This window comes from Silene latifolia, chromosome Y, assembly GCF_048544455.1.
Source record: "Silene latifolia isolate original U9 population chromosome Y, ASM4854445v1, whole genome shotgun sequence".
Lineage (NCBI taxonomy): Eukaryota > Viridiplantae > Streptophyta > Magnoliopsida > Caryophyllales > Caryophyllaceae > Silene > Silene latifolia.
In genome coordinates this window covers 180,111,326-180,172,318 of record NC_133538.1, presented here as the reverse complement: position 1 = coordinate 180,172,318, position 60,993 = coordinate 180,111,326, and the positions used below count along the sequence as shown (strand labels likewise).

Below are 60,993 nucleotides of genomic sequence, written 5' to 3'. Positions count from 1 at the left end.
ATTCGGTTCTGTCTTAATCTTAAGATATGTTAAATACATCCAAATTACATAATAAGTTGTACAAAAAATGACAAATTTCATATTTATCACTATCATATAATAATATTTGACCCATTTTAAGATTTTTATAACAAGACTATCTATGTATTCCGTTTCCACACCCGCCACGACCAAATTACCAGCCCAAAATAAAGTCCTAAGAGCATCTGCAAAGGAGAAATCACCTCCCCATTTGCCTTCTCTTTCCTCAAATGAGCAACCTCATTGTTGCACCAACCTCCCCATAAAATGGGGCTCCACTGTTTTTAGGGGAGGTCCAAAAAAAAAATAAAGTAATTTGTGTTACTTTTAGAAAGGTTTCCAAATTTTTGTGTGTGAATTGGGGAATCTCATTGTTGCATAGATATATTTATAAAATGAAGACTGTAAATGGAATAGTTAGTGAAAAATGAGGTATGAAAAAAAAAAAAAAAGAGAGAAAATATGAGGAGTCTCACTTTGTTGATGATCTAAGAGACTAACAAAGTATCCTAATTCCATTTTCCTTTTCAATTTTTGTCACGTATATATATCACAGTAAATAAAACCGAAAAGAAGAAAAAAGAAAAAAAAATAAAGTAATTCATTGTTTACCAATATATCTCTCTCCTTTCTCTCTACTCCTTAGATCCGGAATTTCTCTCCCCACTGCAAACAAAGGAGAAATCCGTAATCATACTTCTACTTAAAATGGACTCAAAGCTACTTATAGTGGCGGAAACACCTTTCCTCTCTCCTCTACGCGACGTCGTTTCACGCCGTCAGCTTCCCTACTTTCAGCCTCAATTATGCCCAAATTACCCCTCTGTTTCTAGAACCTTCCGCTTGTCCTCTAACGGTAACTTACGTTGCTTCTCCGCCGCCTCTGCCGCTGTTAATAGTACCTTCAATGGTCACTCTTCTCCGGTTTGTATTTTTTTTTTTTTTGGTTTTTTGTGATTTTTTAATGGTTGATTTAATAGTTGAGCCGCTTATCTTACTTTATCGTGTGACGGACTGACGGCCCGATGAGTTAGTCTTGCTTAAAACCGTCTTAAGGAGTTATTATAGGTATCGCTAAATGAAGTACTCCGTGGAGTAGCATGGAAAGAGGCTATCTTAAGCTTAACACGGTTTAAAATTGAGCTTTTGTATACCTTAAGGGGTTGTTTGGTTGCCTTTTAAAATCACGGGAATTGAAAAATCATGGGAAATGGCTAAATGGAGTGTTACTTGGTTGCCCAATTCATGGGAAGTAGAACTTCCAATGCAACTCCAATTCCTACATAATGTAGGAAGTCACTTACCTAACCCTTCATAGGCAATTGGGAATTCCCACATGAATTGAAGTTCCACATTCAACCAAACAACATTTAACCAATTCACGTGATTTTCAAGTTCATATTAATTTAATCTTCCCGGGAATTCTATCTTCCTATGGCGAACCAAACGAGTCCTAAGTTAGTACTCCCTCAGTCTCGGTCATTTGTTGTCCTTATCCATTTTTGGGTCTTAGTCAATTATTGTCCTTTCTATTTTAAGAATGAATTTGATGAACAATTTGATCATTCATACTCAATTTGGTCCACTTGTCATTTGGTAATTGGCCACTCCTCTTTCCTTGGTTTTTGTGCCAAAACCAAAAGATAACAATTGACCGCGACAGATGGAGTACAAGTTTGTAATTTCCGATTTTTTTGAGACTACTAGTGTATGTCATTAGTAATTTGGCTCCCTAAGATTTTTGATCGGGTTTTTCTTTTCTATATTTTCGCATTTCGAGGGGTGCGTTCACCCATGGACGGTTCTAAAGGACAATTCATATCAGCCGACCCCATATCATTTTGGATGATTTTGGGATTAAGGCTCTGATGATGATGATGTTGTTTTACTCCCCGAACAACGAATCCTTACTCTTCCACACGGTATGCGACTTTGTTGGTGTGGAAGTGATCTTAGGAGGGATGTGTTAACTTTTGATAGAGCTTTCTTACAATATTGCTTTGCTCTTAGAAACCTTAGTATGTAAAGGAGCGCTTTGGGTGCTTAAGCTCACGGCTCTAACGCCTCAGTGCGCCTTATAGACATAAGTCAGCTAGGTTTTACTGTGCAATTTCATTTTCTTTTTTCATCTAGTTCTTTTGTTACACACTTTTATTTGACACATTATCCCTTTCACATTAATACACAAAATTGTTTGCAAAAACAGTGCGCTTTGTCGCTCGAGCCCTCGTCACCTTGAGGTGCCTTTTAAAACTAAGTTTGAGGCATTAGTAAGTGGGTCAGCTTTAATGTAATAGTAATGCTGCAATATACTCTTTCCATCCCATTTTTATTCTTCACTTATCTCTCCATTTTATCCCAAATTAATTGTTCTCATTCTAAATTTTGTAAGAATAAAGAGCAGGGGTCCAAAATTGCCCATACTTAATACGAAATACTAGGCTAGTAGCTACTACTACCTCCATTACAATTAAATTAAAGTTTCAAGTTCAGCCCCTACTTAATATCTTCAAGATGTTTTTTAATTCTTATTTAGTAAAGCATCAGCAAGCCAACAAGAAAACTACTTTGTGGAGTCTATGAGAGGTTACCTTTTGGGTCAATTGCGAGTAGCTTATTGAGATGATCATGTGTTGAAGTATTTGTTTGGATTTGGGGATTTGGAGGCACAGGAAGGAGAGGGAGTGCAAGGGATCTAAATCCCTTGTTTGGTTAGCAAATGAGTGTAGAGAGGGGAGGAGGGATTTGGAGGATCCATTTTTCCTTCTTCAAGGCAAACCAAAATTGTTCCACCATAGGAAAGATTTGGAGAGAAATTGTATCCAAAACACTCATACTCCATTCTCCCTTCCCTTTCCTTTCCCTATATCCCCCTCCCCTTCGTTTCCCTCCCATTAGGGCTTGTTTGGATGGGGGGTTTTTGGAGGGAAAGGAAGGGAGGAGGAGGGAGGGATACAAAATCCCTTGTTTGGATAACATTTGGGGTAGGAGGGAAATGGAGGGGGAGGAGTTTGGAGGGATCCATTTTCCGTCCTCTAAAGCCAATCAAATTCCTCCCACATAGGAAAGATTTGGAGAGAAATTGTATCTAAACAACCATACTCCATTCCCCCCCTCCCCTTCTCACCCGTCCCTGGAATTGTCGTAGAAGCTTTTTTATGCAATTACTTGTTAGTTTGGGATTGCAAGTGCCAGGTTGGAGTTAGCCATCTTCTCTTAACATCTCACGAAATTTATAAGCCTTTTAAAAGAGTTATGATGTTGAAAGACTTTTACTTTTTTTTTAGGATACAAAACGACAAGGGAAATGGAGGGAAAAGGAGGGGAAAGGGAATGGATCAAGGGAGTTTTACTTCAAACATCTCCTATGTTGGGAGGGAGTTCAGTATAGCTTATAAAAGGGACAAAGATCCCTCTATTTTTTTCCTACTCCAAATCCCTCGAACCAACTTTGTATCAATTAAGGGAATTTCCCCCTCATTTTCCCTCTTCATTTTTTTTCTTTAATCTCTGATAGGAAGATAACTAGGTGTCGTTAAATACTAGAACTAACTACCAACTTACTAATTTACTCCCTCCGATCAAGACAAATGGTAACATAAGGAAAAATGGGTTATTTAAGAAAATGGTGGAAAAGTGAGGGGTAAAGTTTGGAAGCTTTGAATGGGGCCACAAGAATAATATATTGTGTAATTAAACATTGAGTGAGTCAGTGAATGGGCCATTTGATGGCAAACATGTAAATAGGTAGTGGGGTATAAGGGTAACTTAGTCATTTTTTAGACCAAATAAGCTATGTTTCCATTGGTGTGGATCGTCCGTTTTAGATAAGTGTTACCATTTGTCAGAATCGGAGGGAGTATAATCCAAACTCGACTCTAAACTACTCTAATTTAAGAAAGTAATATAGTGGAAGTAAGGGTCGAACCCAAGAGAAGGTACTAAAGACTAAAGACTCGATTTTTAGACTATTGAATACTAATTAAGAATTCTAATGAAGGATTAAGACTCACTAGTTTAACTTATAAACAAACAATGGGTATTAACAATGATAAATATGGATTGACATAAAAAGGGATTTTCATGTGAGAACTTCATGAAAAATAACTAAAAATGTAAACTTTAACAAAGAGCCAATTCAACAAACACTTAATATTCAAGAAATCAAATGGAGAAGAGACTTGGTGTAACCTCTCCTTAGCAACCAACAAATGGCAAGTTAGACTCTTTTTACTCTTCCTATATTACCAACCTACTACCACCATATCAAGATAGTAACACACACAAATGAAACCATTCATATGCATCCATCAAATTTAACCAACAACTCAATACCATGAGAGGTGACCAAACATGAGCATGAAGATTTTTACTAAGATATTTAGGCTAGGATCAATACTCATAAGATGAATCCATACAAATAAGAAAAGATATAAACTTTCCCACTTATCACGCGGATAAAAAAAGGGCAGCCTGGTGCACGATGGCGTTCCCGCTAGGCGAGGGTTCAGGGAAGGGTCCCACCATAAGGGTGTAATTGGGGCAAGCCTTCCCTTGCCATTTTGGCAAGAGGCCGCTCTAAGGATTTGAACCCGTGACCTCATGGTCACAAAGCAACACCTTAACTGGTGCGCCAAGGCTCCCCTTCCACTTATCATGTGGATCCTTTAACGAAATTCAACACACAAGCTTGCTTCAACAATCCTAGATAGATGAACCCACTTCTCTAGGATTTGCACTAAGTAAGTAAACAACATGGGGTAGCTAAGCCATACATTCATTCACTTAACAGATAAGAAATAAACACAAGGAAAGAGTATTTGATAATTTTGAAAGGATTAAAGAGTCTTACAATCAACAAAGTTGGAAGCTTTGGAGGAAATCACACCTTGGAAGATTAGCCTTCCATAATTATCTTACAACCTAAGAAATGAGGAAAGATTAACATGAAAAATGGAAAGATTTAAGTCTTGGATACCAAAAGATTAACCTTAAAACAATACTAATTTGGTGAAAAAGATGAGATCGCCTCAACTTGCTGCACGACCTTCTATGTTAAAACATCATTTGGGCTTCAAAAGAAAGTTTAAGACGGATAAATGGGCTCGGGAGCAGAGGTAAGACGTAGGTTGTGTTGTGTGACGCAGGCCTCGTCTTGTCTTGTCTTGAAGTCCCTTGGTTACTTCATTATCACCCTTGCTCACCAAGAGATGTCAGCCTTAGCCTTATTCCTAGCTTGCTCGGTCACGGACCTCAACTTGATTGTCTACTTGCTCAGGGATGAGATTAAGACGCGTGGACCGAAAACCCGAACTCCTTTATCACCATAATACTTCATGTAAACTTTGGAAGGAATGACTTATTCAGATTAACCAACTAATGACCCTTATTAAAAACTAGGACGGTGCTAAAAACAACCTATTAACTCGACACAATTTGAGATTATCAAACTCCCCCACACTTAAACTTTTGCTCGTCCCGAGTAAAACTCGAGACAAGTGAGTTAAGAAAGTCTAGAAGCAAGTATGGCGTAGTTTTGCGTACTCTTCCCTCACCACGTCCTTCTTATATCTCCCTCAACATATTCCACCTATTAAAGAAAAATCTAGACTCAAATTTTTGTAACTCTCTCTTCTCTTACTCCCCCTCCTTATGTCATCCCTCTAAAACAAGACTCGACACACCACCTACTCCTTACCATTCACACATCCACCCTCCTTATACCTCCAAGAAATAGATGGTCACTCTCACCTTATCCGAAGGTGGTAGCAAAGTGACATACACATCCTCCAATCCATCATAATTTCACTTCTTATAGCATCCCCTTATGACTCCGCAAGTGTGCACCTTGGCTCCCTATTTGGTTGGACAAACACCACAAAGATTCACAACCAAGTAACCTACATAAAACCACCAATTTGAGCATCTTGATAGGAGTCATTGAGGTACATTTGTTGAAAGCATTGTTGCTCTTCTCGCCTCTTCGGATCCTCTTCTCTCCAAGCATTTTGAACTTTTCACATTTCTTGTTGTTCCACCCAATGTGCATCTTGTTTCTTGCGATTGGGTTGGGTGTCTTCCACTTGTTTCTAACGTATATCTTGTATCATTTAAAAAATGGCCTCTCTCGGCCTCCTCTCTCAGCTTCTCTCTTTCATTCATCAACTTTTGCCATTGCTCATCTTTTGGAGCCTTGGAGCTTGTTCTCCTTGCCATTGGAAGAAGCTATCCATCTTACCACTTATGAGCTCAAGAGCACTTTTTGTAGAGGAGGCCATTTGTTGTTGCCATGGTGCTATTAGGGGGTTTGCATAGCCCCCGGTCTCATACATTGGAGTATCCTCTTCTGTGTTACCCCGACTCTCGGGCACGTGTCGAGTGTCGGATACGGCAAATTTGTGCGAATTTTTCAATTTTTTGGTCAAAAATTAAGTGTCGAAGTGTCGTGTCGGTATCGGACAAGTAGGTGTCGGACACGGGACACGGCAGCTAAGTGAAGTGTCGCAGTAACATAGATACATAGATCCTCCTGAGTCTTGATCAAAAGCGGTATGTGTGCATCCTCGATGTAAAGAATTTCTCGCTCCTCTTCTCTTTCACTCACCCTTGCATTTACCCTTCTCACTCTCTCCCCATCCCTTCTTGAAACACTCCTCCTACCACTTTGGCTCCTCCCTTGCTCTTCATTTCTTTCCTCCTCCTCGATGATGGGATCTTTTGGACAATAGAAATCACGTGATCTTTGTCCTTTAGGGAGAGGTGCACGTGGGGGTAACCGGAGGTAGGGTAGTTGCTTCGCAACCAATATCGCGAGAGTTCCACCGTGGGCAAAATTCTAAACATGTTGCATTCTTGGAGGGCATGCTCATTGAGCATGGTCCACAAGTATAACTTACCGTGTCATTTACCTTAGTGGGTTCCCCAATGGCCAAGAAGAGGCTTATGATGAAACAAGTTATTACACGGATGGGGGGCTTGTGATTAAGGAAAATGTCATCTTTTGTGGCGGTGTTCTTATCCGTGAGCCCATCCCACACATCTTCGGAGGTACTCTTTCGTGAAAAGATGGGTTCGGGATTTTTGGTGATTTTCAAAACTTCCCTTACTTAGGAGAGAGTGCATTGATGCCATTCCTTATTGATGCGGAACTTGTAGGCACGGTCCGCATTGTGAGGGACATCAAGTTCGGTCAAAGTGGTGAGGAATTCATATGTATAGGACCGATAGGTGCTGTCCCATGTATTTTCATGAAGGTAGGCTTCTAGTCGGACCTTGGCAAGGAGTTGGAATGCAATGTCATACATTCTGAGTTTTTTCAATGTGGCGGGTCAAAGGAATTTGGTGGTGACAACGTTTTGGGCTTTTGGTTCAAAAAATTTGTTCCATATTTTTAATTGGGCAGCATTCAATCCCCCAAGCCCCAAAAACACCTCTTCGACATCCGAACTAGCTTCTTCCGTGGCCCTTTTCTTTCCCTTGCTACTGAACAACTTTGACAATTTGACAATTTGGGAGCCATCCTACACTTTGTCAACTCACAAACAACACAAATATATCACTCAAAAAGTTTTTTCACTCTTTGAGGCAAATCAACAAATACTTGTGTGCACTACTCAAAAACACCCTTTTTGCTTGTTTTTGTCGATTCACTTAACCTCACCCAGAAAATATTTGCCACAACAACAATAATAGACTACAACAACTAATAAATGAAGCAACAAGCCTAAAAGACTTAGAAATTTCGAAATAATTATTGAAATTTTAAGACGGGTTAATATCATTATACCTTCCCGATTCCACACAAAATCTAATGCTAGTTCTTGTAGATTGCTATCAAAACCCGTCTTAAAGCCCTTAGAACCTTCTTTGATGCTTGAATTTGATTTTGCTATAAATTAGGGTTCTTACTCATTTTGGGGCAAAATTTGATTTGAGGTGTTGGTTGGTAGTATTTGTGTTGATTTTCACAAGTTTGATGAGTTATTGATGCAAGGATTTGATTATGGTGATGTGTTTGAAGATTTGAAGGTGATTTGTGTTGAAGGAGATGGAGATTGAGATTCGTGGTGTTTGTTGTGGTAGAGTCTCGAAATAATGAGGAATGGCACTCTTTGAGGCCAATCAACAAATACTTGTGTGCACTACTCAAAAACACCCTTTTTGCTTGTGTTTATCGATTCACTTAACCTCACCCAGAAAATATTTGCCACAACAACAATAATAGATTACAACAACTAATAAATGAAGCAACACGCCTAAAAGACTTAGAAATTTCAAAATAATTATGGAAATTTTAAGATGGGTTAATATGATTATACCTTCCCGATTCCACACAAAATCTAATGCTAGTTCTTGTAGATTGCTATCAAAACCCGTCTTAAAGCCCTTAGAACCTTCCTTGATGCTTGAATTTGATTTTGCTATAAATTAGGGTTCTTGCTCAATTTGGGGCAAAATTTGATTTGAGGTGTTGGTGGGTAGTATTTGTGTTGATTTTCACAAGTTTGATGAGTTATTGATGCAAGGATTTGATTATGGTGATGTGTGTGAAGATTTGAAGGTGATTTGTGTTGATGGAGATGGAGATGGAGATTGGTGGTGTTTGTTCTGGTAGAGTCTCGAAATAATGAGGAATAGGGTGTGATAGTGTTGGGTTTAGTTGAGTAAAAGAGGACTTGGCAGCGGAAAACACAGGCTGCATCTTGTAACGCAGGTTCTCTACCGCAGACTACCGCAGGCGGTTTTTATTGCATTGCTTGCTCCAATTGCTTCTAAGGGCTTTTCTCCTTTCTACCCTCACACTTGAATTTTCTCCCCAATTTCGAGTTTTGTTTTTCACCGCTCCTCCATCTCGATCTTTTTGGCACGTTTCCCGATGTAAATTCATGCCTACTAAGTAAGGGGCTCGGTTCTTTCTCAGCTCTATTCAATTAAATTCAGCTGAGTTCAGCCCATTTCAATTCCGCTTATCTTAAACTACTACTACCACCACCACCACCACTACTGCTACCACCACGACCACCACACCACCACTACCACCACCACTACTACTACCATTACTAGTTCTACCACCACTACTATATATTCATGTTAAAATGAATATTAATATTAATTAATAATAATATTATTAATAACATTGCTACCACTACTACCACCACTACTACTACTACCACCACCACCACCACCACCACCACTACCACTACTAGTACTACCACCACTACTATATATTCATATTAAAATGAATATTAATATTAATTAATAATAATATTATCAATAACATTGGTAATGTTAATTTTAATATTACTATTATTAATACCTAATTGTTTTTTCATGTACGAACTTTACTTTTTCACATACACTTTTTCATAAACATTCTATTTTGTACTCTTTTCACCCAAGACTGAACCAAATGAACTCTTAGATCAACAATTTCCCTAAAACTTAATTTAATTGCTCAAATGACTTAAAACTTAAAAGATGAATTATAGTTTACCAATTAATAAATTAATTTATTTGTTTATAAATTATTAATATTATTTGTTGAGTTTTAATTAATCAATCAAATTTTATTTGTTTGTTAAAGATGAAATTAGGGTATATCGATTTTTATTTGTTTAATTAATTAAATTAGGTGGTTCGTGGTGGCTACCTAATCACTCAAATTAGGATGATAAAAGGATAGACTCTGAACAACAATTTAGCAAATCGGTGCTCCATTATTTCACCTAATTAGGATTGATGGTGAATCGTTGTGGCTACCTAGTTAATTACTCAAATTAGTATAAGTACAAGTATTGATGTTATTGATGTTATTATTATTATTATTATTATTATTATTATTATTATTATTATTATTATTATTATTATTATTATTATTATTATTATTATTATTATTATTATTATTATTATTATTATTATTATTATTATTATTATTATTATTATTATTATTATTATTATTATTATTATTATTATTATTATTATTATTATTATTATTATTATTATTATTATTATTATTATTATTATTATTATTATTATTATTATTATTATTATTATTATTATTATTATTATTATTATTATTATTATTATTATTATTATTATTATTATTATTATTATTATTATTATTTTTTTTTTTTTTTTTTTTTTTTTTTATAAGATGCGCAGACTTTCATTAAAAGAAAAAAAGCAGTTTACATGAAATTGGTGGGAGCCGAGAAACAAGTGGGCTCCCACACCTTAGCAACTGACAAAGCTAAGTCTAGTAAAAATGTAAGCGGCCACCCGAGCCCCCGCATCCGAGAAACCGAGAATTTCGGATCCGCTTGAGCAAGGCAACAAAGATCGAACCCGCTCCCAAGGGAAGAGAAAGAGAAAAGAAGGAAACCATAACCGCTACGCGCACAAATCCCCATACTTAGCACACTTTCGCCGAGCAAACATCGGCGACAACCCGGCCAGGCACAAAATCCGTCATCCGATCGAGTCAAAGGAGAAGAACTGTCAAGTCGACGCACACATCACGCCCCCTGTCCCAAGAATAAAGCAATAAATCCGCAGGACGAAGAGAGCCACCATGCCCATCAACCAAACCATTATTATTATTATTATTATTATGATTATGATTATGATTATGATTATGATTATGATTATGATAAAGTATAAATAGACATAAATAAGTTTCTTTTGGGTGCTGACATATTTAATATATAGATTTTATAAAACTCTTAATACTAAATATACTACAATATTTAATAATAAAAATATTAATTTAAAAACGTTATCTGGAAATCTGGAATGTATATGAATTCTTATTCTCTTTTTAAGCAGGGTAAGATGCATGACCTTATGAAGATATGCATCTCGACCATTAATATGATACGGGATATATAAACTTGTCAAAATTAGAAAGATCCACCCAAAAAATCAACTGAAATACGCCCAAAAATAACCCCTTTGTTCAATGGTAACTCAAAGACCCGACCCAATAATAACACTCATGAGTCATAATAAAGGTCAAAACACGCCTGACCCGTGACCGGATTCGTAACTTATTTAAAATTTGTGTTTAACTATTAATATATAATATGCATTGACTTTGAGAATTTTGTGATAAAATATGTTTATATTTGAAATAAAACATAATTTACTCAATGGTAATCATATAAATATAGTCACAATCTGTTATCTACGTGTAATAATTTATCAATATTTCATAAACCAACACGATAATGGATTGATTAAATAAAAGAAACTGAGTATTCTTACAAATACCCTACTCCGTATATTAAACTAATAATTATAAAATTATTTTTTTTTTAAGAAGAAATATTAAAAATAAACTTTTGTTAGGAAAGGTGTGTATATCCCCCACCTGTATTTGACCCCAACCTGAACATGTCTAGTATAAAATGGTATTTTGCAACCCGAAGTAAACCTGACTCATTACCCTCATTTGAAACGATAGAACTCGTTACCCGATTAATAGGTCTAGGTACAACTTTATTAAAATATTACTGTACAGTCAATAATATTGTATGCTTTACAGAAATGTCACAAGAATTCATTTATAAGTTTTATGTTTAACTCACATATACATAATAACATAATAACATAATTAAGTACATATCCAAAAAAAGATTAATTTTTAACTCACATATACATAACTCACCAATTTTTATTAAAGATCATCTCAACTTAAGACGACTCACATAATCGAATTAAATGAAGTGAAAATAAAATGTAAAAAAGTCAAAAAATGTCTTATTTTTGACGGTTTCAAGTGAGACCTACTAAAAATATAAATTAGTGATACGAAATGTGCGAGCTCAGCTCGTCAATCTGCTTGGCCCTCTTTAAAAGTCCAATATAGCCCATCTAACAAAATCCTAAAGGCTGATTTTTCAGTCCAAAATCAGTATTCTAGACTCTTCCCCTCTATTTTATTTATTTACATTAAAAAAAAAACCTAAAAGAAGAAGGAACACTCTTTTTCCCTCAAAGCGCCTCTCAAGCTACATCTCACGTGATTTTTTTTTTTTTGCCATATTTCGATTTCAGTATTTTTTTTTTAAAAAAAAAAAAAAATTGTCTACGTTGTTTTTTCAATTAAATAAATTTTAACATCCAATTTTATTTATTTTAAGCTTTATTCAAAACATTATTTTTTCAATTTGACGAATTGTGAATCTTGTAATTTATTCTCAGTAATATATTGATGTGGTATACTGGATTTGTCAATTTTTATATATTAAATATTTAAATAGTATAGAGTATAATTTAGAAAAAAAACAGTACAATTGGCATAATAATATTGCATTTTTTTTTACAAAATATTGTATCTACCTTTATTTTTTTGTATTATTGTCAATAAAGTGTATTTAGTTGACATTTAATTGATGGAGCATAATTTATTTATTTATTTTGTTAATTCTCGTTATTGTTTTGATAATATATTTTTATTTCGATCTATTCATATTTGAGGACTCACAAATAACCTAAAATTCGGTTGCGTCTACCACTTTCATTCTCAAAATTTAATTTCTTTTTCTTCAACGGCCCTACCACTATTGCAAGTAATATGTTGTATAGGATGACGTGGATGCACCAAATTGCTTGAAATGTTTGTCTATTTATGAAGATAAGATAATAAAGATAGTAATAGTGTTGGTGTTGGTGTTGGTGTTGGTGCTCTAATAAGCCAGAAAGAACAAGACTTAAATCTTCACAAGAACATTAGTAACTTCATTGTAAAGGGAATTTTTTTTGAACTATTTAGAAAGCAATAAAGGACGAGAATGTAAATTCTAACTAGGGAAAGTGCTAAATTCTACACTAAAGATACAATATTTATTAACTTTGCCGTATATTTAACGTCGATGGCTCGACAAAGTGTCTCTTAGGCTTTAATCTTGGTAAACCGGGTCCTCAAATGTGAGCTCTTTTTCTCCATGTATTTCAATGCCTTCATGATAGATCTTGATTTTTGCCCATTCACTTTGATTGTCTTTCCCGAGCTTGGATTCTCCACTTCCACCGTTCAATGGGGATAAACTTTTCTCTCTATATATGGGCCGACCCAACATTCAACTTTCCGGAAAATAGCTTGAGCGAATTCTTTGTAAATAGCGGCATTGTCATAGGAATCTAGCCGAATCTCTTCAATTTCTTGAAGTTGCAACGTCCTATGCAAACCCGCTTCATCAATGCTGATTAAAGGCTTTAACGGCCCAATAAGCTTTGTGTTCCACCTCCACCGGGAGATGGCATGCCTTTCCATAGATGAGTCGATATGGGGACATGCCAATGGGGGTTTTATAGGCGGTCCTATAAGCCCAAAATGCATCATTTAATCGTTGGCTCCAATCTTTGCGGTCCGGGTTGACGGTCTTCTGGAGCACACCTTTTATTTCTCGGTTTGAAACCTCCGTTTGCCCATTAGTTTAGGGATGATAGGCGGTGGAAATCTCGTGCACAACTCCATATTTCTTGAGTAGACCTTGGATAACCCGGTTGCAAAAGTGGGTGCCCCGGTTACTTATAATAGCCCTTATATCCAAACCTTGAGAAAATATGCCCTTTGACGAAAGTGGAGACGGTTTTTGCAACATCATTTCTAGTGGGAATTGCTTCCACCCATTTGGACATATAATCGACGACTAGCAAGATATAGAGAAACCCATTTGAATTTGGGAATGGACCCATGAAATCAATCCCCCATACATCAAATACTTGAGGAAAGTGCATAGGTTATTGCTTCATCTCTTGTCTTCTTGATAGGTTACCACACCATTATATCACAACTCTTCACAACTCACAAAGGAGTGGAGTGGGCATCTCAGAATAAGCGGAGTATGGAGGGGATTTCTTTGGGAGGACCAAAGTGTCCACCACACGCATACTCATGACAAAAGCGGAGTATGGAGGGGATTACTTGATTGGGTACACATCTTCTCACGACTTGGTCTTAGGCAAAATTTCCATAAATATGGATCATCCCACAAGTAGTATTTTGAATTTGCCTTTATCTTACTCATTTGGCTAGATGATAGGGTTGGAGGGAACTTGTTGGTCACCATGAAATTGACCAAGTTAGCATACCCAGGTTCAACCGTCCTTAGAGTATAAAGAGACTCATGCGGTAAGCTTCCATCCACCACACCCATTCTTCTAGCTTGATCTTCATTGATGTGTATTCTACTAAGGTGGTCGGCCACCACATTGGCCACCCCTTGCTTATCCCTTCTATGTCAAATTCACCAAGAAGGAGAACCCATCTCATCAACCTTGGTTTCGTGTCCTTTTCCACTAGTTGTCTTATTGCCTTGTGATCGGTGTAGATAATCACTGTGACACCCAAATAAGAGCGGAACTTCTCTAGAGTGTACACCGCCAAGAATTCTTTTTCGGTGGTGGAATAATTCATTTGGGCATCATTGAGCAACGAAGAAGCATATTGAATGACATGAGAAGCCTTCCCTTCTTTTTGGCCTAGAACGGCCCCAATGGCATAATCACTAGCATCCGTCATTATCTTAAATGGGAGCTCCCAATTTGGTGCTTTTATGATCGTTGTCGAAACGAGCCTTTTCTTCAAAAGATCAAATGCATTCCTACATTCATTATCAAACAAAAACTCCGTATCCTTGTGCAAGAGCTTGCAAACAGGGTTAGCAATCTTCGAAAAATCCTTGATAAATCTCCTATAAAACCCCGCATGGCCTAGAAAGGACCTAATGTCTCGAGTATTAGTTGGATATGGCAAACTTTGAATTACTTAACCTTTGCCACATCAACTTCAATCCCTCTTTTGGACACTACATGTCCAAACACGATGCCACTACCCACCATTAAATGACATTTTTCGGAGTTTAAGATAAGGTGGGAGTCAATGCATCGTGTCAAAACCATAGCTAGGTGCTCTATACATGACTCAAAGGAATCTCCGTAGACCGTGAAATCGTCCATGAAAACTTCCAAAGTGCGTTCTACTAGATCGGCGAAAATACTCATCATACACCGTTGGAAAGTTTCCGATGCATTGCATAGGCCAAACGGCATTCTACGATAGGCATACGTTCCAAACGGGCAAGTGAAAGTGGTTTTGGATTGGTCTCCCGGCTTGATAGGGATTTGAAAGTAGCCGGAATACCCGTCCAAAAATCAATAAAATTCCTTCCCTCCTAACCTCTTTAGCATTTGATCTAGAAAGGGTAGTGGGAAGTGATCTTTTAGTGTTACCGTATTGAGGCGGCGGTAGTCAATGCATACCCTCTACCCTGTTTGCAAGCGGGTAGGAATTAATGCTCCTTGGTTGTTCTTGACTACCGTCACCCCACCTTTCTTGGGCACCACTCTGGTGGGGTTTACCCATTGAGAGTCACTTATGGGGTAAATGATGCTCATTTGGAGAAGCTTGATGATTTCTTCTTTAACGACCTCCATCATTGGCGGGTTTAATCGCCCTTGAGGTTTTCTCACCGGCTTCACATCCGCCTCCAACCTAATCTTGTGCATGCAAAGGCACGGACTTAACCATTTTATGTCGGTGATGCTCCAACCAAAAGCTTCCTTATGATCTTTCAACATGTCCACAAACCTTTTTTCTTGTTCTACCTTGAGTTGATTCGAGATGATCAATGGGTTGTTTGCCCCCAAAAAGACATATTTGAGGTGGGTGGGAAGGGGTTTTAGATCACTTTTAGGTGGTTTGATTGTGGAGGGTAGGAGAAATGTTTTGCAATTGTTTGGCTCTTGAAGGGCAAAAACCTCCACTTGACCCAGAGGAACGCATGCTGTGTTGCCCGTCGCGGTCCCTGCCGTAGTTTCCTCTGCCTTGCTCCTTTTTTAGTTCCCCTTTTTCTTCTTCCATAGGTTCTTCCGTTTCCAAAGCTTTGATACTCTCTTGCACATCACCAGAAACAAACATTCGCAAGCCTTCTTGCGTCACATTAATAGTAAGGGCCACTTCAAGTGGGTCCCTATGACACAAGTTATACACATGGTGTGCTAAAGGTTCAAATATGTCTAAAAAGTAGCATGAATGCAAGCTATTGGGTTGTCTCATGGCATCATAAATGTTGTGGGTGAGTTTCTTCCCTTCAAACTCCATGGTTAAGTTCCCATTTGACACATCAATTTTCGTTCTAGAGGTCTTCATTAAGGGGCGTCCTAATAGGATTAGGGTTGCCCTTGAGTCGACTTCCATGTCAAGGACATAGAAGTCGGCCGGGAATGTGGGAATGTGAGATGGTCGACCTCTACTAACACGTCCTCCTCCATCCCCTTAGGGTAGATGTTTGAGCTATCCGCGAGTTGGATCACTACATCGGTCTTGTTCAAAGGTGTTAGCCCTAAGGTCTCATAAAGAGTGTAAGGCATGACATTAATTGATGCACCTAAATCTAACATGGCATGTGTGAAACTCTTATCCCCAATAGATCATGGGATGGGATAGTGACATCCCCGGATCGCCGCACTTCTTAGGAAGTGACTTTTTGAAAATGGCGGAGACGCGTTCACTTACCTTTACCTTTTGAGTGCCTTTATTTGAGTTTCTCCAATAAGGAACTTTGCATACCTCAGAACACTTTTCAACAAAGTAAGTAGAGGAATATTGATCGGAATCATGCTCTATTTTCTTAGAATGTGTGAGGGCATGAGGAAAAGGTACCTCCGGGGTGTGACCCCTAACTATCTCCTCGATGTAGTCCTTTGGAAATGTACATGTCTCTTCATGCTTGCTCTTTGTTGGGGAAGTTCCTTGCTCTTTATCATCAAGCCTTGTTGAGGAAGCTTTCCTTTGCTCTACCACGAGCTCTTCTTCTTCACCAACTTAGTGCATTTTCTCTTGGAGGAGAAAATGTCGTCGAAGGAATTGAAGTGGAGTTCTTTGTCTTATCCTTGGTTGAATCTCTTGAATCTAGCTTCATAGAGATTCTTATCATTTTCCGCCCTTTTGTCCGAATCGATTTGTTCCTTCAAAAGAAGTTTTAGCATGTCCTTGGTACTTGGTAGACATGTTCTCCTCATGTTAGAAGAAGTAGCCCCCACCCCCCCTTCACCCCCCCTTTTTGTTGAAAGTTGTTGCTTTGGTTGCCAAATTGGAAAGAAGCCCCTTGGCCTTGATTTTGATTTTGAAAGTTGGAATTTTGGTTTTTGTGGAATTTTTGGTTTTGGTTTTGGAAATTTTGTGTGCAACTTTGTTGATTGGAGTTTTGGTTTCTTAGGTGGTTAAATTGCCCATTCTAGAGTTGTAATTTCCATGACCAATGGCACTCACGTTTTCCACTCCAATTCTTTCTTCTTGCATTATGGGGCATGTCTCAATAAGGTGCGGTGAATTCACACTCAATTTGAGACCCTTGGTCTCCTCCATTATTTTGGTTATTCTTCATTAAACTAGCCACCATTTGCTTGATTTGACTCATTTCACTTTCAAGTTTTTGAGTAGATGATGATGAAGCACCAATTGGGGACACATTTCTCGAGCTACGATCACTCTTCCTCCCATAGTTCCTTGTACTAGCGACCAACCTCTCCATTATGGTATTTGCTTTCGCAACAATAAAATTGTCCACCCCTCATCCGGTGGCGGAATTCACAAGTCTTCCATCTTGTTGGCCTAAGCCTTAACAAAAGTTCACCAGAAGATCATCTCCACTCAGCCCATGGTAATGGTAAGGGCATTGAGCAACAAGCCTTTTGAACCTATTCCAATATTCATATAGGGGGTTTCATAATTTTCTTGATCGATCGTGGTGATTAGCTTCTTTGCATAATTATGCCTTGAGTCTGGGTAGTACTTCTCAAGGAAATACGTCTTCATGTCCTTCCAAATTGTAAAGGAATTTGCCGGAAGATAAAATAGCCATTCTTTTGCCACGTCGTGCAAAGAGAAAGGAAAGGCTCTTAGTTTGAATTGATCTTCCGTTACCCCATTTGGAATGGCTCCTTGGCATATCATGTGGAACTCGGAGCGGTGTCAGTTGGGATCATTTCCCGTTTGTCCATGGAGTTTTGGGAGATTATGAATGAAAAATCCTTTTTAACTCAAAATTGGCATCCCCCATAGGTGGGTATGCAATACACAAAGGTTCTTATGGTCCTTGTGTCGTTCGCCATTGTTGGTGGAAATCGAATTTCCAAGGGTGAAACGTAAATTGGCTCCGGTTCCCAACTGACTCTAAACTACTACCAAATTACTAATTTATAATCCAAACTAGACTCTAAACTACTCTAATTTAAGAAAGTAATATAGTGCAAGAGTAAGGGTCGAACCCAAGAGAAGGTACTAAAGGCTAAAGAGACTATTTTTAGACTATTGAATACTAATTAAGAATTCTAATGAAGGATTAAGACTCACTAGTTTAACTTGTAAACAAACAATGGGTATTAACAATGATAAACATGGATTGACATAAAAAGAGATTTTCATGTGAGAACTTGATGAAAAATAACTAAAGGTGTAAGCTTTAACAAAGAGGCATTTAACAAACACTTAAATGTTCAAGAAATCGAATGGAGAGGAGACTTGGTGTAACCTCTCCTTAGCAACCAACAAATGACAAGTTAGACTCTTTTTACTCTTCCTATATTACCAACCTACTACCACCATATCAAGATAGTAACACACCCACAAATGAAACCATTCATATGCATCCAACAAATTTAACCAACAACTCAATACCATGAGAGATGACCAAACATGAGCATGAAGATTTTAACCAAGATATTTAGGCTAGGATCAATTCTCATAAGATGAACCCATACAAATAAGAAAAGATATAAACTTTCCCACTTTTCATGTGGATCCTTTAACGAAATTCATTGTTTGGTTAGCAAAATGAAGATAGAGGGATTTGGAGGGGAGAGAAAATGGATCCCTCCATTTCCTTCCTACAAGGCAAATTATTTCCTCACCAACATAGGAAAGATTTGACGGGAAACTCACCTCCTCCATTCTCCCTCCCCTCCCCTTCCCTACCCTTCCCTCCCCTTCCCTCCTTCCCCCTCCCCTCCTTTTCCCTCCTTTTTTCCTATCCAAACAAGGCCTTAGACTCTCAGTGGTGGTTATTGGGGTTAAATTAATAATTCATTGGGGGTATCTATGTAATAAATGTTTTAAGTCGAAGAGTGCTAGTCTGGTATTTGCAGAGAATAAGGGGTGCTACTTTGACATTTTTCGTAGGTCATACAAAGTGTCCTTAAAGGGTCTAATGATCTATGTATTTGTTCCTTAATCAGTTTTTGAACTATACCGAGAAAATCATTGGCAATCTCTTTTTCAAATGAAATTGGTGTGCAAATCTATAGCTAACTCAACCAGTCTGGCATCTTTTTAAATATTTACACAGGGGTTCACATGAGGTTGGACTATTGCACACATGCTTTTGTTTGAGTTCCATGTTAACTGACTCAAATCAATATTGGAATAGGATTTGTTGTTATTGTTTGCTCAAGATTTTCACGTATACATGTGCTCTGCCCCTATTCGTTTTTCTGCCTTAGTTGTGTCTTTGCCTTACAAAATTTTTCTTACACAACTATTATCTGCAATTGGTGAGAAGATTAATAATGTTTTTTTATGCTACTTTTGGTTTTGCCTTTGGTGCAGTGGCTTGTATGTGTGCATTATTTTTTGTCGACAGTGGGTGCTGAACTTAGAACTTTAACCACTTTTGCAGTCTAAAAATGGGGTATATACTGTTGGCGACTTTATGACAACAAGGGAAAATTTAGCAGTGGTAAAACCTACAACTACTGTAGATGAAGGTATATCTGGAGCTTACTTCCTTTTTCACATTTATGTTCTCTGTTTGGCTAAAGTGGTCAAACAAATATAAACTCTGACCGGCAAATTATCACAATAGACATTCACTACACTTTTTTAAATGACACTCCCTCCGTTCCATGTTTATTGTCTCCTTCTCCCTCTTAATTTATCCCAAATTAGTTGTCCCCTTTCCAAGTTTTAGTAAAGGACTTAAGTGAACCTCCAATACTACCCTTGATATTTAACTACCACTCCTTCATTACAATAACATTGTTCTCACTCTCTTTAATTTAAGGAATAAATTTGTAATCTTATCACTTTTCCCTAAATCTTCCCCAAAATAAAAATGGCACAAGAAAAGTGGAATGGAGGGAGTATATGAAAGTAGATTTTTTGATGAATTAAATGTTCTTTATCTGTTCATATATCTGAAGAAATTAACTGTCAGTGTTACGCATAATTTGACTAATCAAAGTCAGATAAGGACAATGTGATGGAGGTGGTAGTTCCATTTTGTAACGTTTCTATATTGAATTTCGTTTGTCTTCAGCTTTGGAGATTCTCGTGGAGAAAAGGATAACTGGGTTTCCCGTGATTGATGATGATTGGAAGCTGGTAAGAAAGTGCTCCTATAGTTGCACTTATTATTTCTAATGTCCTATGAGTTTTCTTTATGCATCATGATCCTACAAGTTAGCTTTATGCATTATGACGACTTGGACTCGGGTAGGCGGTAGGGTGTCAAAGATAGTAAGTTACTAGCCAGATACGTATCCATCTCTTGTACTCGACATGACTCAATTCTTAAGACAAAAGAATACCGTCTTAAATTTAAAAAAAATGGATGCAGGAACACGTCTTTCAAACAAATATACTCTTACCTACTTTTTGAGTTTTATAATGTAATTATATAGACAGATGTTTGAGAAATTAGGCTTCATATCATTAAATGTCATGGTGATTATTTCATAAGTATCCTCTTCCTGTTTGGCCCTTCTCAGAGAATTGTCGGATTGAATAGGGCCACGTGCGGATTCCGTACCCATATTCTTAAATGTCTTGTTAGATGCATTAAGGCCCTAAAAGTGAAAAGTTGATGTAACATAATCTAGGAGACGCCAAGACTGGCAAAAGAATGTAGGCTGGATCGTTTAGGAACCTATGCTAAACTTCTCGGAAAGGGCAGTACTGTGATCTGTTATCAGAGATGGATTTGGGCTGTTTTGACATTGTTTTGTTTAAGTCACAAGTTTGTAGTCATATAGCAGTGTAGACACGGTCGATAACTAACTCGTGAGACATAGGTCCCTCATTTTATGCAGCATGGCTGTAGATCTTGCTAAAATCATTCCTTTCCCTTTAAAACTTGGGTATAATATGTAATATGTCGGTTTTGCTTTTAACAGATCTTGCGTGCTTCACATGTATTTAGATGTTTCTATGCTTGATTTGAATATTGTCTATTCTTGTATCTTGATGTTTGTATGTCGCACTCTACTTGCAAAAAAACTGATGCCTGAATAAGTTTGGACCCCCACATTATCTGAGTAAGCATGCTGTAAACCTTTTATTTGCTTTGATGCAGGTTGGTCTAGTTTCAGATTATGATCTGTTAGCTTTGGACACTATATCAGGTATGAAATTATGAAACAAAACATGCGAGATGGTGTTTTGATAATTTTGTAGGAAGGTCTTGGCTGTGCCATTATTAGTGGTTGATCAATGATTAGGATGTTTTATGTGGTTGAATATGCAAATTATGGCAGGTAGCCGTTTAGTTGATCCCATTTGTTCCCTCTTTTCAATAGTTGTGTCAATTGACTTGCCTTTTAAAATAATAATGATATAATTGTGTGTAATTAAAACTTTGTGCGTAGAAGATAGAAACAACTAGACACTTTTTTTTTATGTGAACTTAATCAATGCATCTTATGCCTCGTTCTTGGATGAATGTTATCTGAGAGAACAAGTTTTTAACATTGAATATTTTTCAGGTACCGGTCTTGGGGAGGCAAGCATGTTTCCAGAAGTTGACAGCTCTTGGAAAGTACGTTGGTTATGACTGAATGCTATTTTGAAATAACTATCATGTTAATTAAATTCCAATCCTTGGGCTAAAGCAAAATGTCTCACTTAAGTTGTATGCTCTTCTACATTCCTAGTATCGTTAGGTAGCAGTTGATTGATGTAATTCACAAAGCAATTTGTTTTGGTCATCCTAAAACAGCCTCTCTGTGAACACAGACTAGGGGGTCTTGGGGCACCACAAATTTTTCGACAAATGAATTTTACCTTACAAATTTTGTCAAATGTAAAATTATTCACCTTAAGACCTACCTCATAATTAACAAGGAACAAATAACAACTAAAATAAAACGATTTTGGCTTCGTGATTGGGCAAGGTTAAAGTTGAGTTACTTGCGTACACATGGCCGGCTGACCCATCTTGCCATGGGTGTAACCCTTGTAAGGCGGTGGAGTAATGTTGTTAAATCATGTTACTTATGTATTACTTGCCATAAAATATTCAGGTTTTCAATGAGCTTCAGAAGTTGCTTAGCAAAACAAATGGTAAATTGGTTGCTGATGTTATGACTCAAGCGCCTCTTGTTGTCCGTCAGACAACTAATCTTGATGATACGGCCAGGTTCAGTTTTATTCATCAAACCCCATCCCCCACCAAAAGTCTTTTTATTTACCCTTCAAGGTGTTTTTCCTGAAACATCGACAATTCTAGTAAGTTGAACTCCTATGCCTTCTAAACTGCAGATTGCTACTTGAGACGAAATATCGCAGACTTCCAGTTGTCGATGCTGACGGGAAACTGGTAAGAACCAATACGATCTTGTCCATACAAACCAATGTCATCTTGACTATGATTTTCTGAAAGATATAAATTGTCAACGATGTCACTTCTTTACTCCCTCCTATATCTTTTGCATTTGACATTTATGGTTAAACGAGGTCAGTTTTGATTGACAGTTGCCTTCAAAATACAATCGATATTACTTTTTTACTTTATGATATGAAAATGGTGGTTTTGATAAACCACATGGGACGAATTCTACATTGTACCTCTATATATGTGGAAAAATTAATCCTCAAAGTTGACATCGATCTATTGTCACATAATTCCCTCCTATAGTTCATGGTTGCTGCACTGGCAGTATTTTAGAGAGACGACCGACCTTTTCAGTTTACAGTTGCAACACAATTGTCTCACTGGGTTTGCTGGTTCAACTACAATAACAAATTGTATACAACATCGACATCATTATTGTTATTATCATTTTTTTTTTGGTGTTGACCAGGAGTATCCCCTACCGACAGTTGGGGCAATCTCCTTCGGGGTACTGAAGGCAATTTAATGGGTTGACCCTAGAGGTGATCAAATGGCCCAAGCCCATTGGCCCGACCCGGCTCAGCCCGCTTTTTTGAAGGGCTTGGGCCTTTTATTTTGGCCCAAAAAAGCCCATGGGTCGGCACAAAAAAGCCTAATGTACTTTTGGGCCGGGTTTGGGCCAAGCATTTGGCCTAAATTTTGGCCCGGCCCGGCCCATATTTATTAATTAAGGAATATTTTTCTTATAAAATTTGTTTAAGTAGCGTAAATTTTATATATAATTCCTTATAAACTCATGTATATATTTATTGAGATTTAAAAGCGATGTTCACGTAACATAAATCATATCTACTAGATATGATAAAACATTATAATGTGTCGATAATTGTCTTTTATTCTATTTTTGGAGATTAATTCATATGTATTTCATCATATTTTGTACGATTTTTTATTCTAAGTGCACATTTAAAGAAGGTATTATACTACTTATCTCGTTCGGTAAGTCGTAAATTTTAGCGATTTAGCCCATAAGGGTCGGGCTTGGGCTCGCTAAATAGGCCCTCTCATTTGGCCCGGTCCGGCCCAACCCGCACACATGGGCCATTTTTATCATCCCGGCCCGGCCCAAGCCCGCATAGGCCCGACCCATGATCAGCTCTAGTTGACCCCTCCCAAGTTTGGCTTTTTCATTCGCAAGTGTCAGGAATCGAACCCCTGACCACTTGTTTAAGAGATGAGAGCCCTTACCACTCACACCAGCCAACTTTGGTATTATTGTTATTATCATTGTCAACAATTAAAACTCAAGTTGCTGATAGTTTATAATTCCTAGGTTTATGAATTATGCTTATTTGTTCCTTTTGCTTGCAGGTGGGAATCATCACTAGAGGAAATTGCATTAGAGCTGCTCTCCAAATAAAACGTGCCAGTGAGAAGGAAGCTCAATGATTGTCAAAGCTAAATGCAGATAATGGTCAATTGTGGAAGACCAATTCTTCCTTCTAGATGTTTTATTTTTTTGTCAGAGGGGGGAAATATTATCTATTCATATTTTAATTTGTCATTATTATTATTACGGTTTTTCTATCATGTGTCCAATGAGCACATGATAACTTGAATATATTTGGTAATAAAGGCAGATATTATCCTATTTTCCAAAAGTTCAATAATGATACGGTTTTTCTATCATGTGCTCATTAGACACTTGATAGAAAACCATAATAATAATAATGACATAAATTAAAATATAAGCTCTAGGTTATCTTGATCATTGTTTTTTTCATGTGCATGATTTATTCAAGCACATGATTACCCATTTTAATTCAAACATCCCTCTTTCAACACCCTACTCATTTCAATTCACTATCTTTCCGTATCCTCTTTTTCAACTTCCTCCCACCGCCTTATCAGTTATCCCCACCCGTACCACCTCTCATGTCGACTTGCACCGCCCTCTCCCCTTCCGTTGACACGATTTTGCGCTTACTTTGAATTTCAGATCTCAACCTCTTAATTTCAGAATCTCCACATTTTATAAGCCCCCCTCCACACACACACAACTCCCACTTTTTTTGAACAGCTACTCTCCTATAGGATGGGCCCATTTAACAAATAGTCCAAAAAAAAAACATTGGAATGAAGTAAACTCACTAATGGAAGGATAAAGGAGTTAGAAATAAATTGAAACAAATAAGAAAAAGAAAAAAACCCCTCCAAAGCAATGGAACGTGGAGAAAGCGGTTATTTCTATGGCTTCAATTAGTGAATCTACTATCTTACTTCGTAAATCGTTATGGTATGCAAAAATCCTTAGTTTCTCAATTAAAATTACAAGTTTTAAAAATTCTTTTGTCATTCAAAAAAAAAAAAAAATCAAATCTTATTTTGTCCTATTTGGTATCATGTAATTTGATTATTTGCTTTAGTGTAATTTTATTTCAACTTCCATAATTTTCCAATTTATAGTAGTTAGTCTCAATGTTCTGGATTTATAATACTCTCTCCTATTCACCATTTTCTTCCTTACTTCCTTAAACGGATTATTCAGGTTTTCTTCCCCTTTCCTTTTTTGGAAAACTTTCTCTCTTATTTTATTCATTCCTCTCTCTTATCACCAAACCCCACTTAACTCACAATTCCTTATTTAATTCTTATTTATTCTTCTCTCATATCACCAGCTCATGGTTGCATGAGCTGATATCCCTCAAGCGCGTCGGTAGTTCTGATGAAATATGGGATGAACATACGGGTTGGTGAAATGTGGGATGAACACAAATATATATACCCCAGATAATGCAACCATGAGCTGATATCCCTCAAGCGCGTCGGTAGTTCTGATCCGATCACAAGTCCAACTCGTATTGATCCACCTTAGCTTGTATACATAGCTCGTAAGATAGATTTCCTGACATAAAAGACATCAACGAACTACCAGAATTATCCTAAATGTCAATCCAATAATAAAAGACCAGCAAATAAATCAACATAAATTGTCATTAGCTTCTAGTAATCACTCATTTTTGTTATTGATACCAATTTGCCAAGTTAATTATCAAATCTGGTATTCAAGCAATCACACTAAAAAGGTTAGGTTTCCAGCTGAAAATCTATGTCCTTAACAAAAAGCAAGAACGATAATAAATAGACTAAAACCTTATGATTTCAGCATAAAAGGAGTTATTAATACTTGTATAAAAATAGCAGTATTCATCTTATAACCATCAATTAACAGCTTTAAAAAAAAAAAAAAAAATTCTGAGCAACAAACAAACATTGTCGTGTCTGGTAGTAGTCAAATTGAAACCTTCAATTATCCACGTAGAATAATACGGAGTAAATCATTTTCACTAGTAACAAGCATAGGGACAATAAATTATTTGTGACAATCTTTTGATCAGAGTGAGAAGAATCAATCATATATCCAGATTAGCGAATAGTTTTTTAAAACTAAAAAACAATAGTTTCAAAGTAAAGAGTTGGAGGTATTTTCACTTAAAATTAAGATTTTTGAAATTCAATTCAATTAAAACCCCTAAGTCATCCACTTAAAATTGATACTTTTCATGCATAAATCATCATTTGTTAACTTAAAAGCATTAGTATATAGATTAACAAATAACCAACTAGATCAAGACAACATACAAATGAGAACGCGTAGAGATACTCACATTTTTTGCCGCATCACTGGAAACTAAATGCTCATGCTCATGAAGAAGTGATCCACTACCATTGTTTTTTGTATTTTTGCAGTTAGGGAGGAAAGAGAATCTATCTATCTATATCTATCTATCTATCTATATTATCTATTAAAGCAACAGCCGGTAACCGTCAGAAAGTGCACAAAAGATGACGTGTCAGCTTCATATTAATCCACCGTATATACATATACATACTAAAATACTATTAATTAATACAGTAACTGCGTGCAACATCTCACAAGTCAAAAGCGATGATCCCCATGATTTGCAACAGGAGTTCACCAAAAGCCCAACTGTTATGCATGTGTTTGCTAAATAATAACTGATCACAACTCATTTTTTGCTACATAACTGATCACAAAATTAAGAAAATGGCTACCCAAATTACTTCGACAAAAATCCCTAAATTGGCCAAGTACTTCGCAATATGGAGATGGGAGTTCGGGTAGTCTGCTTATGAATTCGGGAAAAATCATAGGATCAAGGGTGAAGTTTATGGACTGGAAATGATATTGGTTGATGCATAAGTATGTCGATCTTATTTAACATTTCAGTAGTAACATTGCATTTGTTATTAAAAACAATGATATTTATGCTTTTGATAGACATAGATCGGAATCATGAAGTTTTTATTAATAAACATTGTATAGTAAGTGAGGATCCTCATTCATCAAATGGTACAATTGATAATTATGTTTGAACATCATTAAGCGATCTGAAAATAATCCATGGTGTTGATTCAATTTTAATTTGGAGTAATTATTGGAAAATGCATGTTATAAAAGTATGCATTTGATAATTTATAGGACATCGTCCATCATATGTGTGGAGAAGTTTAATGGAGGCGATGATGGTTTTTTCGAGAGTCCAGTTCTGGCGAGACCCGTGGACGACGAAGTGTCCAAGTTTTCGGATTGTTTCATCACGAGGAGGAGAAGAGCAGAGTACAGTAGTGGTGGATTGGATTCTCGAAGCACCGAAGAGATGGAATAGGGATAAATTTATTCAACCTTTACTATAATTCGAAGCAAACGAAATTCAAAGAATTCCTTTTTGTGAAGGAGATAATGATGACATGTAGATATGTCACTATGCTAAGAATGGACGATACTCTGTTAAAACCGGATACTATTTCATTCGATGGGTTAAAGAACAAAGGGAGGGTCAAGGGAACTCAAGCGCGAGCACCTGTCAATGGAGTAGTGTATGGCAGCTCAGCTTCAAATCCCCCCGAAAGTCAGAAGCTTTTTATGGCGAGCTTTAAAGGGGGCATTACCGTGTGCTGCAAATATCCAAAGACGATTTTCAGAAGCGGATCCTACCTATTTTAGATGCCAAAGAGGAGTGGAAATCGATGCCCATGCTCTGATTTGGTGCCATTTTACGCAGGAAGTGTGGGAATGGATAGGTGTGGAGGTAAACGAGGAGTGGCGTAACTTGAACCGAATTTGTGATTGGGCGGATTATATCCTTTGTAGTGTCAGCGGAGAAGAGTTATGCAAAAACAGTGATGGTCATGTGGCAGGTCTGGAAAGCTTTGAGTTATTGGCATGCTTAGCAGGAGGCTCAAACGAGAGGATAGAGAATATTGCAGAGGAGCATAGACGGGAGCCGGAAATGGAAGTTGCCTCGGGAGGGGTTTATGAAAGTGAATGTCGATGCAGCTGTAATGGGTGATATGGGATGTGGCCTGGGAGTTGTTATCAGGGACCATAATGGTAGTGCTGAGAGGGTTGAGTGCAGCAGGTGAGAGACGCATGGGACACCGAAATTGCGGAAGCGAAAGCCATGGAGTTTGGGTTAAGGATGGCGCATAAAATGGGGATTGAGAATGTGATTTTGGAGACAGATTCATTATCGTTGGTGAACATGCTAACATCCGAGAACATACCAGCGAATTATTTTGGAAATGTGGGGAGACTGATACTCAATGCTACGAGTCATCAGTTTAGTAATGTTGAATTTAGCTTCGTTAGGAGAGACGGAAATAGGGCCGCGCATCATATATGGCTCATATCCTCCCTATATCGTATTCTACTAGAATCTTGGTGGCGATGGTGCCCAAAAACATTGTTCCAATTGTATCCTCCCATTTCCTATCAGTTTTAAATGATGAATAAATGAAGATATGTTTTTCCCTCAAAAAAAAGTATTTATTATTATCCATTTATGCACAAGTTTGTTTATACATGGAAAGTGAATCAAGTTTGCAATGCTTAAAACAACGTGAGCAACTTTGAGTACACATTACAATGGAACACTTATTTAGCTTTGGGGTATTATGCTACCAACATTATGTAGCTATCTCGAGGGTGACAAGTAAAAAAGGTTTGAAAATACTTATTTGAAAAATTGAAACTGGCACATGTAATTTAACTTCTTATGTTGTTTACCATAAAATATTTGAGTATTTGGAGCAGTATTTGTTGTAAACATATACTCCCTCTGTCGCGGTCAATTGTTATCATTTGGTTTTGGCATAAAGACCAAGGAAAGAGAAAGGAGTCAATTACTAAATGACAAGCGAAACAAATTGAGTGTGAATGATCAAATTGCTAATCAAGTTCATTCTTAAAATAGAAAGGAAAACAATTGACTGAGACACCCAAAAATTAAAAAGGACAACAAATGACCGGGACAGAGAGAGTACGCTATATTCTACTCCCTCCATACCAGACCAATGATAACATTGACCGCTTTGCCACTATTCATGGTTGTAAGGAATCTTCGATATTATTCTTAATCTATAAGACAAAATATAGTCATGTAAGATCTTGTTTGATTTATCGTCATGAAAGCTATAAGAATATCAAATTTTTATAATTTTTAATAATGCGTAACAAAAGATATTTACGTTGTAAAACGTGTCTCGACAAGTGTCAAAAAGTCAATGTTACCATTGGTGTGGTATGGAGGGAGTACTTCGTAATACGTAACCAGGTATTTGATGAAATTTCCAATTTTCATAATATTATTTATATTGATTAAACCATCTAATTATTTACTTATTCAATTATCTAAATATTTCTACAAAGTACTTATAATTTTCATAACTAATGTTTTACCTGCATAAATAATTTATTATGCTTAGACTCATATTATACCCGTGCATTTATGCACGGGTTACACACTAATAAAAACTAAAAGATAATGATGTTACTAAGGTTGACGGTTTATGTAAATTAAATTTCTTGTTGGGCCAACTTTCACATGGACCTTTTTCTTTCTTATGGTGCGACGGTCTTTTCTAATAATTTGTGAATGAAGTATTATGCGGGCATTTCCGAGGGGATCACAGTTGGCAGTCGACATGTCGACAGCGATACTGAGATTATCAGAGTGGCGATTTACAAAGGATCAATGACAAGTGGCTGCAGAAGAGTGCTTGCAGTTCACAAGACACTCAGCTAGCTGTAGATAACTGAAACTCAATAGCTTCTGGGGTATTTACCTCATAATTAGCATAACTTGCTTGCTTGCCCTGCTCGTGTATTTCGGACGAATGGTGCATCAGTACATTCATCATTACACGCCTGAGGAGGAAGAGCCCACTAGGCCTACTAATGCACTGAATAAACTTGCATCACGATCTCCACGGCTTGAGACAATACTCTCATTTGTTGACGAGGAAGGAAGAGGAGACAAAAAGGCGGTCTAAGAAAAGGCAAATGGAGGGCTCTCCATCCACCACTTCTGCTACTCGAAGATTTGAATCAGTCAGAAGCCTTCCGAGTCGCCCAACAGGTGGTTCTATGATTAACAACTTGGAGTTCTCTCCCACTTGAAGCGTGATGGCAGTGAGGAAAATGCACATGTTTCTAATGACTAGTTGGTTGCACCGCGTGCAAAAGCGAGCGGTCCCCCAAGATATTTTGATCGTTTATGTTTCATGTGCATGTTAGCGCATTTTTTTGGGTCAGATTGTACATACATATTGAGTATCGCAAGGTGTGTTCAGAAATACATTTCCGTATATGCTAGGTTGTTAAAGAAGCAACCTAAGATTGCACTACCCAATACAAACGTCCATGAACCACAACTTGTGCGGTTTGTACGCATAGAGTATTCACAGAAATTCAAAGAGTTCATTACTATGTACAATAAAAAAAAAGGGCCTAGGAGATTAAAAGCCGCAGATCGTGGATGGTAACTTTGAGCACACAAAAAACATCCTGTACTCACCAGAATGTCGCCAAAGAGCGGGGAAAACCTGTCGCACCAGTTGAGCTAATCAATCCCCTTCCCTCCACAGTTGTTAGTACTCGTCGTTTGAAGTTTTATCGTGGGCTATCTTGGCACACATGCTCTCATGGGGATCTCAAATGTACCTGTGACATTAATTCTGCGTAATTATAGTTCATACCTTTCAAAGGCAAAAGTTATTTTCATTTAAGATGGTCTAAGATGGTGATGCAAGAGAGTTCATACCCTTCAAACCCACTATATGGTCTAAGATGCAAGAGACCGTCTTATTCTCATTTAACAGTTGGTTGTGCCGTGCGCATTTGCGCGCGGTCCCCGAAGATATTTTGATCGTTTACGTTTTTCATGTGCATGTTAACATAATTTTTTTGCTCGATTGTACATACATATTGAGTGGCGCTCACGATGCAACTATTGGTGGTATTGTTTTAATGGTTGAATCGATTGCAAACAAATTACAAACATTTGTTACAAAATCGTTTTGCTGGGATGGTAAATTGTTGAAGAACACAATTTACATGGAATACACAAGATATTAATAGTATATCGCAACTTGCAAAGTAACAAAAACACATATATACCAAACTCGTTTCAACTATACATAACTCTAATAGTAATTTCTAAACATTTTCACTCAAAATGTTGGTTTATGAACACACAAAGCCACCTTCGACATCATTATCACTCTCCATTCTTGCCTTCTCCTTCTCATCCTCATCCTCCTCCTTTTCCTCCTCAACATCATTAATATCTTCCTTCCCATCATCATCAGTATCATCTTCATCATCTATATAATCAAACACGTCACCCTTTATAGAACTAATTTAATTTAATTTTCAACCATGTGATAGGTTTATCCAATTGTCCTAATCACTCTTCCATACTCCTCCTTCCCCTTTCCTTACCTTCCCTCCCCCGCCCTTCCCTATCCTCGTCCTCCTCCTCCCATTTCTTTCTCCCTTTCTCCATGTCGTTCTCTTCCCCTACTCTTACTCCCCTTTCCCTTCGTCCTCCTGCTCTTCCCCATTCTCTCCTCCTCATTTCCTTTTCTCTTTCCATATTCCTCCCCCTCCATAACCTCTTCCTCCTCCTTCATTCTTTTTCCTTATCTTTCCTCCCACTGCCCTCCTCCCTGTTCTCCTCCTCCCATTTCCTCCCCCCCTTCTCTTTGTCGTGCTCTTTCTCTACTCATCCTCCTTCTCTTACCCTTTTTGACTTATTGTTATTCCTCTTCCTCTCCTGCTGTGAACGTTCGACGCCTTTTATCTTACCATAGAAGGAGGTTGTTGAGGCAATGGGTAAAGTTGTTGCTTTATGCTCCATTTGATTGGATGTAAAACAAATGAACAAAGATAGAGGGGTAATCTGTTAAATGAGCATAAAAAGTAGGGAGTTTCCGAAAGCTTACCTCAGGTATTTTCTCTGCCAGCCTTCTGTCTCTTCCATCTTAGACCATTGAGTAACGTGAGGAACACCCAGTTCTTTGGCTAATTAAACACACGATGTTGCATACTATGTGATTGTTTCATTTATTCTTATCGGCTGGGTCATTGCTTTTCACCATATACTGACCTACCACAATGAAATTTCCATTGCTAAGATTAACACTCAGTTACAACTATAATTTACTGCAAAACTTCAGTTCTATATTGAAAACTCAGCGAAAAAAGATGTATAGGGAAGAGAACATAAGAAATAAGACAACCCACAAAAACAGAGAGAAATACATGTTGTGAAATTTGTGAGTTTTATGTGACAAAACAAATATGAGGAAGGAAGAAAATTACTTGCTTTGATTCTAATGAAATTACAAGGCTTATATAGCAACAAACTAGTGCAACAAACATCATATTGTAGTCTAAGAAAATGCCCACTAAGACCATTTCCTAAGGCCACTAACAAGTGGTAAACCCACTAAGACCATTGTGGTAAACCCACTAACAAGTGGTAAACCCACTAAGACCATTGTGGTAAACCCACTAAGAAGTGGTAAACCCACTAAGACCATTGTGGTAAACCCACTAAGAAGTGGTAAACCCACTAAGACCACTAATTGAATTAATATTTCCAATACCTCCCCTTAATTCAAATATCGCAAACTCCAATTTTCTCCATGAAATTCGATGCTTGGCTTGGAATAAACTTTTGGTAAACAAATCGCATTCTGTTCATTGGTGCCAGAACTTTAACTCAATTTTTCCTTCACGACTAAGCCTCCGATAAAATGATTTGAACCTCAATGTGTTTGGTCCTGGCATGATATGCAGGATTCTTAGTCATAGCAATAGCAGACTTGTTATCACACCATATCACAGTAGCCTTACTTTGTTCATTCTCCAAATCTGACAGTAACTTTCTCAGCCAGATTGCTTGCCTCCCACCTGCACTTTGCCACATACTCGCCTCACTAGATGACAAATGCTATGTGTCTCGCTTCTTTGAACTCCATGTAATAGCACCGAGACCCTAACATGAACACAGACTCGATGTACTCTTTCTGTCATCAAGACTTCCGCCGATCACTATCTCGTGAATCCAACAGACTGAAATCTTGAGAGGTTTCATACCGATTCCCTTCTCTCTCTACTGTTCTGCAATGTACCTTAAAATCCTCTTTGCAGCTCCTAGATCCGCTTTGTTGGACTGTGAGTAAAACCTAGAGACCACACTAACACCGTATGCAATGTCTGGTCTGGTGTGAGTGAGGTAGTTCAGACCACCCACAATGCTCCCCGAACTGTTTCTCATCTGCACTACCAGTGCCATCTTCCCTCTGCAGCTTCTCATTTGCATTCATTGGTGTGATTGCAATTTCAGAATCCTCCATTTCGAATTTCTTGATAAATCTTTTGCATACTTCCTCCGAGACACAGAGATACCTTCTTCAGTCTGATTCACCTCTAATCCAAGAAAATATTGCAGCTTTCCTAGATCTGTCATCTCAAACTCTTTCATCATAGCCTTTCGAATTCATTCAAGATTTCTTGAGATGAACTGACATAAATTATGTCATCTACATACACACATACCACCAAAAACCCAGCATTAGATGTTCTTTTGGTATACAAAGTTGGCTCATTTTCACTCCTGTCAAAGCCACTCTTTGTAAAGAATGCATCTAATCTGCTGTACCAGGCTCTAGGAGCTTGCTTGATCCATATAGAGCCTTCGCGCACTGTAAACCTTTCCCTCTTCTTTCCTTTTGACAAAACCCAGTGGCTGTTCCACATAGACCTCTTCCTGCAATTCTCCATTCAGAAAGGCTGATTTAACATCAAAGCGATAGATGTCGTTTGAGTTGAGCAACCATAGCTAAAATGACTCTAACTGTCTCAAATCTTGCCACTGGTGAGAAAGTCTCCTCAAAATCAATCCCCTCCAATTGAGCATACCCTTTGGCCACTAGTCTGGCTTTATGCTTCAGATACTCCCATCTGTGTTGAATTTGGTCTGAAAACCCATTTCAACCCAATAACATTTTTGCCATCCGGTAGGTCAACCGGTTCCCAAGTCTTATTCTTTTGAATAGACTTTATTTCTTCTTCCATAGCAAGTCGCCACTCAACTTGTTTTGCGCAAAGATCAACAAAGTGGATTGGCTCTGCAGTGACTAGAGCAAACCCACATGTTTCATAAATTTCTTCCATGGATCTCATCTTCCTTGGAGGTGACTCATCAGAAGAAGATGAGTCTTCTGATGTTTCATTTGTTTCTGGTGGTGTAGCTGGTATTGCATCCAACTCCTGATTCACATTTTGATTTTCTTCTTTGTGGTTTAGACTCAGACTCAAATGTAAATACTCTTTGATTATCACTGCTTTGTGACCAATCCCAGACTTCATTTTCAAAGCAAAAATAACATTTCTGCGATTATTACATTTCCATTTACAGGATTATATAACCTGTATGCCTTTGATCGAGTAGCATAGCCAATAAATATGCATTTTCTGACTTTTCATCAAGCTTTGACCTTAAATTCACTAGGGAATATGCTATGCACCCAAACACTCTGAGATGTTCCACATTTGGCCTCCTTCCCTTCCAAATCTCATAAGGTATTCTATCTTGAACAGCCCTAGATGGTGAGATGTTCAAGATATATCTGCAGATTGACACGCCTCACCCCATAAATCATTTGGTAAACTTCTTCCCCTTAGCATACTTCTTGCCATCTCAACCACAGTTCTATTCTTCCTCTCTGCAACACCATTTTGCTCAGGAGTATATGGAGCAGTCAATTCTCTATTTACACCCTGATTTTCACAAAAAATTATGAAATCTTTGGAAGTAAACTCACCTCCTCTGTCGGTCCTCGGACACTTCAATTTTTACCACTCGAGTTTCTACCATAACCTTGAATTTTTTGAAATATTCAAATGACTCAGACTTGACCTGCAGAAAGTATACCCAACTCATCCCTCTGCAGTCATCGGTAAATAATAAAAATATTTACTTCCTCCTAATGACTCTGTCTCGCATAGGGCCACAAAGATCAGCATGCACCAATTCTAAACATTCACTAGCCCTCCATGCCTTTCCAGTTGGAAATGAGTCTCTAGACTGTTTTCCATAAATGCATCCCTCACAAATTCCAAGTTCACCAATCCCAGGCAAACCATCCACTAATCCTTTCCTACTCAAAAGTTTCAAACTTTGAACATTAAGGTGGCCATACCTAAGATGCCACAGTCTGGCCTTATCATCCTCCTTTCACTTGTCAATGCTCTACCCATCGACTTGACTAAATCAAGGGAAAACATTTTATTCCTTCCCATTGATGTCATGGCCACTATCTCATTTGATTTTTTATCCTTAATTTCACAAGAATTATTATCAAATGATAGTGAAAAACCAGACTCAAGCAATTGACCAACACTTAACAAATTATAGGCCAATTGAGGTACATACTGCACATGATGAAGTAATTTAATATTACCTTGCTCAGTTTTGACTGCAACAGTCCCAACACCTTCCACACTTAATTGCTTATCATCCCCAAGTCTTACTTTGCTTATCCTGGATTCATCCAAGTCTTTGAACAAAGACTTGGTACTTGACATGTGATTAGAGCAACCACTGTCAATATACCAGACATTCCCTGCAGTCTCTTGTGCCCCATTGCTTGTCAGAAAAAGCTTTTCTTTCGTTTCAAAGAATATTCACTTTTTGATCGGTGTTCGATCCTTCTCCTTCACCCAGCCAGTTCACCTCCTTATGACCTGGCTTGTTACAAGTAGTAACACTTCATAGGCCCCTTTGGAGTGTCCTTAGCTTGAGTTTCGATGACTGGCCGGATGTCCGCCACGTCCTCTTCCTCTGAAACCTCCCCTTCCTCTACCTCTTCCAGACTTGTTTGATCTGTCCTTGGAAGACTCACCCTTGGAGACAAATGCCTGCTCCTCCTTCTTCTCTGAAGATCTGTTGACTCTTTCTTCATGAGCTAACAGTGAGCCCATCAAGTCATCAAATGAATATTTCTCTAAATCATTTGATTCCTCAATGGCGATCACAATGTAGTCATACTTCTTTGTCGGGCTCCTTAACACCTTCCCAACAACCTGCTCATCGATATTTTCTCTCCATATGCCCTCATCTGCACGCACTACTCTTGATACCCTGGACAAATAGTCTTGTGCGGACTCTTTGTCACTCATGAGAGAAGTCTCAAACTCTCTCCTTAAAGTTTGTAATCTCACCTTGATTACTTTCTTGTCACCTAGATATTCGATTTGAGAATATCCCTGTGCCTCCTTTGATGTAGTAAGAAGCAATCCGAGAAAAGAACTCCTCCTCCAAGGCTTTGAATGATAAACAAAGCCTTGGCATCTTTCTTTCTCTTCTCCTTAAGAGTCGCATCTGGTTCTGTTGGTTTGGTATCTTCAAACCCATTTTCAACCAGTTCCCAAAGCTCTTGTGATCTGAACAGAGTCTTCATCTTCAATTCCCAGAATTGATAGTTGACACCCTTAAATATTGGCAATTGAGAGTAACCATTTGAGCTTGCTCCATTGGAAGCCATGACAAGTCCTAGGATATGAAACCTAGAGCTCTGATACCAATTTGTTGTGAAATTTGTGAGTTTTATGTGACAAAACAAATATGAGGAAGGAAGAAAATTACTTGCTTTGATTCTAATGAAATTACAAGGCTTATATAGCAACAAACTAGTGCAACAAACATCATATTGTAGTCTAAGAAAATGCCCACTAAGACCATTTCCTAAGGCCACTAACAAGTGGTAAACCCACTAAGACCATTGTGGTAAACCCACTAACAAGTGGTAAACCCACTAAGACCATTGTGGTAAACCCACTAAGAAGTGGTAAACCCACTAAGACCATTGTGGTAAACCCACTAAGAAGTGGTAAACCCACTAAGACCACTAATTGAATTAATATTTCCAATAATACATTCTAACAATTTATCCTTCAACATTTCCCCCTCTTCTGAGGAGGATAAAACTTTTGCAGTTATCAACAGAAGTAAAAAAAGTCTAGGTCAGCGCGAATATGTTCATGAAGGTTAGCAAGAAAGATAAGTAAGGTGGTCAGAATAATCTTTGCCAATTAAAATAATAACAGACAGTCAAATAACATAAACTTCACACGGCAGTACAAGAATATAAGAATGTAAATATTTAACTTGTGCTTACCAGTCAGTTTATTCTAAGTCGTAGTTATTCTGAATAGCCTCAAACCATCTTCATCGGTTTGAAAAGCAAAACCATGTCAACATAGAGGCACGCAAAGAGCGGATAACTGCAATAAGAATGTACGCCAGTCACCAAATCACTCCCGCACACAAAATACTCTGAACAGCGGACTGGGCCATGCAAATCTGAGACATATAAATCATATCCATGGTTAATTACAACTAATTTGATATCAAGTCACCTTTTCCATCAAACTCCATCCTCATTCTCAATGGTGATATATAATCCAATGTAATGCAATCGTCACATTTCATATAGTTTAATAGTAACATAACCAAGTTTCCTCAAATGTTACCACAAGCGGTAAGGGTTAGTGCCTTCAGTAAAAAAAAAAGTATAAATTATGGAATAGCTTCTTAGACGTAATTTCACCCACCTTACCTAATTATCCTTATCATCATCTAAGTTTGTTTAATTGACTAATCTAGACCACTTGGCAGTCTTTCAGGTTCATTCAGTGTGGAATTCGTGCTCTTTACACCACAATACCCAGTTATCGGGTTATAACAGTTTGATGCCATTGAACTACATTTGTTATAGACTTGCTTAAATATGGGTTCCTAGATTTCCTATCACTAAAACTATTACTAAAAATAAGGCGATCACAACCCAGAAGTTACCATTAAATTATGGATCCTCTCTGTTTCCGTTTCTCTTCATTTCCTGCCATTTCCTCCTATAGAACAATATTAAATCATTATCCATTCTCCACCTCATCAAATAATCTACCGTTAACTCGTGTCTGAGTAAAATCCGGACTACTGGGAGGAAATGGAGAGAATCCAAATTGAATTCAAACATGATCAAAACATCCCACTTCAAGCATTAATAACAAGAACCTACTTTACACCCTTAACTATCTACATGATTACAAAATCAAAAGCACAAGCCTTCCATCAAATAAATGAATAAATACTCCCTACGTCTCGATCATTTACTTATCTTTTATATTCTTTGTGAGGGATATTATAATGAAAGGTAAACAAATTATTGGGACGGAACGGATTAAAAAGAACTCAAATTGCTTAAAAAACAGAAAAACATGATTGACTGGACTAATTATAAGAAGCCGAGAATATAATTTCAATCAATTTCTCAATCAACTAAGGCCCTGTTCTTTCTGGCTTATTTTTTTCATTCACTTGATTATTATTCATTCTATTCGATTGATTGATTGATTCGATTCGATTGATTGATTGATTTGATTGATTGACTCTATTGATTCGATTGAGTCGATTCGATTGATTCGATTTAGACTCTATTGATTCGATTCCTCGGCTCGGCTCTCCATTGATTCATTCAGCTCACTTCAGTTCAACTCCACTAAATTCAGCCAATTTCAATTTTGCAAATCTTAAACTTAATAGTTTTTATTAATATTATATTAATATTAATATTAATATTTTATTATTTTATTATTATTTATTATTTGTTATTTATTATTATTTATTTATTTATTTATTTATTATTATTATTATTATTATTATTATTATTATTATTATTATCATCATCATCATCATCATCATCATCATCATTAATTTATTATTAATTAATCATCCTCATTATTGTTATTATTATGAATATTATGGTTATTAAAATCAATAATATTCATATTAATATAATTAATACTATTACTATTACTATTATTATTATTATTATTATTATTATGAATATGAATACTAATTAATAATAATAATATTAATAACATTGTTAATTTTAATATTACTATTATTAATACCTAATTATTTTTTCATATACGAACTTTACTCTTTCACACACATTTTTTCATAACGTTCTATTTTGTACCCTTTTCACCTCAAACAGAACCAAGTGAACTCTTAAATCAATATTTTTCCCTAAAACTTAATTTAATTGCTCAAATGACTTAAAACTTACAAGATGAATTCTAATTTTTAGAATAATTAATTAATTTACCTGTTATCAATTATTAATATTATTTGTTGAGTTTTAATTAATCAACCAAATTTTATTATTTGTTAAAGATGAAATTAGGGTATGTCGATTTTTATTTATCTAATTAATTAAATTAGGATTGTTGGTGCTTTGTGGTGGTTACCTAATCTGTCAAATTAGGATGATAAACGGGTAGACTTTGAACATTAATCTAGCAAATTGGTGCTCCATTATTTCACCTAATTAGATTGATGGCGAACCGTGGTTCATGGTGGCTACCTAGTTAATCACTCAAATTAGTTTAATTACTATTATTATTATTATTATTATTATTATTATTATTATTATTATTATTATTATTATTATTATTATTATTATTATTATAATAATAATAATAATAATAATAATAATAATAATAGTAATAATTATAATAATTATAATTATAATAATAATAATGTTCCGGGTGTGATTCCGGAGCAGTATTTGTGACCACGTAAGCTTATAGAATGATGTCTTTGCTTGACTCTTCCTTTCGCTCTTTCCTGTTTAAGATGAACAAACTGAGGGCTCGACTTGGTACCGAGCGTACTCACTCCGACGCTCAAGTCAGTAAACTTAAAGAGATTAAGTTGTGTGTTACTTGGCAAAGTATATTGTAGAGAGATAAGGGAGTTTATACCAGATTAATAGTGAGTTTTAGGATGAATTGTGGATCGTTTTCTCAATGAGGATTGAGGAGTATTTATAGGCTTTCACCTTTTGTCACGTAGTGTCCAAGTGGCCAAGTGACTAGCAGGTGGAAAAACTGTTCTACCCTCGGCCGAGGGACCCATGGCAGGCCGGCTGGCCTGGTTGACTCCATGCCGAGGGGACTAAATGTGAGTACGCGGATGTGCTTCTCGGACGGCTAGGTGCGGACCGAGACCCAGTGACAGCCGACGGCTGTGCGCGTCGGTTAGGCTGTTTAGTACGTTGACTTGCTGTCTTTTGTCTTTGACCTTGCTCAATATGTTGACTCGGTCAGCGGGTGCAGAATATGCCCCATCAATTTTCCCCCAGCGTAGTCTATGCCGTGGTATGGATCTTCGATGAGTGTTAAGCGTATTCTGCGCAAGTTGAATTTCTTCCCCGGCTTCTTCTTCCTCGGTTTGGTTCTGTTCAGGCCGTACCGTATCCCCCCTCCACATGGATGTGTAATGGACGTCAATTGTGGAAAAGAAAATGGCGCTGGCCGAGACCAAGGTTGAGAGTGCCGTTTGTACTTTTGATTGCCTTCACGGTCGTCTTTGCTTTGTTGATCAGTGGCCGTTAGCAAGCGAATACCAAGAAGCGTGTCGAAGAAGTTTGGTAAGCGTATGTCGATTGACATTCCGTGGTCGCATGCTTGACACGTGGCTTGGCATTGATTGGTGGACGTTTCATGGGCTTTGCCTTGATTGGTCCGCCTCAAGGGCTTTGCTCTATAAATAGAGCGCAGTGTGCCCGTTTTTTGGCCATCAAACTTCATTTTCTCAAAAAAATTTCCCCTCTCTTAGTTTTTCGAAGAAATTTCTCTCTAGTCTTCAAAGCGTTATTCGGCGTAGCACTTTTTCCAAGGTAAACAAACAAATTTTTCCAACTTTTTAATTGTTAAGTTTTTGTTGTCACTATGTCTTCTGCGGATGCTCAACCCAAGATACCTCAAGGCCGGGGCGAACCGTCGCATCCTGATGAACATGAGCCACTGGTTGTCACCCCGATAGGGTTTGGGGGTCCCAAGCCGCTTTCTCCTGAAATTGATGAGCAATTTTTGGAGGGTTTTGATGATGACGATGATGAGGCGACCCCTTCTGTCGTAAAGAGGCCGCATTTCTCGTGGCACGGCGACGCCTGTTCGATCAATCCTGATCGTGCTTGGACGAACAAGTTCGCTAGTTGTTCCGGTTCTGACCTTTTTGAGGATCATTACTCCTTCGGCAGGGGGTATAAAATAATTGTTCCTGAGGGTGATCAGGCCGTTTGTTGCCCTCCCGAGGGTTGTATCGGCGTATACATCAGACACCTGGAGTATGGGATCCGGTTTCCTCTGAATGAATACGTTGCTGCCATAATTAAAGCCATGAATGTCGCCGTGGCCCAATATGGACAAGGCCCTCGGGAACTACGTCCGCGGGATCCACACTAGGCATAATCGACTCGAGGTTCCTTCGAATCGAGTTAAGACAAATTAGAGTCGCCACCAAGTTTTATGGGAACTTGGAACCGTTTCTCTAGATCAGTCAGAGGTGGGGTAGATGAAGAGGAATCTTCACCCAGCTTAGATTCGATCGCATCCATTCTAGTCATCATGAGGTTCACGGCCTCAGTGAGTTTGTTAACAGCATCTTCCATTGCTTGAAGTCGGGTTTTTGGCGGCCTTTCTACAAGAAAACCCCGAACTGAGTCAATATTCAAAGTAAGAGCCCCTGCACACTTAAGGACACGACACCAACTTGACTCAAACAAAGACTCGACTTGAGACTGACTAACCAAAGGTTCGACTCACGGTTGGATTTAGACCTTGATTTATTTTAGACTCGACAAGACGACATGACTCAAGTTGTCATAGCTCGATTCTAAACTGGACTCGGTGTGACTAAACCCGTGATTGGACTAACATAGCCCATAGGTTCGGGTGAAACGCCCTAAAGGGCCTAGCTTGGACGTTTCTGTGGACTATCCTAGACCAAATGGCCGACCCACATGACTCAAAGCCCAAGAGGTGAGCTTGGGTGATCCAACAGGGTCGCGTTCTAGACTCTTGGAACGAAACACGCCTGGCCTAACACGGCCAGGACCCGGACACGACTCGACGCATTTCATGCTTGGTTAAGGTTCGAGAAACATTTTGGATTGAATTTGAAAAAAACGAATAATTGATTTGAAAATGAGATTTAAAATGGGCAGCATGCCGGCTATAAAAGTTTATTTTGGGCCGAAAAATCTAGTCCTATTTGGGCAGCATTCCGCGTTTTTAAAACCATGCTATTTTGAAAGTAAGTTGTCAAAAAGTTCGGTTTTGAAATTGATATGGAAAATTTTGAAAAGACTCGGGAAATTCATTTCGCACATTGTCATTCACATGTTATAAGGATGTATGCTCCTAGACATCTCTAAGTCTCGGCAAGTCTTCTACAAGAAGTTCTATGCCCTCCATCCTTTTTGGGTCTTATAGAGCAAGGGCCTTTAGGTAGAGTACCTAGAAGAGCATCCCCACCATCAAGAACCACGACGAGGAGGAGCGGAAGCAAGCAATGTGCAAGTTCCTGGCATAGTGGGATGTCGCCCCCCACGCACCACAAAGAAACGCTGGGACGGCCCGGGAAAGTCCTTAAGGGTTTATGCATGAATCGTAGCACTATGAGTAATGTTTTACTTTCCAATACTTTCTTTTCAAGTTTCACCTCGGAGGAAAAGACCTTAGAAACAAAGTGTAACTAGTCCTCTTTTCCCCAGCTGAGTCGCCAAACTGTGGACAAGGCCCTCGGGAACTGCGTCCGCGGGATCCACACTAGGCATAATTGACTCGAGGTTCCTTCGAATCGAATTAAGACAAATTAGAGTCGCCACCAAGTTTTATGGGAACTTGGAACCGTTCAAGTCAACTTTACACCTTTCATCGAAAAGCATAAAGGCAATCGACTACGAGTGATTAAAGATAAAGATTTGTACCCTATATCACTCGATTTGAATGACTCTCGTAATCCAATGGTATTTAGACGGATCCACAAACCATAGATCTTGAGTAAGGGATGAGGGTACGTGTTAGGAAGCCCATAAGGACACCTAACCCCGCCCGTCGATAACGGCCTCTACTAAGTCAAGTATCGGATTTCAAACAAGGTCGTAGCTACTACGATATATGATATCCAAACATCGTTTTAAAACCCTAGCATGTGAGGTTTCTATGTCGATTTAGATGCAACTAAACTAACTTTGTCAAAGTTGTAATTTAGCATGTGGGTTAATTGATCTAACAACATACAAAACAAAGCAAACAAGGCTTAGGGGGAATGGGGGAGCCGTTGGGATCTATCCTATTACAACCCAGGCATTTCATGCCGACACAACGATAAATTAAAGATACAACTCGATCTAAAATACAACGCTATACACAAAACCGTACACGACACATTACACGGCCAATTCGGCCTAGGGAAACGTGCACAAGGGGGGTGGCCCACGGCTTACATGACTCACGGCCTTGGGTCACTCCTCGTGATGCGTGCTTTCACTTAATCTTATCGAATTAGACATAGGGCCACACACCAAAGCATGCATTAGCATAAACCTGGCCATGTCGCTTTAAACAACATGCGATTTACTACGCTTTTACACGAATTGGAGCACAACCATCTAACCAAATAAGACTAAGGTTTTTGAAGAAGTTTTGACTCGATAAAAGTAAAACAAACTTGAAAATTACAACTCGATGAACAAACTACAAATTACAAGCTACGAAATGACAAAGAACAAATGATATAAAACAAACGAAACAAGAAAAAGGCGCGGCCACCCTCACGGCCTAAAGCCACGTCCACCCTAGTTCCTAGGTTAAATTCATTAGTTAGATAGATTTGCGAAGCGATGCGGGATGTACATTAGAAAACGACGATAAAAGAGGTCAGAAAGCTTTGCTTAAAACCGGGTGCTCTACACGGCCTAAAGGGGTCCAATTAGGTCAAGTTCGCTAATTAAATTAACTCATCGAGTGTTAATAAGAAGGTGCTAATCACGCACTCTTATACTAGCGAGAAATTAGGTGAAAGAGAGAGATGCGTTCAATTAGGTTATAGAATTGTTAGTTGATTTTTAAAGCTATGTCGATGTACCCTAACGTGTCTAATTAGGTTATTAAACTGATCTAATGTCATCTAAACGAGTTATATGTTAACAATCAGAAGTCATACTAACATGTGAATGGTCCTAGGGTGGGTCGAATCACACGAAACAAAAGAGGGGTCAAAAGCGAAGAGCGAAGTCAGAATTCGTTTTATTAATGCCCTACCTTGAACACGAGGATATGTAAATGAGACGGGGGTGTACGACCGACTGATGTAGCGGTTTCTTTCCCATCTCAAGTCAACGCGGGTGTTCATGGTGGTACTTTAACTCATACTCGGACTAAACTAGTTTCATAGTTAATGATAACAATCGATAAACAAAAACGATGAACAAACAAAAACAAACTATAAAAACAAACATAAAAAAACGAAATAAAAGGGAGAAAGAAGAGGATTTGATGCACCCTCAACCTACATGTATCGTTGACGCCGTCTTGGGTCATAAGCGATGGTATATTTTATCTCGAGAGGCCGTCGTCGACGAAGAAACAAAGCAAACAACACGTTTTTTGCAAATCTGGACAACAACTTTCAAACTGCGATTTCTCTCTCGTTTCACGGTGAAAATTCGATTTAAAAGATGTTTTGAAAACTAGAAAGAGAGGAGAACAGAGATATTAAAACAATCCCTGCTCGTTTTGAGTTATTGGGCACGAAAAACGAGCACAAACAGAACTGGACAGACAGGAAAAGCCGCGAAAACAGAGTGTATAACACTCTGTTTTTCGAGGGAATTCGTGCACTCTCAAGGGCAATTTGGCTCGTAAATCTTTGTCTAATGTGTAGATGGATGTTGTATGGTTAATTTGGAACAAGAAACTCGAATTTTGATGGAGGTTTGAAGGGAGAACGAAGGGTTTCAAAGAGGACACACAAACTGATTCTCAGTTTGTAAGTCGGTTTTGTCGAGGGTTTTGGGGAGACAATTAGGGTTTGTTTCTGGAGTTTAAAGCTTGTGAGTGACGGTAGTATGTATGGAGAACTTATAGGAATGAATGTATGGTGAAGGGGGGGGGGGGGGGTATTTATAAGGAGTTAAAGTAGGGTAAAAGGGGGGAGAGGCAGACGGGCTCCGTTTGCACATAGCTGCTGTCCAGCAGCTTTTGTGAGGGTTTGAGAGGCTTTGTGACGGGTTTTCTTAGTGGTTAAGGTAAGGTAATATGGGTAGGATACTAGGGTATGGGTTAGGGTTAATGGGCACGGGTTTTGGTGGTGTTTGGAGCGGGTTTTGGGCTCGGGATTTGGCACGCAAAACAGGGGGGCTGCTCGTGTTTTTGCGGGCTGTTGGGGGGTGTTTGGGATGGGATTTGGGCCGTGGTTAAGGGGGTTCGAACTGGGGTTGGATGGGTAAAGGCTTAGGTTGGTTAGTGTACTCGAGATTCGTGCCAATTCGTAAAGAAAACGGGCTCAAAAACTGAGCTATAATCGAGCTCCAAAACACGTGTTTAAAACGAGTTTTTTTCGATTTTTAAATCGATTTTTCAAATCGATTAACACATTAAAATAAACGATTTTTCAAATCAAATATACTCATAAAATGATTTTTCAAATCAAATATTTATTTTATTTTCAATAAAATAAACTTGAGAAAATAAATTCAAAATAAAATAAAATAAATTGAATTCACCTAAAAAAAAAGCTTTAATTTAAATATCATTTAAATTAATAAAATACTCCGTCGACAACGCTCCTTCTACATCGTAAAACGAACCCAAATAATGACAATGACAACTAAAGAATACATGTGTCCTATCATCATCGGGTGTTTGTCGGGTTCTCTATAAATTCCAATATCCACGGATACGGGTATCTACACCCAACTGCATCCGTTAGCCATCAGGACGATTATTGGCTTTGTATGGTTATGTCTTTTTAAAGGGGAGGCCCCAACGGTGAACCTATTCCGCCGGCTCCACCATCTTCGGCAGACTACCCTAGGTGGCACGGGGTGGTATAGCATACAGACCGAGGCGGGTTATGTTACCGTTTCCAAGTTGACATCTTGCAAGGACTGGAAGGGGCGGTGGGTATACGTCGAGGTTCCGGAGGACTATCCACGCCGGTCCTTTCGAGCGCGTCAATTTGCGGTGTGAGAATCAAGGGGAGCATGACAAATATGTCTCCTGGAATAAGCTTAAGATGGACGCCATGAAGGTCTATCTTAATGAGGACGAAACGCGGGAAATGAGGTGTTTGAGGTCGAGAAGGATGGTACGCCGAAGGGATGGATGCCCCGACGCAGATCGTTCTTCGAGGATGAGTTTGCTCTGCCACGTCGGCCTCATACCGGCCCTCGGCCCGGGGTGAGTGGGGTCGGTATGAGGCCCATCTTTGCTTTTTATGTTTCGTATTTGAACCTTGTTTTATTTCTTTTGCTTAACTCGCTTCGTTTCTTTTGCGGGACCGATTTGGCGAATCGCTGTCTCCGTCCTCAAGAGGTTGGGACTTGACGAGAACGGGAAAGTTGTTGAGCTGCATCCTAAGGCCGCGCCACGTGATCGCAGACCGGCCCCTCACGAACTTATGGAGCAGCAGTTGAAGGCATTGGATGTGGCGGCGGCTCAAGCGCAGATTGCTGGTAACGTGCCACGCTGGAGACCAAAGACAACGTCTACGGCGGCAACGACGTCAACTCCAGCTCAATCTGCAATCCCCGTAGTCCAAAAGGAGCAGGTGGTCGTTGATGTTGAAGAGGAGGTCACCGTTGTGGAGGGTCCTCCTCCTTCAAATAAGAGAAAAGAGGCAACGCTTGCCGCTGCTGCTGTTACCGAGGCCGGGAAAGTAACGCCACAAGCCGGCCCTCTACCCAAGAAGGCCAGGACTGGTACGGATCTTACCCATGGCTCGGATTTAGCAGGTTCATTGGGCATTCCTGATGACAGGCTCTCTAACATGTCAATGAATGTTGACATGGATGCTTTGTCTGGATTTTTTGTAGATCAACCGCCGTCAGCTGTCGTTCTCACTGAATGCCAGTTGGAGAAGCAGCCTGTGCAGACGGGCGGTAAGAATGTCACCGTTGACTCCTCATCCCTGAAGGTTTCCCCCGCTCAGCTTGTGGCGGAAGGCAGAAGGTTGTCCAAGAGGCTGGGGAAGTGGATTGAACTAGCCGCCAATCATATTACGGAGCAAGAAGAGGTCATGGCTCGAGCTTCCCCTGCGCTTGAACGGCTTAGCCTCGAGCTTGCCGCCGCTAAGAAGGAGGCCGAGAGGTCGAAGGAGGACTTCCGGGCCGCCAAAAATGATTTCCTCGCTGAGCGAAAGCTTAGGGAGGACGCTGAGAAGGCGGTCCTAGCCGAGAGGGCCAAGGTTGAGGCTGCATTGGCTGATGCCGCTAAGCTGCGGGTGGAGCGGGACAAATTTGAGGGCGGCTATAACGCCGTGGTTGGGCAGAAGGAGAGATGGAAGACCTTACATTCGGTTGAGGCGAAGGAGCATAAGAACACCAAGGCTATCCTTGCTCTGAGGGAGAAGGATATTGAGACGCTAAAGACCGTCATCATCCCTGACATGTGTGCCCAGTACCGGGACCAAGCTGAAGATGCTACGAGGGATGTGATCAAAGAGCTCCTTCCAGAAGGCAACTTCCTGTGGCAAGAGTTTGACCGGCTTCTGGATGAGAAGGCCGCTGCTGCGGAGGCAAAGGCTGCGGAGAAGGTAAAGGCTGCGAAGGCCGCTGAGGAGGCTGCAGAGAAGGCGGCCCGGGATGTTAAGGTGAAGGAGGCCAGAGAGGAGGCTGAGAGGGCCAAGGCAAGTGAAGCTGCCAAGCTCTCCTCTGCGCCGCCCACCGATGGTGATCTTGCTCACTACTGCTGCGGTGGCGAGCGAGAAACAAGCATAGGGAGACGGCGGTCGTCACCGATTCACCCGCCCTTCGACGAGCTTCGGCCTGTTCGGGGCCAACTATTAAGCCTTTCCTCCCTGCCATCCTTTTGGCGCTTTCAAGTCTTATGTTTGTAACCTTTTGCTGTACCTTTTGTTTTTGTTAAACTTTGGTAGGTTGTGTTTAGGCTATCCCTATGGGGACGGCCGTCGACTTTGTTTTTGCCTCACCTGTAAACATTTTTCAATAAAGTTTGTTTATTTTGCCTCCATTCAGTTGTCTTATTACGTTTCAACATATTGAGTGCTTTTTCGTTTTTACTTTCGGCTTGGCCGAGGCAGTTAGAAGGCGCATCTCAATTGTACTTAAACGTTTTTAAACATGTTGGCATGTCGGTCGCTTCCTCCTCCACTCCCGGTCTTAGCCGAGGCGGTCAGATTTGCGCTTCCCAACCGCCGTTGTGAACATGTTAGCGTATCGGTCGTTGTGTCCCCGTCACTCCCGGCCTTGGCCGAGGCAATCGAGGTTACGGCTCGACAGCGTTCGTATCTGTAGACATATTGATCGCTTCCTCTGCCACTCCCGGATTGGCCGAGGCGGTCAGATTTGCGTTTCTCAACTGTACTTATACGTTCCTAAGCATGTTGGTCGCTTTCGCGAGTATCAACTGCATTTGTAGTGACTGCCGTGGCGTCTACTAAGCATGTTGGTCGCTTTCGCGAGTATCAACTGCCATTGCGGTGACTGCCCGGCTTTGGCCGTGGCGTCTACCTTGGTACGACTACGGAGGGGACAAGCATCTTGATGGAAAATTTGGATCATTCTTCATAAGGTATAATTACGCGCTGGGATGTCCACAACGGTCTCGGACACCTCCGCCGCTATACAAAATACTTCCTAAGGTTGTCTGTGTTTCAATGGCTCATTAGAGGAACACCCTCCATGTCTATCAGCCGGTATGTCCCCGGCCTCATTTCTTCAACCACCTTGTAGGGTCCTTCCCAATTGGCCGTGATTTTGCCATGGATGTTTCCTTTGTTGGTTGCGCCGACTTTTTTAGGACTAGATCTCCTACTCTTAAGTCCCTTTTGTGGACCCTACGGTTGTATGCTCTTCTCATCCGGTTTTGATATACTGCCAAGTTTAGCCGTGCCGTGTCTCGACTTTCTTCGACCAGGTCTAGGGAGGCTCTCAGGCCTTCCTCATTTTCGACTGGGTCAAAAGTTTGCGTTATGAATGTCGGCACCGCCGCTTCAATTAGCGGGGACGGCCTGCACCCATAGACTAGGTGGAATGGACTGTATCCCGTTGCTTCTTTCTCCGTGGTTCGAAGTGACCACAGGACACCGGGTAGTTCATCAGCCCATCTTCCCTTTAGATCTTCAACCTTCTTTTTCAACCCGTTCAATATTGTTTTATTAGCCGCCTCCGCCTGTCCGTTGCTCTAAGGGTGGTAGACGGAGGAGTATGCGAATTTGATACCGAGCTCTTCTAGCCAATTCATCACCATGTCACTCCAAAATTCTCGGCCGTGGTCAAATAAAATGACTTGGGGCAACCCAAATCGAGTTATGACGTTCTCCCAAATCACCTTTCTTACGGCCGCCGTGGTCTTGGCAGGTACTGCGACAGCCTCGACCCATTTGGTGAAGTAGTCAACGGCGACGATTAGGTACTTCCTTCCTCCGGAGGCCGTCGGAAATGGCCCTAATAAATCTATCCCCCACTGTGCAAATGGTAGGGGGCTAAGTACTGGTTGCAAGTCTCGGAAAGGTGCATGTATCACCGGAGCATGCATCTGACAATTCTTGCACTTCTTGGTAGGGATGGCAATGGGTAGGGTCTGGGTAGGGTCCACCCAGATCCGGACCCAGACCCGAGATTTTTCATTTGGACCCGTACCCGATCCAGACCCGCATGGGTCTAAAATTTGAGGACCCATACCCGGACCCTATGGGTAAGGGTAGGGTCTGGGTCTACCCGCGGGTTCGAGTTTTAGCCACTTTAATAGCAGGATTAACAGCTATGGGGTCTATAATATTAAAAAAAAATTCATACTACTTTAATATTATGAGTTTATTAATCTCTATTGTACACTACCAAATCCAATATACATACCAAAAAGATTAAGAAAGACAAAGAAGACCTAAATTAATTTTACCTCCAAATACATGTGAAAGAATCAAACTCGGAACCCTAAAATCAATACCGTACTTGATAGCCGTCTCCATCTGATCGTCGCTGGCTGTGTAATACTCCGTATTTATGGTCTTGGGGGTACTCTATCGAGTAGCCCTTACTCTGTCGAGTAAGGGTATGTTGCAGAATAAAATATTTTCTGACCTGTTGGGCACTCGATCGAGTAGCTGGGGCACTCGATCGAGTAGGGGGGTACTCGATCGAGTACCTTGGGTACTCGATCGAGTGTCCGGTTTTACGGGGGAGTTTTCTCGGGTTTTGTTAATTATGCGATTAGGGTATTTAAACTTAATCGTCGTTGTTTTAATTCACTTTTACCAAAACCTAAAACCTGTTTAAGAGAGAAAGCAGTCAGTCATCTTCCTAATCGCATCCTTAACAATTCCCGGAGTTCAGACGGTCAGTTCGTGTCGTAGTTCGTGTCGTTGGATTCCTTGCGTCAAGGGTAAGCTTTTAATATAATTTATATAATGTTTTGCTAGGTTTGGTCAAACCCTAATTTAGGATTTGGGGGTTTTATGAATAGTAAGTAATTGGTAGCCTTTATGTGTTATTTGTTAGGAGGAGAATTTGTAGAAGAGGCGTTTTGAGACAGTTTGAGATACCGTCTGCGTGTTGTGCTTTCCGGTAGGATTTCTACTCGGTATTAGTCCCATAATGGGATATTGGTGATGTCTTTGTAGTTAGTTATTTGATATGATGATTGTGATTGTGATTGTGGTTGTGATTGGTTCCTATGGCTCTCGAGATGCGTTCTCGGCTGAGTGGGGTCACTTGCGGGAGTGATCTCACGCCCTAGTTTCGCCCTTCGTGGAACCCGCCACGAAAGGGGATGTGCACATTAATGGACAGGGTTATCGCTCGTACGATGAGCGGGGCTTAGGTGGGAACGGCTGCGGTCCCCCACTGGCAGGGCTGGTCCAGTGGACAGTCAGTATTGAGATGATGGGAGTTGGTGGTGTATGGGTGTGTGTGACAGTTCAGCTGTCTGTTTGTCTTATTGTTGTTATCTATATTGATTGTGTGATTAAACTTGACCGGTGTTGTTTTGTAAAACTGCGGTGATCCATTCGGGGATGGTGAGCAGATATTGAACAGGTATAGAGATGATCTTTGGGATAGCATTTTGGGATGGCCACGACATGACGATAGAGTCTTCCATTTGTAGTTTAGCATTTATTTACATTTTGATTGAGAACAGAGATAGTTTGGAATAATGTATTGTACTTTCAGTTTGGTTTCGAGGATTGTACTTATTCATTAAACTACTTATAATAAATGTTGTTTCTGTTTTGTCTATTTGATTATCATGCCTCGGGCAACCGAGATGGTGATGTCTTCATACCTGAGTGGTCCTGGTAAGGCACTCGGAGTATGGGGGTGTTACAAATGGTATCAGAGCGACGATCCTGAAACCTGTAACCAATGAACTTAATGAACATAGGGAGTCAATTAAAATGAACCAGGGGTAAAAGTTGTAGGAGCTAGTGCAAAGGCTTGGGAGACGTCCTAAAGTCGCGGGGGTCGCCTACAACTTTGAACCGGTCACATGGGGGAAATGTGTGTTGAGTCATGTGTGTGCTTAGTAACTTGCGTGACAATGTGATGGAATGTGTGATTTGATTGTTGGATGTTGAAGGAGAAGTTGAGAATGTGAAAGAAAAGTAATATATATATGTAGACGTGATGATGGAATAACATGTTGGATGTTTACAATGTGGCTTTAATGGCATGATGAATTGATCTTGTTGATAGTAGAGTAAATGCGTAGCATATTTATTATGATATCATATGATTTTATAAAGTTAGCATGTTAGTATGTGACGTAATATGCGGGTAACTCTTACGTATTGGTGGTACTTGATCGAGTGAGGCTGACTCGATCGGGTAGGTTTTTAACGATTTTGAGTCCAGAATCGAGTTTTGGGGCACTCGATCGAGTAACTAGGGGTACTCGATCGAGTAGAAAATCACTCGATCGAGTAGCCTAGATACTCGATCGAGTGGGTTAGTGATCAGAAGGTCTGTTTGGTTCTGGAGTTTGGGTACTCGATCGAGTACATGGGGGCACTCGATCGAGTAGCCCGTTACTCGATCGAGTGGGTTTGGATACTCGATCGAGTAGGTTCTGGGCAGCGCGTTTTCGTGTTTTGAGGTTTAGTACGCGTGTTTATGTTTATCCTTTTCTTATATAGCTTCAAGATGCCGCCTAAGAGAAATGCTTTGTACGCGAGAGCTGAGCTTATGACTACGGATGACATCGTTAAGATGTTGGAACACCGGACGCTCTTACCGAGACCCCGAAGAGAGTGAATGAGGACAAGGATAAGAGTAAGGAGAAGGAGGTTGACCATGCTAAAGTCAGCCTCTATATTGCGAGGTTTAACCCGAAGGAGTACAAGGAGCGAGGAGCCTAACCATCTTGATAGTTGGTGAGGGAGATGGAGAACATACTAGATTTAGTTATTTGTCCGATGAGATGAGAGTGGATCAGGCTGCATTCTATCCGAGGGAGGCGGTGGCAAGTGGTGGGATTCCGTGAAAGTGAGTGCCAAGGAGATATATACCAACCAGGGGTTACCCGCTATACCTTGGGAGGAGTTTCGTAGGGCTGTGAGGAAGGAGTTCGTACCGAGCATGTAAGGAGTAAGTTGAGAGAGGAGTTCGACAAGTTTAAGATGATTTTGAGATGTCCGTGGCTGAGTACTACGAGACAGTTCAATGAGAAATCCAGATATCGAGGATATGGGTTTGAGTGAGGAGAATCGGCTTTGAGGTTTGAGAGAGGGCTAACCACGAAAATTATGGATAAGTTACCCGTGGGAGTCCTTGCGATGTGAAGGAAGCATATGAGAGGGGGGAGAGCGAGAGACTAGTGGAGATGGCTCGGGAGAGGTCGGGTGGATAGAAGAGAAAGTCTCGAGAGCGAGGGTGGTGGCCAATCTAATTTCAAGAAAGGCAACCACAATCAATCTAAGGGATTTTCTTCTCGGGTCCGGGTTTAGTCTTTGGAACTTCCTTTGGGCGAGGTCGTGGGAGTGTGAGCAACAGGTGGGAGTGACCTGCTTTGGTTGTGGTGGCGTAGGCCACAAGAGACATGAGTGCACGAGCGCACAGGGATCTTTTCAGAGACTCCGCACGAGCTTTGCGAGCAAATGACCGGTGGATCATGGCCAAACCGGGAGGTCGAGCTACAGTGGAGGCAACCGCAACGGCGGTAATTCTTATCGAAGACACCGATGAACAACAACAACAATCAAGGGTCGGGTGCTAAGCCGACCCGCATCAGCTAATCTTGTTCGAGGAGGTGGGCGGAAGACCGTGGCAAGTTGTTCATGATGGACAAGAAGGGCGGTGAGGAGGATGCGCACGTTATCACCGGTACATTCCTTGTTAATGGTATTCCTACGTTTGTTTTGTTTGATTCGGGGCTTCTCGGTCGTTCGTGTCTTGAGTCATGTAAAACGAGTTGGGTTTGAGAGTATAGGAGTCGAGTTAGGGAGCAAGTCTTCATACCTTCAGGTGAGTCGTATCGTGTGGGAGGTTGTTTAGAGATGTATCTTTGATAGTTGGGCAAGTCGATTTCCCTGTAGACTTGCTAGAGTTTCCTTTTAATGGTTTTGAGATGATAGTTGGGATGGATTGGTTAGGAAAGTATAAGGCTAAGATAGTTGTCATCAAAGAGAGTGTCCCTTAGAGGTCCTAAGGGTGTAAGTGTGTCTTATCGTGGGTTTCTAGTCAAACCCAAAGTTAAGTTGATTACTGTTGTCACTTTGAAGTCGTATCGAGGAAGGGATGTCCTCGATTTTGTGCCATGTGAGAGATGACCGGATAGAGAGCCCGACAGTTGATGAGATACCAGTGGTGGGGGAGTTTGCGAGATGTCTTTCGAGAGAGATTAAAGGTTGCCACCGAAGAGGGAGATAGATTTCACCGTTGAGTTGAAGCCGGGGACGGGGCCAATCTCTAAGGCACCGTACCGTATGGGTCCTAAGGAGATGGAGGAGCTTAGGAAGCAATTGGATGATTTGATAGAGAAGGGATACATTAGACCAAGTGTATCGCCTTGGGGAGCACCATTTCTTTTCGTGAAGAAGAAAGATGGAACTTTGAGGTTATGCATAGATTACCGGAGTCGAACCGTGTGACGATAAAGAACAAGTATCCTTTGCCAAGGATAGATGACCTGTTTGATCGGTTGAGTGGTGCAACGGTCTTTTCTAAGATCGATTTGAGGTCGGGGTACTATCAGGTGAAGATTAGAGATGTGGACATACCGAAAGACTGACTTTCACGTCGAGGTATGGCCATTATGAGTATGTGGTGATGCCATTTGGGTTGTCTAATGCGCCGGCTGTGTTTATGGATTTGATGAATAGGATCTTGACGTTCTTGGATCGGTTTGTAGTGGTGTTTATCGATGACATCTTAGTCTACTCTAAGACTAAGGAGGAGCATGAGGAGCATCCGAGGATCGTGTTGCAGACTTTGAGGGATCATGAGTTGTATGCTAAGCTGTCCAAGTGTGAGTTCTGGTTGGAGAAGGTTGCTTTTAAGGGCATGTAATCTCTAAAGATGGGGTAGTGTGGATCCGCGAAGATTGAAGCGGTGACAAAGTGGGAAGCACCGAAGAATGTTGTTGAGGTTAGGAGTTTCTTGGGTTTAGCGGATACTACAGACGGTTCGTGAAAGATTTCTCCAAGATAGCTAGACCGATGACAGCGTTGATGAGGAAAGAGAACAGTTTTCGTTGGGATGAGAGTTGTGAGACGGCGTTCCAAACATTAAAGGAGCGTTTGACCACAGCTCTAGTCTTGGCATTACTGAAGGAGCGAGAATTTCGAGGTCTATACTGGATGCCTCGAAGAATGGGTTGGGATGTGTGTTGATGCAGAATGGTAAAGTAATTGCCTATGCTTCTAGGCAGTTGAAGCCTTATGAGGAGAACTACCCTACTCATGACCTGGAGTTGGGTGCGGTGGTGTTTGCTCTCAAGATTTGGAGGCACTACCTTTATGGAGCAATCTTTAAGGTATTTTTTGATCACAAGAGTCTCAAGTACATCTTCACGCAGAAGGAGTTGAACATGAGACAGAGGAGGTGGATGGAGTGGATTGGCGATTACGACATGGAAATCATCTACCATGAAGGAAAGGCCAATGTTGTTCCTGATGCTTTGAGTAGAAAGAGTGTACATTCCTTGTGTACGGCTCTATCTTTGATGAGGTGAGGATGAGGTAGCGAGCTTTGGGATTCATATGATGCGAGAAAGGAGATGCTATGGGTGATATGACAAGACACATGGAGTTTTATGATGATATTCGAGGTAAACGGGCTTTGGATCCTAAGATAGTGGAGTGGAGAGCCGGAGTAGAGAAAGGGACAGTGTCCCGGTTTTCCATTCATACAGAGGGTAGCTTGAGGTTTGATGGTAGGTGGTGTGTTCCTAATGACGAGGAGTTGAAAAAGACAATCATGATAGAAGCGCATTGCACACCATATTCGGTTCATCCGGTGGAGACAAGCTTTACAAAGATTTGAAGAAAACGTTTTGGTGGCATGGGATGAAGAAAGAGACAGCTGAGTTTGTGTCCCGTTGTTTGACATGCCGGAGAGTTAAAGGGGAACAGAGAAGACCACAAGGTAAGGTTCGGTCTTTGGAGGTGCCGGAGTGGAAGTGGGAATCCATTTCCATGGATTTCATTGTGGGTTTACCTAAGAGTCAACAAGGTAACAATATGATTTGGGTGATAGTGGATCGGTTGACCAAGTCAGCTCACTTTGTTCCAATGAAAGATACATGGACTAAGGCACAATTGGCTATGGCCTATCGAAAGAACGTGCTTAAGTTACATGGAGTCCCTAAGGACATAGTGTCTGACAGAGATGCGAGGTTTATATCGAGGTTTTGGAAGGAGTTGCAGGAATCGTTGGGAACGGCTTTGAAGATGAGTAAGACATTTCACCGCGACGGATGGGCAGACGAGAGAACAATTAAGACTCTTGAGGATATGTTGCGAGCTTGTGTGATGGATTTTGGTGGTAGCTGGGAGCAGAGGTTGGACTTGATAGAGTTTTCTTACAACAACAGCTATCACACCAGTATTGGCATGGCACCGTTTGAGGCTTTGTATGGGAGGAGATGTAGGAGTCCGATCTGTTGGGACGATAGTGCTGAGGCAGTGGTTTTAGGACCAGAGATGGTACATGAGATGGTGGAACAGATTAAGATGATCGGGGGAACGGATGAGAGCGGCTCAGGATCGACAGAAGAGTTATGCAGATCTACATCGTCGGGACATAGAGTTTCAGGTTGGGGACAAGGTTCTCCTGAAAGTGTCTCCTATGCGAGGAGTTATGAGATTTGGGAAGAAAGGCAAGCTAAGTCAGAAGTTTATAGGGCCTTATGAGATCTTAGAGCGAGTTGGGGAAGTGGCTTATCGTTTGGCTTTCTTTTGCTTTGGAGAGAGTGCATAATGTGTTTCATGTATCGCATTGGAAGTAAGTGAGTGACCCGTCACATGTGTTGGAGGCAGATAGCTTAGAGCTGGATGAGTCTTTATCGTACCTTGAGGTGCCTAAGCAGATCCTAGACCGAAAAGTTAGAAAGACGGGAGTGGTGAGACAGTTTTGCTTAAGATCCTTTGGTCTAACCATGAGACCGAGGAAGCTACATGGGAGGCGGAGGACATCATGAAAGAGCGTTACCCTTTCCTTTTTGATCAGGTATGTATGGTTACGGGGACGTAACCTTGTTTCTTTTAGGGGGGTAGGAGATGATCGCGAGAGTTTTTAAGAGTTTTTACACCCCTTTTATATGTTGTGTCGGTATGTTTGTCGGGATAAGTTGGGTTAGTAGCATGTTTTACGTTGTGTTTATTTTGACCTTCGAGTCGGGAAGCTTATGGGAGTACCTTTGTTTAGTAGTGGTTTGAACTTCGGGGACGAAGTTCCTTTTAAGGAGGGAAGACTGTAATACTCCGTATTTATGGTCTTGGGGGTACTCTATCGAGTAGCCCTTACTCTGTCGAGTAAGGGTATGTTGCAGAATAAAATAGTTTCTGACCTGTTGGGCACTCGATCGAGTAGGGGGGTACTCGATCGAGTACCTTGGGTACTCGATCGAGTGTCCGGTTTACGGGGAGTTTTTCGCGGGTTTTGTTAATTATGCGATTAGGGTATTTAAACTTAATCGTCGTTGTTTTAATTCACTTTTACCAAAACCTAAAACCTGTTTAAGAGAGAAAGCGATCGATCATCTTCCTAATCGCATCCTTAACAATTCCGGAGTTCGAGACGGTCGGTTCGTGTCGTAGTTCGTGTCGTTGGATTCCTTGCGTCAAGGGTAAGCTTTTAATATAATTTATATAATGTTTTGCTAGGTTTGGTCAAACCCTAATTTAGGATTTGGGGTTTTGTGAATAGTAAGTAATTGGTAGCCTTTATGTGTTATTTGTTAGGAGGAGAATTTGTAGAAGAGGCGTTTTGAGACAGCTGTAGATACCGTCTGCGTGTTGTGCTTTCAGGTAGGATTTCCTACTCAGTATTAGTCCCATAATGGGATATTGGTGATGTCTTTGTAGTTAGTTATTTGATATGATGATTGTGATTGTGATTGTGGTTGTGATTGGTTCCTATGGCTCTCGAGATGCGTTCTCGGCTGAGTGGGGTCACTTGCGGGAGTGATCTCACGCCCTAGTTTCGCCCTTCGTGGAACCCGCCACGAAAGGGGATGTGCACATTAATGGACGGGGTTATCGCTCGTACGATGAGCGGGGCTTAGGTGGGAACGGCTGCGGTCCCCACTGGCGGTGGTCCAGTGGACGATCGATATTGAGATGATGGGAGTTGGTGGTGTATGGGTGTGTGTGATTAATTTGTCTGTTTGTCTTATTGTTGTTATCTATATTGATTGTGTGATTAGTCACCGACCCGGTGTTGTTTTGTAAAACTGCGGTGATCCATTCGGGGATGGTGAGCAGATATTGAACAGGTATAGAGATGATCTTTGGGATATTTGGGATGGCCACGACATGACGATAGAGTCTTCCGCTGTAGTTTAGCATTTATTTACATTTCAGTTGAGAACAGATAGTTTGGAATAATGTATTGTACTTTCAGTTTGGTTTCGAGGATTGTACTTATTCATTAAACTACTTATAATAAATGTTGTTTCTGTTTTGTCTATTTGATTATCATGCCTCGGGCAACCGAGATGGTGATGTCTTCATACCTGAGTGGTCCTGGTAAGGCACTCGGAGTATGGGGGTGTTACAGGCTGCCGTTAATAGTTGTTGTCGGTCGCCGCCTATTAGAGAGATGGTTGCAAGTGGCGTATCAGTGTTGTGGTGGTGGTTTCCTTGTGTCAGTGGTAGAGTGATGGTATTGTCAGAAGAGTTCGGTTGGGTTTTATCACTTTATGGGATAAGGGAAGAGAAAGAGACTTTAGTTGCTTTGGTTTCTACGGTCTGCCAGTATGAATTCAGAGAAGTTGTGATTTTTTTTTTTTTTTTAATAAAGGGTCTAAGGGTCGGGTATGGGTCTCATAACTTAGACCCGGATCCGGACCCGAAATATTTTCTTTAGACCCATACCCAGCCCATACCCATTGGGTCTGAAAAAATAAGACCCGTACCCGACCCATTAGGGTCCAACCCTCAGGGTCTGGGTCGGGTCCCCGATCCACTGCCATCCCTACTTCTTGGTCTTAGCTCTGGAATCTTTCAGCATGGTCGGCCAGATGTAGCCGGCTCGGAGAGCTTTGTGGGCTAACGTTCTCGCCCCCATGTGATGTCCGCAGATGCCTTCGTGAATCTCTGTCAAGATGAGCTCGCGTCGGGGGCCGACACATTTCAAAAGTGGTCTTATCACGGACCTTCTGTATAGTTCTCCTTCGAACACCAAGTACCTTGCGGCGATCCTTCTTATCTTTTGAGAGAGACTGCGGTCCTCCGGTAACTCTTTTGTTAGTTTGTATTTCATTATCGGAGTCATCCACGTCGTCTCGGCTTCGATGTCGCCCACCATGCCGACGGTCTCAGTGATGCTTTTAGCATTCCCGATATCCACCAAGACGGTTCGTGACATTCTTGATGCTTGAAGCGGCAAGTTTTGAGAGAGCATCGGCTCGGTTATTCTCGGACACTGGGATGCTTTGTATTTGGAAAGATTTCAATTTTGCAGTGTCGGCTTTTACCTTTTCCAGGTATCTCACCATCCCGTCGTCTCGAGCCTCATACTCTCCTCGGATTTGATTAGTGACTAAGAGTGAATCTGTTTTCACCACAACATGTTCCGCCCGGCTCTCTAGCTAACTCGACTCGATTATCACCGCCTCATATTCGGATTCGTTATTTGAGGCCGAGAAGGTAAACTTCAAGGCGTACTCAAACTCGTCCCCGTTAGGGCTGATGATAAGGATGCGGCTCGAGTTGTTTGCCATGGAGGACCCGTCGGTGTATACTTCCCACACACCGGGATGTGATTCTTCTTGATAAGTGCACTCGGCCAGGAAGTGCAAGCGCCGCCCCTTTATCGAAGGCCTCGGCTTGTCGAATGCCGTAGCGGATAGCTCTCTGACCCATTTGATAAGTTGGCGGATTTTTGAATTTTTCTAAGGCTTTCTCCAATGGTCGGTCGGTTAAGACCGTCACGGGATGTGCGTCGAAGTAGGGTTTTAAGCGCCTTGCGGCAACGACGCGGCGAAGGCCGCTTTTTCAATCGATGGGTAGTTTCTTTCGGCTAGCGTGTGTATGGGCGATAAAGTAGATTGGGTGTTCTTGCTTGTTTTCTTCTCTCGACGATTACGACACCGACCGTGGCCGAGGTAATCGCTAAGTATAGATATAGCGTCTCCCCAGCGTCGGCACCGGACGGGGGGTCGAGAGAGTTAGTAGGTGGGCTTTCGAGTTGCTTGAAAGTCACACTGTTCCCCCCAGCAAAAGTCTTTATTCCCCTTGAACACTTTAAAGAATGGGGTGCTCTTGTGGCCGGCGAGAGATGAAGCGGGCGAGAGCCGCCATCCTCCCCACAACATCATAACCTCTTTTCGATTCCTCGGCTCCGGCAGGTCTAATATTGCTTTGATCTTCTCTGGATTGGCATCAATTCCCCTGGCGCTGACAAGTACGCCGAGGAACTTGCCGGCCCGGACACCGAAGTTGCATTTCTTTGGGTTAAGCTTCATTCTATATTTCCTTAGTGAACAAAATGTCTCGCTCAAGTCGGCCAAGTGCATTCGCCGGACTTGCTTTTTACAATAGCATCGTCGACGTTAGCCTCGATGTTTCGCCCTTTTTGATCTTGAAACACTTTGTCCACCAGCCTAGTGTAAGTTGCGCCAGCGTTTTTCAAACCGAACGGCATCATTTTATACATGTATGTGCCGTGTATGGTGATGAATGCGCACTTAGGCATGTCTTTCTCGACCATGAATACCTGATGGTATCCTGAGAAGGCGTCTAGCAGGCTCAGCATAGTGTAGCCTGCCATTGCGTCAATTAAACTATCTATTCGAGGCAAGGGATAGCAATCCTTAGGGCATGCTTTATTAAGATTTGTAAAATCAACACACATCCTCCACCCCCCTGATGACTTCTTTACCATTACAACATTTGCTAGCCACTCAGGGTAAGTACAAGGCATGATAAAGCCCGCCTCTAATAGTTTATCTACCTCAGCCTTGATGGCCTCATCTTTCTCGGTGAGGAGTTCTCATCTTCATTTTTTGACGGGCGGCGGTGGAGAGTACGTTCAGCTTGTGAATGATCACCTCCCGGCTCACGCCTGGCATCTCGGCTGCTGAGTATGCGAAGACAAATTTGTTCTTCCTCAGCAGGTCTAGGAGATCGGCTCTGAATTTTGGCTCCAGGCCGACACCGACAGTTACGGTGCGCCCTGGGTCAATTTCCACTTCCTCGGTCTCGGCTCCTTCGACCATGCCGACGTTGTT

General features: G+C 40.3%; 2 protein-coding genes across 2 annotated transcripts; one reads left to right on the top strand and one right to left on the bottom strand.

Annotated features, from left to right (window-relative positions):
* The first annotated feature begins 593 nt into the window (after positions 1-593).
* Positions 594-24,282, top strand: LOC141634029 (CBS domain-containing protein CBSX1, chloroplastic-like). The gene is made up of 8 exons (XM_074446353.1): positions 594-945; positions 19,701-19,788; positions 20,340-20,404; positions 21,375-21,423; positions 21,784-21,836; positions 22,321-22,436; positions 22,559-22,616; positions 24,003-24,282. The coding sequence occupies exons 1-8, from the start codon at positions 730-732 to the stop codon at positions 24,078-24,080; spliced, it is 723 nt and encodes a 240-aa protein (XP_074302454.1). The 5' UTR covers positions 594-729; the 3' UTR covers positions 24,081-24,282.
* Positions 24,283-34,524: 10,242 nt separating this feature from the next.
* LOC141629535 (uncharacterized) lies at positions 34,525-36,186 on the bottom strand. The gene is made up of 4 exons (XM_074442518.1): positions 35,910-36,186; positions 35,185-35,672; positions 34,695-34,785; positions 34,525-34,607 (listed from the first exon to the last, which is right to left on the bottom strand). The coding sequence occupies exons 1-4, from the start codon at positions 36,184-36,186 to the stop codon at positions 34,525-34,527; spliced, it is 939 nt and encodes a 312-aa protein (XP_074298619.1).
* Between the last annotated feature and the right edge of the window lie 24,807 nt (positions 36,187-60,993).

Bases quoted from the DNA above. Each gene is read 5' to 3' on its own strand.
- LOC141634029 (XM_074446353.1), top strand. From the start codon at position 730: ATGGACTCAAAGCTACTTATAGTGGCGGAAACACCTTTCCTCTCTCCT. The intron at 946-19,700 runs GTTTGTATTTTT...CCACTTTTGCAG, and splicing joins TCAATGGTCACTCTTCTCCG to TCTAAAAATGGGGTATATAC. The intron at 20,405-21,374 runs GTAAGAAAGTGC...GCTTTGATGCAG, and splicing joins TTGATGATGATTGGAAGCTG to GTTGGTCTAGTTTCAGATTA.
- LOC141629535 (XM_074442518.1), bottom strand. From the start codon at position 36,186: ATGAGTGACAAAGAGTCCGCACAAGACTATTTGTCCAGGGTATCAAGA. The intron at 35,673-35,909 runs GTGAGTCTTCCA...TTGAAACGAAAG, and splicing joins GCAGGCATTTGTCTCCAAGG to AAAAGCTTTTTCTGACAAGC. The intron at 34,608-34,694 runs GTATGCTAAGGG...CTCACCATCTAG, and splicing joins TGTGGTTGAGATGGCAAGAA to GGCTGTTCAAGATAGAATAC.